This window comes from Castanea sativa, chromosome 5 (assembly GCF_040712315.1).
Source record: "Castanea sativa cultivar Marrone di Chiusa Pesio chromosome 5, ASM4071231v1".
In the NCBI taxonomy this organism is placed as follows: domain Eukaryota; kingdom Viridiplantae; phylum Streptophyta; class Magnoliopsida; order Fagales; family Fagaceae; genus Castanea; species Castanea sativa.
In genome coordinates, this window is record NC_134017.1 from 53,345,246 (window position 1) to 53,417,334 (window position 72,089).

The window sequence follows — 72,089 nt, forward strand, 5'->3', positions numbered from 1 at the left end:
AGTGCATCCGTGTACTGTTCATGGACCCACAAATTTCACTTTTCAGCCACTTTTTCATTAAAAATGGGTCTCGCGGTACTATTTACACATTTTAAAATTATTTTGCTACAGTGTTTTCAGTTTTCAGTTTTCAGTAATAAGTTCTATCCAAACGGACCCTAAATGAACATTAACTACCTTTCCGTTATCCACGGAGTACAACCGACAAACAACCATTGCTAGAATCATGAATGACAATTAAGTCAGTAGGAATGTTACAAGTGTCGTAAAGACACAATAATGAGCCCGCAACATCTAACTAAGAGAAGGCTATATAAATCAACCTCACGAAGCAGAAAAAGGTAAACACAATTCTTTGACTAAAATCTATCTCAACGCTTTTTATAAACCAACTTAGGTATCTAATTTAAGTATCAGAGGATTTTTAGCAGACACTATCCCAATGTTACTATTTAAGAGTTTGCTACGTATTACAGGTATGTAACTCAATTTTTTTTTTATCTTTTTATATTTTCTATAAAAGTGATATTAGAATTTTTCTAAATTAGTCTATTAACAAATAGAAAATGTAATAGATATAAATTATTTTACAATTTTTTTAAATTGCTGATATGATGAATAATTATTGGTGAACCTAGCTAAATGATAACTAATAAAAATTTATCACATCAATAGTTTGTAAAATTGTTGTAAAATATTTTATGGTTGTAGCTCTATTTTTAACAAATGCCTAAGATTACCCTTTAACCGGACAAATAACATATTTAAATTTCTTATTTATTAAAATACTTGTTATGTGTGCTATCGACTACTCATTTCTAGAAATTCTTACTCCCTATATTTATTCATTTTAATGGCTCTCAGTATTTATCTTGGGGGAGAGGTAATGTCTAACGACAGTTGATTTGTAGGTTCTAATTTTGCAGTTTTTGGTCTCTCTCTCTCTAAACAAATTGTTGTAAAGGTAATGAGATATAAGAGAGAGAAAAAAAATGCTATTAATTAAGTTACGGAGGAAAGTAGTAAATCTTTGCTCATGACATAGAGAATAGTGTATTTTAGCCATTAGATCTTTTAGAAATCTAAAATTAAAAAAAGTTGCAATTTTTACAAAGTTACATTAGGAATAACTTGAACCTATCTAAGTCCATCTCCACCATAAAATGTGTCCCCAATGCTTACTTCTTCTTCTTTCTTTTTTGATGGGGGCAATGCTTACTTCTTTGGATGCTAATTTTAGCCATAATGGTCTATCATATTGCCAAGTGGCACATTCATTGAGAATGAATAAAAATAATCTTTCATGTTAGCCTCTTCCACCCATCAAAATCAAAACTTCTAATTTATTTCTCAAAAAAAAAAAAAAATCTTCTCATATAATTCTAGACTTTTTTCTTTTTTTTTTTTTGTTGAGAAAGAAGACTGATCTACTTTTTATTCAACCCGTAGGTAAATTAGCTAACAAAAAGGAAAAAAGTTTAGATGGAACACCCTCCATCCAAACCGATAAAGAATATGAAAATCTAGCTCTCTTAGTTAAGGAATCTACAAGAGCATTCCCTGGCCTAAATGTGTAAGGGAAAGAGGTACTCTGAAAACAATATACAAAAAATAAAACATCATTAATCAAATGTCCATACACCGATCAGAAATTCACCCCATGGTTTAGAAGACTAATCACCATTTCAGAATCTCCCTCAAAACTGGACTGACGAAGGCCAATCTCATGAACAAATTGCGCTGCCTGTTTAGATGCTAGTAACCCGAGGATCTTCTCGGATAGAGAGGCTATCACTTCCCCTTGAGCATTCCGAACCACAACACCTAAGCTTGCTTCACCCAAGTCGTCAAACATTGCCCCATCAAATTTTGTCTTGTAGAGGTTAGCATGAAGTGGCTTCCATTTAGTTCGGTGGGGGTGAGGAGTCTTTTGATTTAGGGGAAAGAATTTTTTAAAACCAGCATCATACGCCGCTGCAGCTTCTGCTAATTTATCCAAAGGAATCACCCTCTCTGCCACTCTAACTTTATTTCTTCTATTCCAAAGGTGCCAAGAAGTTAAAGCAAAGATATCCAGGAGATGGGGTTGAGTTTTGATCAAATTAAAAGAGGTCAGGGAAAGTACTTTTAGCAACATGATCTCTATCAATCCATCCAAATTTTGGCCCCCAAAACTGATTAAGCAACTTCACAGCCCCATAACACGTGAAAAATAGATTCTGTTTCCTTGGAAAATTGTGGACATAAGTCATCAGTAATAAATTTTCTTCGGACTAGATTACACTTAGTGGGTAAGGCATTCTGGCATGCCTTCCACATAAAGTGTTTCACTTTGCCAGTTACTCTCATGGACCATAAACTATTCCAGAATTTTTTTGCTTGATCCAAATTTGACACAAAAGCCAAATCTCTATTTTCTTCCTCACACAGCAACTTGTAGCTTGACTTCACCACATACATTCCAAACTTATCACTCAGCCAACAGAGTGTATCTTCCTGAGCAGTGGTACAGAGTGAAATACTCTTAATTTGTTGGGCATCAAGTGGGTTAGAAGCAGCATCAACTAGTGGATAATTCGACCCCCCTGAAGCATTATCAATGGATGAAGCAACCAAGGCATCTTGGGGGAGAATAGAGGGGGAAGAAAGTATTCTGCCACTCCTTTCACTTGGCAACCAACAACCTGAATACACCTTGATCTGAGCACCATTCCTCAGCCTCTATTTTGCACCTACTAAAATTATCTTCCGTTCTCGGAGAATACTTTTCCAAGCATAGGAGCTGGTAGAAGGTTTAGCATCAAAGATAGTACCATTAGGGAAGTACTTCACCTTAAATACCTTGAAGAATAGCGAAGAAGTATCTGTTGCTAGCCTCTACACCTATTTTGCGAAAATTGCGTCATTGAACTTACTAAGGTCTTTAAAGCCCAACCCTTCAATTGATTTTGGTCTGCATAGAGTATCCCAATTCTTCCAATGGATTTTTCTACGATCCCCTCTTTGCCCCCACCAAAATTTTTGGATGAGCATCTTGATGTCATGGCATAGACCCATGGATAATTTGAAACAACCCATAGCAAAGGTTGGAATTGCTTGAACAACCGCTTTCAAAAAGACTTCTTTGTTGGCTTGAGATAAGAGTTTTTTCTTCCATCCCCGCAATTAATTCGACACCCTATCCTTAATATAGTTCAAACTAGCTCTTTTGTTTTTCCCTACAATTGCTGGAAGACCAAGGTATCTCTCATACTCCCAAATCTCTGGCACACCGAGAAGAGCTTTTATGGAATTTTTTGTTCTCACAGTAACATACTTTCTAAAGAAAATTGTTGTTTTTTCTTTGTTTATTTGCTACTCGAATGCAGTTTCATAGACATCTAGAATGCCTTGAATGGTTTGGAGATCACTCTGTTGGGCTCAACAAAAGAGTAAGCTGTTGTTAGCAAAAAATAGGTGGGAAATTTTTGGACCATCCTTGCACAAAAAGAAACCCCTAATCCGGCCCTCAAGCACAGCTTTATTTAACATACCGTTGAGGCCTTCAGAGCAAAGTAGAAAAAGATAAGGTGAGAGTGGGTCACCTTGTTTAAGGCCTCAAGATGGTTTGATGTTACTCCTCGGTTCTCCATTGATTAGAATAGAGTATGAGACTGAACTGATACAAGCTGAAATCAAATCACACCACTTCTTGTTGAACCCCATCCACTCTATAAGTTTGATAAAAAAAACCCATTCTACTCTGTCGTATACTTTACTCATATCAAGCTTCAAAGTCATGAAACTCGTTTTTCCTGTCTTCCTTATTTTCATGTGATGCAAAGTCTCGAATGCGACCAAAATATTATTAGAAATAGGCTTATTTGACTAGAAGGCACTTTAAGATTCAGAAAATAATGGAGGGCAGAATATTTTTTAACCTGTTTGCCAAAACTTTGGATACAAGTTTATAAATAATATTGCACAATGATATAGACCAAAACTCAGATACTCTAGTTGAGCATTTGACTTTTGGAATAAGAGAGATATAGGTTTTTGCAGGAATGTTACCAGTAGTGAGACAGGAGATAACAACTTCCATAACATCATCGCTAATAACACCCTAGTAGTGCTGAAAGAAGATAGGGGTAATCCATCTGGGCCTGGGGCCTTTAACAGATCCATTTGTTTAAGAGCCACCTCAATCTCACCCTGTGTATACGCAACATTCAGCATAATATTCATATCTTCAATGACCGTACAGTTTATACTATCAAGGACAGACCCCACATGATTCGATCTTGCTGAGGAAAATAGCCCCTTATAATACTGAACAAAAATTTCTGCAATATTGTCATCGCCTATTCTCCACCCCCCTTGTTCATTCTGAATACCATCAATCTTATTTCTTTGGTATCTATGTGACGCTCTACTGTGGAAATAACTGGAGTTTTCATCGCCCTCTTTCATCCACTGGGCTTTAGATCTTTGCTGCCATAACTTCTCTTCCTAACTAAGGAGATCATTAATCTCTCTTTTTAGTTGGAGGACCCGTCAATTTTGCCACTCACTACTGCAGTCTCTTCAACGAGCTTCAACAAACGCTTTTTAGAGTTTAAAGATTGTGTTATAGTTTGAAAGTGATTTTCGCTCCACCATCGTAGTGTACTCTAGTAGGACTTGATCTTTTCTTCAACCCGAGACATGGGAGAGCTCAAATGTGAAGTGTGCCACGCTGCCTCCACTAATTCATGGCAACCATCATTCTCTAACTAAATTTGCTCAAACCTCCATGGTTTTTGTTTACTAGCAGGAGTACTAAGAGGATGAATGAAAATTGGCTTAAGGTCTGAGGTACCACATTCTAGAACTGATACCTTTGAGGCAGGGAAAATAGACAACCAATCATTGGTGCCAAGGGCACGGTCTAGCCTCTCCCACACTGTGACACCATCCGGATAATGCTTTGTTTCCCACAAACCCCAAATCTATGAACCCAAACTCATTGATGACATCACGGAACAACTGCATTTGAAGATGAGGTCTTCGTCGTCCACCATATTTTTCAAGGGACTTTGTAAGTTTGTTGAAATCATCTGCGCCCAACCACAAAAAATTACATGAAAAACTAAGCCACCTTAGACAATCCTAGGATTCATGTCAAAGTGAGTTTTAGGGCGATCATAGAAGCCAGTAAACCTCCAAGAATCCTCCTTGCCCTTGATAATGATCACATCAATATAATTTGGGGAAGAGGTTTCCTTATGGAAAGTAGTAACTTACCTCCAAAAGATTGCAAAACCCCCACCTCTACCAATCCTTGAGACCCAAAGAAATCATCCAACTTTATCGAATCATCTGTTTCCATGTTGCATGCTGTGAGCTGGACTGTTCAACCACGTGGATCAAATTTGTCACATTAGTGAGAGGAGGTGGATGTGAGAGGGAGTTTGATAAGGGCAAGCCAAGATCACAGGGCTTGGAAGAATTCCACAGTAAGGGGGAATTATTATCATCAGGGTCAATCACAGGATTTTTAGCTCCATCCGTGCCCATGGTTAATGATGTTCCATATTTGCTACCTCCCATGTTGTCAAATTTTCGTAATGCACGATCAATATTAGATAATTGATGCAAAAAGAGATCCCACTGTTTTTTGACCCATCGAATCAAGGGAGAGAATATTTGCATCCAATAAATCCGCACCTAGAGAGCCAAACTCTCCAAAAATATATCCCTTAGTATGATCGAGAGAAATTTTTGGTGGATTTTCTGGGATCGGATTATTTGAATTTGAATTTGCATTAAACTCAGCATTAATTCCTCCTTCAATTCCATAAGTTTCCATCTCTAGAATTTTCCCTTGGAGTGACTGATCTACAGGATTCTCAACCATAATGGGCTGAGCCACCGTTCCTGCACTCGTTTTTTCAGACATACGAGATCAGAAATCATCATAGAAACCAAGAACATAGATAACATTTTTCCAGGATGGGATGTAGGGAGTGGCTCGTAAGCTGGAATTAAATTTTGGGTCTTTCATGACAATGCAGCTAGTGTTCTTGAAATAACAACTCATATTTTCTCCTCCATTGGCCTAGTAGTAAAGATTCATTATAACTGATGCATGGTTAATCAGTGTGTCTAGATAGAAGCATCCACCACCATATCTTATAAGACCACAGTCCACATGATTGCAAGCAAAATCTATATTTGCTTGTAGCATGTAATCGCTTGTCATAGGCTTTGACACACATTATTTTCCCTGCAATATCATAACCATAACATTAAACTTGAATTCAACTTTTTTATGACATAAGAGGTAAAAGAGTTTCGATTTTTCGATGATGGTAAATCCAACATTGTGTCTCCACCTATCAAATTTTCCAATATCTTATGACATAGGAACCAATTGGATTCTGGTGACATTTCATTTGTCGAAGTCATTGCCTCTTTCCATTATAATTTGTTCACTAAAAGAAAAAAGGCCTGTTACAATGGGAAAAATCATAGCAATAACTACAAAATCGTTGCAATAAGGTGTTATTGCAATGTCGAAAAAGTTGTTACGAGCCGTTATAATAAACTTTGAGGTAATAAGTTTATGCAACACAAGATCTCGTTGCAATAAATTGTACATATTGCAACAAATAGGTTGATGCCAACATTATGGATTCCGTTCCGTTCCGGCCGAAATGGCCAGAAAATCTCATACCGGCAAGCAAACTGGAACGGCAAGCCCCTCCATTCCACCTCGGACAAGATTCTGGCCTGCTCCGGTGTGTTTCGGAAGATCCGGGCTGTTTCAGTTAATTTTGGCCGAAATACAAGATTTGGCCGGTATGAATTGTTGCATAAAAAGACAAAAAGTTAAAACTTGGATCTTCTAACCAGACCAAAATTGATCCACCATTCCTTTCCTAAAACACTATGTAGTCTTTTGCTTCATGAGTTGTAGCAGAATAGCAGTAGCAGAACTAAAGCAATATTATGGTTCACGCTTAACAGATCTCCATTCGAGAGAGAGAGAGAGAGAGAGAGAGAGAGAGAGAGAGAGGAAGGAATAGAGAAGATAGACTGAAAGAGTAAAAAGACAAGCTGAGTTTGTGAGTTAAAAAACATAAAAAGAAAGATGAAAAAGCTAAGATTGCGTGTTTGACTCGATGTGTAAATAAAGATGAAGAGTGTAGAGAAAGATGTGATGAAGGTCAGAATTGAAGACGTGTGGGATGAGAAAAAACCAGAGAAATAATTAGACAAAAAAGTAAAATATAGCTTGTGAGGAAAAAAGAATAATAAAAAATAAAAAAATGTTGGAAATAGAGATGGTTTGTGCAGTGTGCCTAGCCTTGGTTTGTCAGTTTGTTGCATTAAAAGAATTAATTAGTATTTTAATTAAAATAATAATAGTTTAATTGATTAGATTAGATTAATTTTAAAATAACAAGTTTTATAAATATAACTCTTATGTTTTTAAAAGTATTAGGTTATGAAGAACATATATATATATATAAGTAATATGTTTTTAAAAGCAATAGTTTTATATATTTTAGAATCCGAAACATTTTGAAACGGTACACCGAAATTGACTGGTACCGAAATATTTTATTCCACTGGACAAACCGAAACGGGTTCCGAAATAGTATTCATAACATTGGTTGATACAATAACTTCTTTATTACAACAAATAACTTTGTTGCAATAGTTTACTACTTCTATGGTTTTGTTGCAAAACATGAAAAATGTCATAGCTTATTACGAAAAACAACCTTATTACAGTAGGTTGAGTTATTTATTTATTTATTATTAATTTGTCTATTACCTAGTCTTGCAATGTACACATTATAAGACAATATAAACATTATATTGAGGAACTACAATAACAAATTAAAGATACAAATTAAAAAATGTAAAAGTCAAAGTACTCCATCAAGTTAATATGTCCAAAAACATAAATATATACATAACATGTTGAGTTTATGATCAAATACATGTAACAAGTCTTTTTTCATCTATTACAACAATATATTTTGATGTGAAATAAGTGGTTACTTATTGCAGCAACATATTTCAAAATAAAATAAAGTTTAGTTATTAAAACAATAGATTTAGATGTAACAAGGTAATTCTTGCAACAATCTTAATTGATGTAATAAATTTAAGTTACTATTACAACAAAAAGCAACCCACAGATGCAATAGTATACAATTATAATGAATGCTATAAGCATAGCAATTAAGGTGAATTTAGTGTTTTATTAAATAATATTTTTATATAGTTTTCAAGAAATAAAGTCAACCTATACACATATATGATATATCCAAAAAAGAACACACAATAATAATGAATTGTGTAGTAAGCCAATAAATTATTAACAACTGTCTTTTACTCCCCCTGTTTCATTTAGTTTATCCTGTTTGAAAAGTCAAATTTTTTAAGGGAACATCATTTATTGTCTTGTCTAACTTATAAAAATGTATTAGTTTCCAAAACTACCCTTAAATAAATTTATCAAAAAATTGAATTTCTTTTCAAATGGAGTAGTTTTGAAAAATTCAATAGGGGTATAATAGGAACATTAGTAAATTAATGACTTTTATTATTAGAAACATGACAATATTTTGGAACATCCCAAAATGGAATAGAGGACAAACTAAATGGGACGGAGGGAGTATTATTATTATTATTATTATTATTTAATATGCATTATAGCTCATAATTGAGCATTTATTAATTCTTAGCCTATGCTCATTAAAAAGACCCTTATTTTTATGTATTAACAATATAATTACTATTTACTCAAAAAACCCATACAATTACTATTTTATAAATAATTAATGCACTTTTTATAGATAATTAATACATGAAAATCAATGCATTTTCCTCATTAATTCATAGCAATTAATTTTTTTTTTTGAGAATCGTAAAAAATGCTATGTATTAATGAGGCAAATGCATTGATTTTCATGTATTAATTATCTATAAAAAGTGTATTAATTATTTATAAAATAGTAATTATATGGTTATTTTATTTTGTACTAAATTTATATAATAAATCTAGTATTCAATAGATCATCTCCACCGAAAAATGTATGCCCCCAACGCTCACACCTCTTTGGATGTTAATTTTAGCCATAATGGTCTATCATTTTGCCAAGTGGTGCATTCCTTGAGAAGGAATATAAATCCTCTTTCATATTAGCTTTCCACCCTTGTCAAAATAAAATCTTTTCATTTATTTTTAAGCTTTTGTGTTAACAAATTTTCTAAGGCAGTACTTAATGTCCATTTAATACTTTATTAAATAATATATTTATACATTTTCACTAAATAAAGTCAAACAGTATAAATGTGGGTTCCAGTTAGTTCAACTAGTAAAGTATCTGATGGTTGAATAAAAGATCTGAGGTTCAATCTCCGCCTATATCAAAAACTGATTGGTGTCTTAGTTTATACCAAAAACTGATTAGTGTCTTGGTTTGATAACAAAGAGCATTCATTAGCAGCGGACGCTATAGGTGGAAACTCTCTAAAAAAAAAAAAAGTAAAAAAATATAAATATACCCAAAAAAGAACACAACACAAACACGATGATAATAATTTATGCATGTATTTTTGTTGTTGAAAAATGTGCACTATAGCTAAATTGAGTATTTATTAATTCTTAACTTGTGCCATTGGGGGTTGGGGCACTCATTAAAAAGGCCATTATTTCTATGTATTAATTAATTGCTATGTATTAATGAGGTAAATGCATTTTTTTTCATGCATTAATTATGTGTAAATAGCTTTGATATGTACAAAATAGTAATTATATAGTTATATTTTACAAAATTTATATAAGAATATTTGTTTTATCAAAAAAAAAAAGATTTGTAATATTACATTTTTTTTTGGCTAATGTAACTATGGGAGGCCCGAGGACCAAAGAGGATTGAAACATGAAATATCTCGCACAATCCCACCGTTAGAGGTGTATCCGCTTCGAGGATTTCATCAACCTGAGGATGGGAAGGGATACAGGATAGCTTTTCATGAAAGCCCGTGGAGGAGAGTAAGGACCATGGGCCGGGGGGGGGGGGGCGGGGCAAAGACAGTTGGAGGATGCTCCCTAGAAAGGTATACCTTCTCCCACTACAAGAAAACTGGCCTATTGCGGCGGGTACGAAAAACACCGCTATAAGTCGCCTATTGTGGTGTACTACAGCAGTGGGCCAATGACTTGCCGTAATAGGGGACTTATAGCGGCCTTCAGCTTAGATATAGCCGCAATAGGCTTTAATTGCCCCAACCTAGCCCTAAATTTTCCCTCGGGTTTTTTTTTTTTCCCTTTTCATTTTTAGCGCCTTATGGTTTTTAGCCATTTCGTTAGTCTCCCCACACATACACACACACACACACATTCTCTCTCTCTCTCTCTCTCTCTCTCTCTCCGAAGAACTCTCTTCACTCTCATCTCTACTACTACCCACAGCCACAGCCGCCGCCACCACCACCCAACCCCCAAACACCAAATCACAAACAAAAACAAACCATTGTAAACCCACAGTCACCACTAGCCAACCTAACCCACAGCAAACCCACAATCACCACTAGCCACCACCACTACAAAACAAGGACCAAATCACAAAACCCAACCATCACAAATCACTAATTAAAAACCAAAAACCCAGCCACCAAATCCCCAAATCACAAAACAACCACCACCAAATCCAGCCATCACAAAATTTCACCCACCACTAAATCCGATCCACCACCAAACTGTGACCCACGACCCAGACCCACCATGACCAAGTGACCCACAGTGACTGCCGAAGCACTGTGACTTGCACCCATGGGAAATCGGTGAGAGAGAGAGAGGGACGAGCAAGAAAGGGCCAATCCAAATTCGACTTGGATGCTAAGTGGGATGCGTGTCTCGATATGACGGTTCGCCACTTCGTATACTCATCATTCGGGAGTGTATAAAAGCAAAACAAAACCAAAAAGAAAACAAAGAAACAGAGAACGAAAGAGGCCAAGAGGATGAATGAGAGTGCGACTGCCACCGCTCACCATCCACCACCTTCAGATATTCTACCACTGTAACCGGTGATAATTATTTATTTATTTATTTGCTGTGATTCATTTTGATTTTAAATTTGATTTAGATGTCTCGTTTTCGATAGGTTTTGATAATATTTTTTTTCGATTTGAATTTTAGGGTTTTGGAAAAAGAATACTGGAGGAGCATCCAAAATTTTGTTGCGATTTTTGAATTTGTTGTAAGTATTCTATCCTATTCCTGATTTTTTTTTTATAAAAAATTTCTTTTGTTTTAAGTAATTTTATTTGTAAACAATTGTGACTAACTATTGGTGCAGGGAAAAAAAGAACATAGGATCGTCATCATGGTTCTTCTCTTGTTTCTTTGTTGATATTTAGTTTGATGTTGTAGAGTTTGATGGAGGAGTATGTTTGTTTACAGGTGGAGCTGTGACTTGTGCTTCACTTCATCTTGGGGAAATTCGACCTGGTGCTTTAAGGGGAAATCACAGACATCATACTTGTAATGAGACACTTGTCATTTGGGGTGCTAAAACAAAATATAGGGTAAGTTGTTGCTTTAAAAGAATTGAAAATATCATAGCAGCTTGATTCTGTGGAAGTAGGCTGTACTAATTATTTGGATGTGTTATTTATCATGTCAAGAAATTTAATTCAGTACATATATTTGATTGATTTTTTATTTTTAGGGTTTATGTTAATTGTGTTAATTGTGGTTGATAAATAAGGATTGAGAATATAGGGCAATAAGAATTTGTATTTCCATTGCCATCATTTCAAAGTCTGAAAAGGGTTACGCCTTACAATCTAGATCCTTTTGTCCTTTAATGTTGTGGCCCTTGAGCCTTGAAGAGTAATTTAAGTCTCATAAACTTTATTTTGTAGTAAATTCTTCATTCTAGATTATTTTACTCACACTGTTGGATTGTTGAACAACAATGTGAAAAGGAGGGAGAAGGAGTAATATTATTTATCAAATTTATTGTCAGCATCTTTGTGCTTCCTATATAAGAAAAAGATAAAAGTCTAAAGGCTTAAGTTTAACGCAATATTTTGGTAGACTGTATTGTCTAGTGCTTTTGCTTTTAAAAGATAACTGCCAACAGAATCCTCACTCTCCTAGTTATATATAGGAGTAGTGGTTCAGTGGATTGTATGTAGTTTAGGATAGGCATTGAATATTTTATTCTGAAATATGAAGAATTCAGACTAAAATATTGGTGGCTACATTCTTGATAAGTTTTGCAGTTATGTTTTGGTGGCCTCCTTTTCTTCAGTCCATTCTCTCTCTCTCTCTCTCTCTCTCTCTCTCTCTCTCTCGCTTAAATCTTATTTTCTTTATTTGCTTCTGAACAATATTGTATATAGAAACAATACTACCACTTGTGTAACTTTTTTGAAATCCCATGTCCCATCCTATATATTTATATGTATGTATGTACGTATGTTGTGGGGTCATTTTAACAATATGATTTTTAACTTTTTTTTGTTTTGTTCAAACCCACATATCAGGACAAAATGAAGGAATTGTTAGAGATGTCTTCGAATCAATTGCAGTCATCTGACACGAGTGGTAGTATTGCATGATCACCAAATTATGTGTTTTCCAAAGTGATGGGTAAGGAGCATAAAGGTCGTATTCGTGGGGTGGGATTTGGTCCAAGCCCAAGTGGTCGAAGTAGCAAGAGTGCTCTCACGGACATTGAAATACACTCAAGTCAAGCAAGGGACAATGAAGTTGCACAACTGAAGGCTTCCTTGGCTACTATGGAGGAGAAACTAGCGGGTTTTGATGAAATGAAGCAAAGACTTAGTCAATTCGAAGAAATGGAACAAAGAATGGCTCGCATGCTTCAACAAATGCAACAAATTTCTCCTCAATGCAATCAGGTATATTAACAAAGACTTAGTCAATGTTTTGAAGACATTTTTATTTTAGAAAGAATAAAAGTGCATTTTTTAGAAAGAATACAAAATTGAACTTGAAAGTTTAGTTGTAAGATAAATATTAAAAAAAAAAAATTTAAGCAACACCTGTTGAAAATGCAATATTGACTAGCAGGATAACATTTTCTTGTCATTCTATTCCATTTATACACATTTATTGAGTAACCATATCTTGTATGAAAAATACAAATATTTGCTCTTGAGAAAACCAACTATGGTTGGAAGGCAATTTGGAGGGCAAAATTTCCTACAATGATAATCATCATAGTTTTCATTTGGTCCCAAAAATAAATTCCAAGCTCCGTCATTGTCTGTGTATTCATTCATCTCATGTAATGTGTAACCATTATATTAAAACTTTGAACTTAGCTTAATGTAGGTCCAAACACATTATTTTATCCAGATTAGGCATCAAATATATGCAAAGGCCATCATGCCTTATGGCAGAGGTCACTAGTTTAAATCTACCCTTTACCCTCCTTTGAGCCTAAATATATAGAAGCAATTTCTAAAACTATTATATGGGAAATTCAGTGAGAGCCCAAACATTTGCTCGAAACCTCTTTGTGAGTTGGTTGCAGGTAGAAACGTATTATGGATCCACACAGTCACAACTTTTTTTTTTCTCAATGCCATATCATACATATACACAAGTTTAGGATGTAATAGAGAGATGTAATAGACATTTTTTACCTTGGTAATATTTTCTTGTCATTCTATTCCATTTATACGCACTAATTGAGTAACCATACTTTGTATGTAGGATGTTCCTTCGGCCGAACATTCTCCAACTCTGCCAAAATCGTCAGTCGCATCCTATCAACCAAGTAGCTTATAAGTTTTATCTTGGTGTTCGAGGACTTTTTTATGAACAAAGAACTATGGAAGAACAACCGCATTTTTTGCAAGTATTGAAGGATATTTTTTAAATACTTTGGAACTTTGATTATAGTATTAGCTTAATTTGAACGGTTGTTTTACTCACAAGACCACATCTTTTTTTGTTAAGTTTATGATGGTGGTTATAGACAATGTTATGTATTTGATAATATATTTCTATGCTAATATTACGTTAGTTTGGAGACATTTGTGGTGTTAATAATTAATTACATTTGTGGTATTGTGTTAGTAGAGCTAAAACTACTATAGGTTCTTTGTAACAGGTCTGAACAATATATTTGATGCAAAACAGGTTCTTTGTAACAGGTTGAACAACAATATATTTGATGTAAACAGTGGTTTCAAAGCCCACTGGAAAAAAAAAAAAAAAAGAGCCTATAGCAGCGGTCAAAAAACGCTGCAATAGGTTCACATTTTATGTATTAAATGAAACCCTATAGCGGCGCTTATAGCCTACCGCTATAGGTTCAAACATATAGCGGCGGTTTCACCCGCCGCTAAAAGTGCAATTACTCCGTTTTACTTGCTAGCTTATAGCAGCGCTTTGTGCTCGCCGCTAAAGGTGAACACAATAGCGGCGAGCATGACCCGCCGTTAAACGTCATCTGAAACGAATTTGAACGTTGTATAGCGGCGGTTTTATGCCCACCGCAATAGACTAAAACCGCAACTAAAAAGCGTATTTACAGCGGCGGGTTTTTGTACCACCGCAATAGAGATATTGCGTTGCGACAAGGCTGGCGGGTAGAACCGCCGCAATAGGTAAAATGTACCTATAGCGGCGGCTTTGGCCCGCCGCAGTAGGCCAGTTTTTTTGTAGTGCCCTTCCGCATTGAATGCCTTGCAACAACCTTATCAGCTGTATTAATGAAGAAGTAACCTAAACAGTTATTTCACAGCTACCAACCTCTTTTATCACCTTCAAAAGGGCTCTAATGGGACAAGTATCTTGAAAATAGCCATGAGGCATACAGGTGGAGGGCTAGGATGTAAGGAGAAAAGATATATAAGGAAGGGGGGCTTCCTAGATAGGGGGTTGGAACATTTTTCTTGAGAAAAAGAGAGAGAAAGATAAATAGTGTGAATTTTGTGTAAGGTCTGGAATGTACATGCATAAGAACCCAATCTTCGGACAAACTCGAGGAGAGTACTATTCTTAAGAATTACATCTCTCTATTACCCTGTACTCTTCGGCTTTAAAGTTGTGCTTAGTTTTGGATTGCATCTGAACTAATTTCCCACTCTCTGTGAAAATTCTATTGTTTGAGCCTAGTTTAATTGAAGGACAAGGCATCACTGTTCTTAGTGGGCTTGGAACTTCACTTTCCTAGCATGTACAATAACAAATGATAATTACCATCATAATTTGGATATGATTTCTGCTTATAATTTTTTAACAATCATAAAAGCTTCTGACCTTCAACATTCGGTTGCTTAGAATCTCGAGTATTCAATTGATCATTTCCACCATAAGATGTATCCCACAATGCTCACCTCTTTAGATGTTAAATAACATTTCAAATGTTGGTTTAACCGCATCATGTCTTGAAACCATTTGAAATGTAAATGTAAAATCATATATATCATGGAGAAATTTTTTATGGCACATCATCTCATTGTATCCTCTACCCTGGACATATAAATCTAATATCTAGGAACTCATCCACACCTTTTTGATACCCTAAACTATAAGAATTGTCTAATAACAAGCTGAACCCAACTTTTATCAATTAACATATATATGCATGCTTTGCGAAAATTACACGTTTTAATCACTCATAAACTATATAAAAGAATTTTTTTTCTTGATAGGTTTATCAAAAAAAAAAAAAATTGAGAAAGGAGAATGGAGGAAAACAAGATACAAAAATTTTAGTAAAAAATTATCAACCACTATTAGAAAACTAAAATATGTGAAAACATTGTATAAGGTTTATTGGGTATAAGGGTATACCGTATACAGGTGTAGCATTTAAGGGTTCAGGGTTTAGGATTTAGGATTTAGGTTTTTTGGGTTAAATAAGTTTGGGTTTAAGAATAAGAACCCCCCCCCCCCCCCCCCCCCCCCCCCCCCCACCCCCACCCCCACCCAACATTCTTTCATAGAGTACGTAAATAAGTTTCATTATTTTACCGTAGTGATTAAAGTAATTAAGTGATAAGAGCTACTCAACCACTCATTAAAAAAACTGATAGCTTTGTATTTGTTAAAAAAACAAAATAAAAAGCAATTTATCTCAAACACTAATTAATGACTCAAAATCAAAAACAGTAAAATTATTAAAGCTAATACTAATAAAAAATCCTATAAAAAAAAATTAAACAATTCCTAACACTATCACCAATAACAAGAGAATGTATTTTATGAGATCATCTCTTAAGATATTTTCCTCAATAACAACAAGACCCATAATATGTAAGACCCACATGTACTCTTTTAACAAAACTTGAAAAATTCATAAACCGCTATCATTACATCAATTAGTCGAACAAAAGACAATGTAAAGCACACTTACGATAAAATTGTTTAGAACTAACCTAAACAAAGATCTAATGCAAAACTGAATTGATTTCATATAATTCCTTTGCTTTCTCGAGAATCAAACAAAGAATAAAAGAATATCAATGGAAGGAACAAGAATTTGAGTAGTTAATAGTGATTAAGAAAGAAAAAAAAAACAGAGAGAGAAGATAAATCAAACAAAGAATTGATGAAAGGTTAAAGTCTTAATTGTCTGTAATTAAAAACATAGATGAGATCCAATATAGGATGCCTTTTTTTTTTTTTGACATTATTGATATTGATAAATTAATAGTTGTTCAAATACTTAAAATCAAACTCAAAACCTCTTTCTCTAATATTATAATAAATTGTCAAATGCCCCAAAATCTCAAAAAGTTAAAAAATAATAAGTTTAGTCATTTGACCATGATTCTAACAAACATAAATTACCACAAAAAGATTTCTAAAAATAATAGCCATTTTTAACTTTTGAGAAAAAGTTTCCATTAAAAATATGAATTCATGTAGTCATAACTTGTGGCAAAAAATGGTGTGGAAGTCAAAATAAATTATTCAAAAAAAGCAAGGGACTAATTTCGAAGAAAAAGATTTTCAATGGGGGCATTAGAACCCTTATATATCTAGGCGATGATGATCAGGTTGTTGAGAAATTGTCTCAAATTCCAATTGTGACTTGGAAAGTTATTTAAGTTTCCTAGTTGAAGAATGAAAAATTAATTTGGATTTCCTTTATATGAAAGGAATGATTATTCTTTGGTATAGAATGAAATTCTATTCTCTGGTGTGAAAGGAAATACTGTTCCTTGGTATGGAAGGAAAGTCTATTCCTTGTTAAAGAAATAATGTGTATTCCTAGTTCAAAATGGAATAGAAAAAGAGTCTTATAAATAAACAATGCTACACACAATTTGTTGGCTTTGTCTTTAGCTTTGGCCCAAGGGTCCTCCCTTTAGGGAGAGGAAAAATAGAGCGTAAAACCAAAAGAGAATAAAAAGAATTTTCGTTTAGGAGGAACACAAGAGGAAGTAGAGAGCAAATGGCTGCCGCCTTCAAGAAGACAAATAGAGTATGTGCAAGAGCAAAGAAAGAGGAAGCCGCACAAGAAAAGAGAGAGAGTAGCCAAGAGTGAGTCACTTAGAGAAAAGAAGACAATCAAGAGAGAGCTGTGCGTGGAGAAGAAAATAGAAAGAGGAGAGCAACGTGTTGCTACCTTTGAGAGAAATAATTAGTATGTGTGAGAGCAAAGAAAAACAAGAGAGATTTTTCTTTAGCCGTGAGACATACATAAGAATTATTATAATAAATTTGATAATAGTGAAATTATTTGGAGTTTGTCCCATGATTTTTCCTTTCAAGAAAAAAAAAATTTCCACGTAAATATTTGTGTTATTGTATGTGATTGTTATTTTGAATTACTAATTTTTGTGATAATATTTTTTGGAACCCAATAGAGGTCATAAATGATTATTTTTAATGAAAAAGAAAGTTTCATTATCATGGTAACGAGACAACTTAATGAAGTTGATAAGACAGATTAGACTGTGAAGCATAAACATTTATTACTCAATAAATTTACTTGAATAGTTATAATTATAAGTCTTGTAATAGAATGATGATCTGTTTTTTTAGTGATTTATTTATAATTCATTAGTTGGGGGTAGGAGGCTTTGAATTATGAATGTCTTTATTAGAAATACCAAGTGGTACTAATCAGTTAAGCTACATGACTCTTGATTTTACAAAGAATAATTTTTCCATAAAAATATATATTTCTTAAATTGAGATATCATCTCTAAAATTGTGGTAGTAGTTATATCTTGTTACATATAACAATTTTTAAAATTAATATATTTCCAAAAATACAAACTGTACATATGCAACATTTTTTACAAACTATTTATATGTAACAACTAAACTTATGACAATAATTAGGAGCACAATAATGCCGTGCTCTCTATTCTCACCTGAATAGTAAGTCTAATCATGAAATTTAGTTAGTGAGATTCATTATTTATGTGCGAAGAAAAAGTATGACATTATCATACTCCCAAATTATAGTGTAATTATTCCACCAATTGTAGCCTTAAAAACATTGTGATTTTTTTTTTCAAAGCAACCAAAGTTTAAAAGGGAGTAAAAATCAGACTATTAGCAAATTGTGATTTGTGAAGTACAAAATGGAAAACCAATACAAGTGTATATCCTCGATTCCATGAGTTTTAATTTTCCTTAATAAGCATGTTGACGAATTAAAAAAAAAATTAACCGGTAGTGGCAACTGAAAACATAATTAGGTGGCTGGATTTGTACTGTGTAATAAGAATCATAAGATAGTATTCATAAATATACATTGTTAATATGTCTAATTTTGGAATGAGTTGGTATATTATTTTTTACAATCTCTTTCATCGGCCTTGAAAAGAAGAGCAAGGGAATTTTCGTAGGTCTCTGGTTATGTTTTTTTTAGGGTTATGTACGGTATCATATCTCTTGACTTTGGTGTTTGATAATCTCTTTTGAGCAAACAAGTAAAGCCGCTTTGATTTTTGACAGACACAAGAAAATATGGAAGTTAAATAATATAATTTGCAGCAAATCATAAGATCTTTCAATCCCACACTACATATTCCAAAAAAAAAAAAAAAAAAAATAGAACGAAGAAGAACCTTCAGTTCCCCCCCCATTTTTTTTTTCAAGTTTTATAAAACCTGAAATAATAAAAATAACCCTCTAAATAGATCCAGAAGTGCCCTTATTTAATTATAGCCATAGCCAGGAGGAAAGCTTGGAGGATTAGTTCCATAGTCATTAGGGGCAAAGGGGATGGTTCCTTGCTCAGAAATATCAGCAAGAAAGGTGGAAGAAGAAGAAGAAGAAGAGTGTAACCCAGCTATAACCTTCTCCTTCATACTAGTGCACAGATTTTTGTGGAACTCCTTCAATGATTCGTTCATTTGTTGTAGCTGTTGAAAGTTAAGCTCCTTAGTAGGAACCTCCCACCAGCCGTTGCTTCCTCTTGCCCTTTTCAGTTCCTGGAGTACCTTTTCTCGCCTTTTCTCAGCCTCGAGTTGCCTGAAAAGCTCATCGCATTGTTGGTTGAGCTCATTGATTCTCAACCTCCATTGAGCCTCCATTAAAGGGTGAGTACTATCACCTTGGGCTTGTGGAGGGTTTTGTTGTAGGAAGCGGTTGGCCACAGACTCAACTGAGGGATGACCAAATGAAAACGGCTTTCCTGCTGGTGAGAAAACTACCATACCAATCTCAGCACCACACAGGGTCACCAACTCACTAGCTTTTTTGTTGATACCAGACCTACGTTTTGAGAAAGTAACCATGCGATCACTTTCTTTTTCTATTATCTTCATCTCAATCTTTTGCCTTCCCTTCGTTTTTTTGCTCTCCATAGATATGATGGTCTTTTGGATTCTTGTTTGGCTTGAACTGGGGCTGTCTTGTTTTATAGGAGATGCATATAAAGAAGTGGAAAGCCTAGGTAATAATTAAATGATTTGATTTTGAAAGAAAAAAAAGAGGTAATTAAATGATTGAATGCAATGGTATTTTCCCTTTGAGTTGTCTATTTCTATATACTATCCTTTTAGTTTTGAAGAGTGAATTTAATTGATTGTTACTTTTAATTTTCTTTTTAATATGCCAGTTATTGATTATGTTTCATCTGTATTCCCTAGAAAGCATGTTTATACACTCATAGTTCAAGAAGTTATGATAGGTATCTCATTTAAGAAAGTTAATATTGTACTAGTACTAACTATACCAGAGAAATAAACCGTATCGGCTATTAAACTGGTATTAGTACTTCTCTAAAATATACCAAAAAAATGTTGTGTTGTACCAACTATACCGAACATATTTCAAGTGTTTCGGCCGATATTAGTGTTTTGATTGGTACAATAAAAAATAAAAAAAAATGTTAAAATTTTTATTTATTTATTTTAAAAAATATGTTATTTAAATTAATATATTGGTTAATATGCTTAGGCTAATATTTAGGTTTATAAAATATGTGTATTTTAAATTTTATATTAATAAATATAAAAATTAATAAAGTCATAGTTACATAAATAAATACATATATATATATATATATTAATAGTAGTAATCCTAAAACAGTACACCGATATCAATTGGTACTAAAATATTTCATTCCCATGGTCAAATAAAAACAATCTTCAACACAGAATTGACTTGACTCTCTTAATCTCATTCCCTAAGTAATAACTTCTATTCAATATTAATCATTGACAAACCTTCTTATATAGGTACTTCAATATGCATATCTACCATATGGTAAATGACTAATTATGTATTGAAGTACTTTGATTTGTAATATCACTCATCGATTCCACATGATGATATAACTATGATACAACTAGGGTAGACTCATTATAATTTGAGGTCTAAGGCGTAAAATTTAAATGGACCATTTTATTTTTAATCACTTAAATAATATTTAGTTTATTATCCACCAATCTAGTTAATGCTCTCTTTAATTTATATATATATATACATATATATATACATATATATATATATATATATATATATATATATATATATATTTAAAATACATTATATTCATGGTTTGATATGACTAACCCACTTGAGTGATATTAGGAATACTATAAATTTTACTGTAAACTAATGTGTCACTAATTAGGAAAAATTGATTTAAACATTCATTTATTATATTATTTAAGTAGAACTACATATTCTTGCCACATCAGTTTTTATATTCTTTTTGCAATAAAATTTGTAGTAAATTTAGTATTTTTCATTCATTTAATTAGTGGTTATTTGGTTGGATTATTGTTGTTTTATAAATATTTTTGGAGAAATTGATAAATTATTACAAATTTTACCACAAAAAAATACAAACCAATATGGAAGAGAATGTGATTGGTAGTATTTCAATAACTATATGATAATAAACGATAATTTGAAATTACTTATTTTGATTTGTAATACAACAATTTGTAAGATTATGTAATAAGATTTATAATATCTTAACATAACTCAATTTTTTGAACATTCTTAAAAGTGGAAGGGAAAATGTACAACCCACTTAAAAAACATATTACTTATTTCCCCATTTGGGGGCCTTTGTCTATTAGGGGGCCCTAGGACATGTCCTAAGCCTAGGGTTGGTCCTGAATAAATTGTATCATGGTCATTAATTAGGGTATTGGGCTTAAATATTCAAATACTCAGAGTTTTCGACCCCCTTGTTAGGAAAAAAGAAAGAAAAAAAAGTGTTGGGCTTGTCATGCTATCATGTATATGCTATTCTTTATACTCTATCCTTTGATAACTACCGATATAATATTGTGACAATAAAATAAAATATTAATTAGCATAAAGTTCACCAAAAGAAACTCATGAAAATCCATTTTTATTTTATTTTATTTATATATACTTAAATAGTGAGGGTGGGTTTTTTAAGATATTGAGATTAAAGGAGAGGATGGCTACCAACACAAGAAAATTATAAATTACTCCAGGAATATAATAAATGTCTACTTCATCACATAATTGTAGGTTTCACCAATTAAATTCAAGGTGAGACCTGTTATTTATGTGAGAGTATAATAAATGTGTACTTTCACCTCTCACATAAATAATAGGTCCCACATTAAATTTAATTAGTGAGCCCTATAATTATGTGAGAGAATACACATTTATTATAATCCTAGAATATTTTATAATTATCCCCTATCAACATAAAGGAAACCAATGGGCTATTAGTTGCAAATTATTGAATGGGAAAAGTTGTTTAAAAGAATCGATTAATATCCTCTACAATTTTTAGGACACGGTATCATGCAGAATTTTTTAAGGATCTATTTGGTTGAAATGAAATTGGAAGGATAAAAAATGATGAAGAGAAAATGGGGAATAGGTGTGTTTAGTTGGAAGTGAAAAGAGGAGAGAAAATAGTAGGGTCCGACAGTTTTCTCTCTGGACCTGCCAAAACTCAACCTCCAAATTGGAAAGAAAACACAAGAGAAAATGGGGAGCTAGGTTTTTGGACAAAATTGCCCAGCTAACGTTCAAATTTTTATTTAAGTTTTTTAATTTGTGGTTTTCCTCTTGGTTATTTTTTTTTCTTTTGGATGTTATCATTCCTTTTTGTTTTTGTTTTTTTTAATGTCTTTTATGATATTATCATTCTTCTTTTTTTGTGCTCATCCTTTCTTTCCTCAACAATTTTTCTTATTATTATTTTTTTAAGTTTTGGTTTCTTGAACTTCTTGTGCTCTATTTTTTTTAATTAAAATAAAAACAAAGTGTTCATTCATACACAATTTTTAATAAAAATATAAAGTATTATTTTTTGTTTTATCTAATAAGGCATGATAGTAAATTTATACAAACTTTATTTTTTATTTTCTCATATTTCTTTTCCGCCAAACAAAAAGTATATTGTTATCTCTTCGCTTTTCTATCCCCCAACCAAACACCAAGAAAGAAAATTAAAATCTCCTTTATCCGCCAACTTTTTCTTCTCCTCTCTAGGATCTGTCCTCTTACTTTTCCACCTCCAACTAAATAGACCATAAATCCCGAAATTTCCTTTATAATAAAGAGGGAGATTTTGTTGTGTAAACATACCACTAACATAATTCTAAAATAACTTTGAGAGAGAGAGAGAGAGAGAGAGAGAGAGAGAGAGAGAGAGAGAGAGAGAGAGAGAGAGAGAGAGAGAGAGAGAGAGAGAGAGAGAGAGAGAAGCCCAACTTATCAAGGCAAGTCCACCAGTCCCCACCCTCCTCCTCCCATGGCCAGTCGCAGGAGTTATATTCCCATTCCAGTGTGAAAATTTTTACAACCCTGATGTACAAACTAATGCTATCACATTGCTTTTAAACCAAACAACATTTTTAAGATGTAAAATTTCCAAAAAAAGATTGCCAAAGCATTTTACAACATCCATACGTTTTATGCAAATCTGAAGGTTGCTAGTGCCTTCGTTGACCTTGTGGCCTTGATGCCATCACTGCCATGAAAGAAATGCTATTGTTATTTTCTTCTTTTTCCCTTTTCTTTGTTTCATTTCCTTTGCAATTACAGTGGATAGAAAAGCAAGCAAGAGCAAAGGGCGGCGGCACTAGTTGTTGTTCAGGGGTTCAAATGAACCCCTTGACTTTAAAAAAAAAAGCGTATATAAATTTTTTTATTAGTTTATTTTATTCTTAAAAATGTTTACATACATTGGATTGATGAAATCTTGTACAACTTGATCATAGATCGACATTTAGTGTATTATTTATGTTAGTACGTAATTGAAGGGGAAGAAATGGTAAAGTTAGCAATTGTTCAAATATTTTATTGATTAAGTAGACACATAGTGTAATATTTATGTATGGATGAATATGGATGTGTGGGTTAATAATTAATATAGTGTTAGTGGGTTGCATTTTGTCATTTTAGTTTAAAATATTTTTATAAAAATAATAACAACTAAATAAAAATAAATAAATGTTATACAAACTTAACAAAATAAAATGGTCACACCTATTTACATTGACAATAAATAATAAAAACTAATAATAAACTATCATGTAACAATTTTAAAATATGAAAACCTGATGAAGTTGTAAAATTTCATATATTTGCATTTATTTATGACTCAATATATTCAAGGTTTTTTGTATCAAATTCTATTTAATTTAAATTTCTTAATAATCCCCTGAAAAAAATTTCTAGAGCCACTAAAGGACTAATATTCTGTAAGATTCTACTTTAGTTATGCAACATCTATGATGAGTAACTTTTGAGACATGTTATCAGATTATTGCAAAATTAAATAGGAATAGCATTTTTGGGAGGATAGAATTTTAGTTTTTTTTTTTTATAAATAAAATATAAATTCTACTCTAACTTAATCTAAGTATATATGTGTATGAAATTCCTTCTTGGAGACTTGAATCCCGACTTTTGTCCCTTACACTTATACTTATGAAGTTGTTAATTATTGCGCCAAGGGTACGCAATCACCATACATGTTATAAAATTTTCAACCTAGAGAATATAACTCAAATTTTTTAACCTAGAGAATATAACTCCGATGACTGACCGTGGGAGAACGGAACATGGGGTAGGAGTGAATTCTACCAATCTTATGGGTTCTTTGACTTTAACTCTTGGCAACCGATTGGTTTAAAGTCAAGTCAATAAGTTTAAGGTCTTTTTATTCATCATTATTTTAAGATTATATTAGTGGAATGATGATGATGCAAAATCTTAGTCTTTTAAGAAAAGGTCGGGATATAAAGGATTCAAAACTATATGCTAGAAAATATTAATCCAAAAGGAATCATGAGTTAATTGTGTCAACTATATTTATAAAATGAAATAGAAAGTACAATATCATTACAAGTTATCGATAAAAATGAAAGTAGAGAATAAAACTAGAAGATTGAGAAGAGTAATATTGAGAAAAGAACTCAGAGAATGCTGATTCTCATTTAATGTGATTAACGGTATAGAAGGCTTTGTTTTATACTCGCATAACAGAGCAACCAAAACCAAAAACTAACTAATATATAAATAATGTTACTAGCTGTTGCATAGTTACAACAAAATTATAATGAACAGGAAGTTTGAGGATTTGGTGAGGAGGTGATGCACAGGGGCTCAGCTTATCGCTTATCGGGTTTGCACTTTTCTCCACTGTAGCTTGGTGCTTGTGGCAGCACCAGAACAGGCTCAGAGAGAACCGACCGACTTGGCAGCTTCATGAACTGGGGAATTGAGCAAAGGAGCTAGTCTCGGAGTATCTTGATGTGAAGAAACAGCCTACTCGGGGTGTAACTTGGCCTGCTGGAGTTTGCTGGACTCCTCCAATGGAGCAGAATTACAAGGGTAACTTTGATGCTGCATTTTTTTGATGCTTCAGGTTGTGAAAGTATTGGAGTTGTCTTTCGAGATCACACTTGAAATATTATTGCTGCTTTGAGTCAAAAGATCTCATTGGTTCAATCTGTGGGGTTGGCGGAAGCTTTGGCGGCAAGACGTGCAATGGTGTTTGCCAAGGTCCTAGGAGCTGAGCTTGTTCAATGTGGAAGTAGAGTGAGACTGCTTACAGGTGATCAAAGCCTTAACTGATCCAAGTGGGTGCAGCACTTTGTTTGGTCATGTGATAGATGAGAGTCGAAGTTTAGGCGCTACTCTTTAGTATTGCAAGTTCTAGCATGATCGAAGGGAAGGAAATAACTAGATTAATTCACGTCTGAACTAAAAGAGCAGTTTTATCTACAAACATAGATGTATGAGTAGAAACTCTACTTGATTAACTAATTAAGTCAATGAGAAGAGGACACCGAACCACTGGAAACAAAACTACTATATATGAGCATTGTTTATTTCACATGGAAACTATCACACGCATAGTATACTCACTTAAAAAAAATACAAGATATCATGGCCTAAAGTCACGATTTTGAATCTGAGAGTATTTTCTAAACTAGTAGATAATATGAAATCGACATGTAGCTATACAAAACAAACATTTACAAGTTAATTGAAACGAAGTACATCTTGCTTTGATACTGCCTATTATACAATATATGCGGATATGTGATAGTACTATAAGATTGACATATCATATTTGCCTGTACATAACCCGTCCTCGTAGCTATTTTATCATGTTGTACATAATTGCAATTGCACTTTGCCCATCCCTCTCTTCTTAACAATTTTCAATAAGATTAGTTTTTGATTAACATCCACTGCATCTATTGAAGGGTTAAGAGCTGCCATTGTTGCAGCTTAATTATGTACAATAGGATACAATTATTCGGATTGAGATTTGGGTTGCACCGAATTCAATATTTCTCAATGGCTGAAATTGAGAGTGAAGAAAGCAACTTTCAATCTTAGTATTTGAATAAAAATTTGTACAAAAAGTAATAAAAATTGGGAAAGTAAAAAATTTTGTGAGACGTAAAAGTAGGTATTGCACCTGGTGGATGATGAATTGAATCTCACTCCCTGTTAAATATTAGTATTGATACACTATGTTGAATATGCTATTATGGATGCGAAAGCGAAAGCATAAAGTATAGAACACAATAACACAAGAGGATTACGTGGTTCAGCCTAACGGCCTACATCCACGGAGGAAACCCTAAAGGGCTACATCAATAATATATTAGAGTGTAGAACAAATCATGTGTTACAATGAACCATAACATGTGTATATATAGTAGACTAAACCCTAAACTAATAGACTTCTAGTACAAGTAGGAAACTTGGCTTGCACACAAAGTAGAATTAGGCTTGGGCTTATGCTCATGGGCTATATATCTCTAACACTCCCAATTACAATGACAATAGGTACAGTAAAAGGAAATATGACAGATTGTTCTTGTTGTACTACCACAAAACAACATGCATGTCTTAAAATTGGCGATATCAAGTCATGCATCAAGCATCCTGTTTTTACATTTAACCTGTATATGTTTTGTTTGTATAGCTACATGTCGATCTTATATTATATAGCAGTTTTAGTTTTTTGCGGTCAAGTGTCCTCTTCTCATTGGCTTTGTTAATTAAGTGGAGTTTGTTATTTTCTGTTGCAACCATGCAACGACTAGTAACATTATTTGCTATTAGTTTTTGGATTTGGTTGCTCTGTTCCAAGGAGAAAGTATACCACGAAGCCGATACATGATATAATTTTTTCCTGATTTACGGGTATAAATTAATCAGAGCCTTTTGTAAAGTTAATCACAATTAATAAGAACTGTCAATCTCTGAGTTATTTTCTCAATATTTCTCTCTCAATCTTCTAGTTTTATTCTATGCTTTCATTCTTAACATTTACTAATAACGATATTGTAATTTTTGTTTTTTGATAGAACGAAATTGTAATTTCAATTTCATTTATAAATATAGTTGATACAATTAATTAAGTCATTCTTATTCAACAGAAACTAGTCTTATTTAATAATTGGCAATTACTTTCATTTTTCCCTCTTCTTTCTTGTTCATTAGTGGCTTTTAATGAATTTATTGTTCAGTATATGCTAATTAATGGTAGTTACTCAGGTAAAGCATAAAGTGCAACAGTGATAGAATGATGAGCTCAGCATCCTAGTGGTCAAAATAGAGCTCTATCATGTACTATTGATGAGTCATATTACAATTAATGTGTCTTGATACATTATTAGTCATTTACAATAGAGTAGAGATGAATTTGGAAGTACCTAAGATTATAGATATAATAGTACAATCATAAACTATTTTATAATATTTTTATAAATTATTGATGTAACAAATTTTTATTGATTTTCAGCTAGGTTCACTACTAATATTATACTTTTATTAATTTATTAAACTACTCATTGCATCAGTATTTTATAAAATAGATTATAAAATAGTTGGTGACTTTTAACATTATCCTTATAAAATTATTAGAACTTTGAATTCATAAACATTTTTTTATGGGAAAGACAAGAAAAATAATTGATATTTGACATGGTAAAAAGAAAATTATAAGTTCCCAAACCGAAGGAATTCACTCTTTATACAGTAAAAGGATAGTATATAGAAAGAGACAACTTAAAGAGATAATAAAATGGCATGCAAGCATTTAATGACCTAAGTTTTCCTCTTCTATATATAATATATATATCTCGAGCAAAACCAAGAGGGCCATCAATTCAAAGCCAAACAAGAAAGGCAAATAATCTCTTTTTTCTCTATTTTCTAACCATGGAGGGAAAGAAAACTAAGGGAAGGCAGAAAATTGAGATGAAGAAAATAGAGAACGAAGATGATCGTCTTATTACTTTCTCAAAACGTAGATCTGGTATCTACAAAAAGGCTAGTGAGTTGGTGACCCTATGTGGCGCTGAGGTTGGTGTGGTGATTTTCTCACCAGCCGGAAAGCCCTTTTCATTTGGTCATCCCTCGGTTGAGTCTGTGGCCAATCGCTTCTTGAGACAAAACCCACCACCTGGTCAAGGTGACAGCACCCATCCCTTGGTGGAGGCTCACCGGAGGGTGAGAATCAATGAGCTCAATCAGCATTACAATGAGCTGCTCAGCCTACTCGAAGCCGAGAAGGAACAAGGAAAGGCACTCCAGAAGCTGACAAAGGCAAGGAGAAACAGGGGTTGGTGGGAGGTTCCAACTGAGGAGCTTGGCTATCAAGAGCTAAAACAAATGAACGCTCAATTGGAGGAGCTTCACAAAAATCTGTGCGACCATATGAAGGAGAAGGCTTTTGCTGGCGGTGCGCTCCCTTCGTCCTCTAACTATTTTCCTGGAAACTCTTCCCAAGGATCCATGCCGTTTAACCCTAATGCCAGTGAAGCTGATCCTCCCCTTCCTCCCGGCTATGGATATGGACCAGGGAACTTCTGAATGAGTATGGGCCGCTTGCAGCAATGGAACATGGTACTTCTGAATGATTATGTTTCATGTTTTAGCTTTTCATATATTATGTTTCAGGTTTTATCCCAAAAAAAAAAAAACTGAATATATCTTCTTCTTCTTCATTTCCTTTTTGGAATATGTAGGGGATATAATGATCCTATGATTTGTAGCAAATTATGAACTTCAATATTTTCTTGTTTATCACATAACTATGCAGCTTTTCTTGTTTGTCATGTCTCAAAAGATATATTCTCACAAACCAAAATCAGAAATAAGGGTTTCAATATGAAGAGCTTCAAGAGAGAGAGAAAGAGAGAGGAGTAAGTTACCACACAAAACCCTAAGAAAAATTCCCGCTCTTCTCTTTAGGGACTAAGAAAAATATTTTAAAAAGAAAATGAAAACCGGAGCCTAGATGATTTTTTGTCTGTTGTATCATTTAACCTTGTCATCTTGCTGAAATTCTAAATAGACAATTTATTGAATGCTTGTTTGTTTGTGCTTATCTTAGAAATCAAGACAGATATATACACATTAAAAAAAAAAAAGGTTTACCTTTTCTTATGTATTGTTTAGTTAAATCCCCGCATAGTTTGTTTGTTTCACCAATATAAACTATACCAAACCCACATTAATGGTTCATTATGTGATATATATGTTGGATTGGCATATTGTTCATATAAGGCAGTGGTGGGAGAGTGAAATTACCAAGTTAAAATGTGAATTACACACAAATACATAAACCATTGAATCCACAAATATATATATATACACACACACCCCACCACCACATGATTTCCTATATGGTGTCCCGAATCAATAACTCAACTCATTTTCATGACTTCACATGATTTCCTATATGGTGTCCCGAATCAATAACTCAACTCATATTCATGACTTCTAGATTATTTCAGTTGATGTTCTTCCACTTGCTTCAATTGAGAAGATAAGTTTGTGTTTTTTTCCCCCTTAGTTTTTATCTAAATTTTCAACCTTGAAAATAATTTACTTGTACTTTATAATTTAGTTGTAATACATGTATAATATCTAATAGTAATGATGATGGGATGGTCTTATCTTAAAGAGTGAGCTGGTCATCTCAACTTTCATGCTGAATATTAAATTAGGTCACCTGGCACCAAAATTAAGAAAACTAAAATCGACACTTGGCCCAAAAATAGACTATAATTAAAAACTAGATTGGATTCAATTTAAATTCAAATCATGTTTCATTTTAATATATTATACTATAGTAGCCTCATCACACGCGTTTTGTGCGTGCAATGAAATTTTTTTATCTTTTTTGGTTTAGTGTCATAATTTTCATTTTTTTAAAAACTTTAGATAAGTTTTTTTTTTTTTGAAGACATGGATTAACAGGAGAGTGACATATTTTATAGGCATTTTAAGTGAAGTTGGAAATATATTTTTACTGGATTGTTCTCAAGTTTTTTGCCTGTTAAACGTAAGGTTTAGAGTTATTTCTGAACCACATAAAAATCTAGTCCAAAGAGGAAAATCCTCTTATAGATAGTATATATTTATAATAGTTATATTGTGATTTCCTTATTCAAAATTTTCTCTCGACTTTAGCAAACCCTAAAAATAAAATGATGCTACAAACTTTCGTTAACCCTAAAAATAAAACTATGCTACGAACAATATCTTTGTGTCAACCCAATAATTTCTACATAGTGATGCAATACAACATGTGGAATAGAATCTCCAAGTCAACTAAAATAGTGACATGAAAAGTTAATCTTTTTCACATCAACTAATAGCATTACCCGTTAAGCTTTTTGTATCCATTAAAAATATATTTAACATTGAGTAGTATTTATTACATACAAATTATTTTACACACACTCCTAAAAGAAATAAAAACCTTTAATTTAGTTGTAACTTATTATTTCAGTTTCTTTTGGAGTGTTTAAAATAATCTGTCTGTAACAAGTTTAACCCTTTAAAAGATTGTCATCTATTATATCGCATCAACACGCCAATAAAAGTTCTAATAGGTTTGGCATCAACATCAATGTTAGTGATGAAGAATCATTTCATGTCAACAAAAATGTTGACGGAAAAGGAATCTAAATCTTAAAAAAAAAAAGAGTATATATTGATTTTTAAAGTACATATTAGTTGTAGCTACATGACAATGTTATAGAATCCAACACAACAAGAAAATACCTATCTGATAAAGCCAATCTTAAGTCAAAAGTGTCCGCATTCTACTAGCCCAAGGATGGATGCAATCAAGTTTTGAACTAGAAAATACGTTCGAGGATATTGTTATGTCTTAAGAGGGTGTAAGACACCGCACTTCATCCATCCAGTGAGATTCCTTTATTTTAACTATTTCTCATGTAAACTACTTAATGTTTAATAAAACAGACTATTGGTTTCAAATTCAGAGGTGCCTGTTCCTAAGTTTCATGCATCCATTAAGAATAATGCATTTGGCTTAAACCAATGGTTTTGACGAGGGTTAATTGCAAAACATCTACGTTTTATCATTTTTGGAAAATGTTTTAGGGTTTAGGACTTATAGTGAGCCTAATGGTATTCTGATAAAGTTTTAGTGAAGTCTAAGGTCAATATGGTGAATTCCGTAGCTTTGGGGGTATTTTTTATTAGAAGTATTGGTTAAATGATTAAATTTATCATATTCCAAAAGTTTAAACTTAACTTTTTGGATAATCAGTAATTTAACATGTATCAAAGCATGAGATCTTGAGTTCGATCTCTGTCTCTTCTATTCTACCTCTGATTTGAATTCTCACGTGTTGGGCTTCATCTATTGAAATGCAGTTTTGGCTTACACGTAAGAGGGAGTGTTAGAAGCACTGGTTAAATGATTAAATTTACCATATCCAAAAAGCTCAAGTTTTTGAGATGATTGATAATTTAATATATATATTTTTTTCAGTCATTTCAATAAAAATTAGGGTGGAGGGATCTAATCATTGTAGGCATTCAGGTAAACTTGGTGGAGTTCGGTGGTAATTTGGTCATTTTGGTGTTATAAAGGGTATTTTTGTCAATTTGGGGTCCTAAGTAAATATTGGCAACTTTGAGTGTTTGTGGGTATTATGGTAATTTACGAAAGTTAGATGCGTTTTCTTGTCATGTTTTCAGGCTCTACAAGTATTTTGATAATTTTTTAGAGTTCTAGTAGTACTATATGGTTATTGTATGGGGTCTTCTAGTAATTAATTTGTGAAAAATAAAGGTATTATGGTAATTTTTAGGGCTTTGGGTTTATTATGGTGATTTTGGAGTCATGGGATAATTGAGAGAGCATACATAGTTCACATGATTCAGTCTAACAACCTATATTTACGGTGAGACAACTCTTAAACGATTACATATTATATTAAACACTTGTATGTATTATAATAAATCCAATGTAGGATTTATATACTAAAGAATAAGGTTATATATATTTGTTCTACAAGTATATGAGCTTACAATTAATTTGGACCACTTGAGCCATAATATATCTAATGGTTGGAATGAATGGAGAAGCGGGTATTTATAGAGTTGGAAAAATGTAATTTTCACAGCACACGTTGAGCAGCTCAAACCATATTCTCCACCATTTAAATTTTTATCCAAATTTCTTCCCATCTTATCTAAAATCGCCCCTTTGACTAACCACCTTTGAGAATATATATTTGATCGAAAGCCTTCCTAATCTCTATTTTTGGTGACTTGGAGTTGATAATTAGGTTGTGAAGTCTACATTCCCATCCCACCATGCTTGAACAATTTGGCCCAACGGTTGAGAAGTTTTCCATGCTCAAAATCTTGTCTAGTAGAAAATATTTCACGCTCTTTCCAACAAGGCCTGACTTGTGTCAATCTGACAACGTTCGACCCTAGTTTTACCTTGATCAGTTTGAAGTCAAACTTCCAAACACTTATCAATAAGTGTTTGAGTCGTTGTCTCCTTAAATTTGTTCTAAATTGACACAGTGATGATTCTTCCATCCAATCAATTTTTCCCCCCCTCTAGCTCGGGTCCCAGGCACAATTATGATAAAGACATGATTAGGCCACTTAGAAAAATTTCAAGAGGGTGAGAATGAAGCAGTGACAGAGTAAGGATTTTAGTTCAGGATGCAAGAATAACAGACAAGAAAAGAAGTAAAATTCATTTGAAAAATATTTATTGACATTAATTAAATAAATAAATATATTCATATACTAATGAAATTGACATACAAAATCAAATATAAATATAAATATAAATATAAATATAAATGTAAATTTTAATTTATTTTTCATACCTAGTTAATTTTACTCTCAATTCATAGTTAATTTACTCTCAATTCATTAATAATCAATTCATAGTTAACAAAGATTCGGAAAAAAAAAACATAGTTAATAAAAATCAAATTAATATATTAATCTAAACACAAAGTTTAAACATATAATTTGATTCCATAAATTGAGAAAATAAGTCATTGTAAAAAGCATGAAGAATAGAATAACATACCTACAAAGTTGTATGTGTGTCTCACAACCTTAGTGTATACTTAAAATATGGATTTATACAAAAGATTTAGAGATTGAAACTATAAAAAACAGTGAGATGGAAGACAAAATGTTAGTAGAGAGTCTAGTACAGTTTTAAACTTTTAATGATTTTAGAGATATTTCAAATTTTAGTGCATAAAACCTACAAGTTGATATGCAATTTAAGCATTCATTAATTCTTCAGTTGAAGTAGCATTAACTATTTTTTTTTAAAAGAAAAAAGGAGCGCATTAGCTATATATTTTTGCAATAGATTTAACATTTTCTTAAACTTTTAGTGCTATGTACATAAATGGCTTTTCTTTTTTAAATTATTTTTTGCGGGTCCCGCTCATATTAAAGGGGATGGAGGGAGAGTAGAGTAAAGAAGAGTAGAGTAGAGTTGGCCGAAAATCAGCCTAATTTTCAACCAACTCTACTCTACTCTCTCTTGCTCTCTCTCCCTCCTCGGCCTCTTAATCCAAATAGACCATAATTGAATTCATTGAATTGCCGTAAGAACCCATTAAAAGTAAATAAAATATTGAGTTTTTAGTGGAACTCACTCAATAGTCGTTACTTTTGTCTGAAAAAAATAAAAATAAAATGGTGCTCTTTTGTGTAGAGTACAAAATATCTTTAGTGTAAATGGAAAATTTTTAGGCATTCTCGAAACATGAATAAATGGTGCTCACTTCTCTTATATTTATAATGGAATCCACCATGAATTTAGTGAGTGGACCTCATTATAAATGTGAAAGGAAGAAATATCATTCTTTATATTCTGAGAGTATCTAAGAATTACTCAGTGTCAAGGCCTATTAGATCTATTACAAACATAATACCATAGTATCATTGGTTGTGAATTTTTGAGGGAGTCAGGGAGGGCAAGTGCCCCCTCTCGCTCCATGGCCCCGACACTGAAATGAAGTGATAATAGTTATGTCATTAATATCATGACTCTAAAACTCATGCTAGCTTTTATTTTGTTTTCATACAATAGGGGGCTTATATAGAGAGTGTTAGGTATACATGTGTGGTGAGTGCCACATGTACAAAAGGAAAAGATATAAAGAGTGCTGATTGAAAAAAAAAATTAGCATGTATGAGAGCGAAAAAACAAATGAAATTTTTTTTTAGCCCTGAAACATATACAAAAAAAATTTATTATTGCATTTGGTGTGGATCTCAAGTTAGGCAAAAGCTTAAGAGAAATAATATAATTAATTTGATAATAGTTGAATTTATTATCAAATCAATATTGAAGTGTGGGCAGGCTTCTATGGATAAATGTGTGGGGTTGACACGTGGTTTAATTTACATAGATGACGTACCAAAGGCCTATGAATGATGCATTGATTAATAAAAAATTCATAAGGTAAGAAAGAGTAAGTAGGATTTGTAAGTCACTTGTTCATACCCCACAAAAAGGTATTGAAACCCATAGGGAGGCAAAGACTCACACATGAGAGGGATATTCTTTTTTTTATTTTTATGTGCATACAAGTACGAGTGGAGTCTCGTATTGAATAATAATGAGAATGATGAGTAGTTAATATACATAATTGGACCTAAACTCATAGGCTTAGATTTTATTGGATTATTAAGTAATGTCTTTACCCAATTAAAGTCTCCCCGAAAGTACTCTCCCCAACAGCGATAATGGAGTAAACATTGAACGGCAAGACTCTTTAGTCCTATGCTTCTATCATCTTACAAAATAGGCGCAGTCGCATAAAGTCATTATTAACACCATGCTTGTACTCTGATAAGTGATAACTGAACCATTCAAGATGATGTGATAACAATCCTATATGAAAATCTTGGTTTTGGTACAAGGTTTTTAATATATATATTGGAACAAGATAGACTAGATAGTGACGAATATTTTTTAATGCATTTACAAGAAAGGACAAAACTCCCTTACAAAAACAGCAATTTCAATCATGGGATCCGGAACCACTGCATTTGATAAGGTTCTCACCCGTCCTTGCCAATTTTGAGCTGCCGAAACCACTGTTGTTAGTGGTATAACCATTTTATTAGTTAGTCGTTAACTCATACAAATCACTTGCCTTTTTTCATTGGAACCATCGTTCAGGAAATTTAAATGCCACAGGCTTTTTATTTAATTTTATTTTTTACAATAAACTCTATCCCCAGAATCTCCCCCGCCCACCTTTTTTTTTTTCTTTTCTTTTCCTTTATATATTATTTGATAATTACAAATAGAGAAGATAGGGTTTGAAGTATGGACGTACATCTTTATTGGAAATATCAAGAATTACTAGTTGAATTACAAATATTTCGTCAAGTAGCATACCCTCTTTTATATATATATATATATTATTTGATAGTTACAAGGAGAGAGAATAGGATTTAAAGAATAGACATACATCTTTATTGAAAACGCTAAGAAGTACTAGTTGAATTAGAAATATTTCATCAAGTAGCATCCCCCCTTTTTTATATTATTTGATAGTTACAAGTAGAGATGATAGAGTTTGAAGTTTGGACATACATCTTTATTGAAAACACCAACAATTACTGGTTGAATTACAAATATTTTGTCAAGTAGCATCCCCTTTTTTATTTTTTATTATTTGATAGTTACAAGCAAAGAGAATATGGTTTGAAGTATGAACGTAAATCTTTATTATAAACACCAAAAAGTACTAATTAAATTACAAATGATTTGCCAAGTAGCATAATGATTAAACCAATTCCAAGGAGCCTGTGGTTAGGTGGCTTGCTGAGGCAAGATGCACACCGAATAGTATTGTGGACTGGCCACACGAGGAAAATGTTTTGAAGGGAATATATTTAAGAAAATTAGCTTGAAATTTAATTTAATTTTTTTCCTCAGAACTTTATGTGGTCAGTAGGAATTAAGTGATGCCAACTAAAACTAATTAAGTTGTCACACAAAATAAGAAAGATAGTCAAAAGCCTTCCATATTATCAAGGAAAAATCATATATAGAAACAATGTAGGATTAATTGTCCAATATTAGAAACACAATATAAGTTCCTAATTCACACACATATCTCTTCACTCTCAATTTCTCTCATTTGGTTTTTGAATCAAATAGTTTCAAAAATTCTTATCCCTCTCCCTAAAAATTTCTGGTAATTTAGGTAGGATCGATAGGGATAATGGGAAGGCGAAAAATCGAGATGAAGATGGTGAAGGACAACAGCTCCAGACAGGTGACCTTCTCCAAGCGCCGGACTGGCCTTTTTAAGAAAGCAAACGAGCTTGCAACTTTGTGTGGTGCAGAAGTTGCCATAATTGTTTTCTCTCCAGGAGGTAAACCATTCTCGTTTGGCCACCCAACTGTTGATTCAGTGTCAGACAGGTTTCTAAATCAGGACCAAGAAGTACCAAATGTTAAGGCTCGTGCTGGTTCTTCAAAGAATGCAAAGGTTGACAGGCTTAATCAGCAACTTGTTGATGTGATGAAGCGACTACAAGCTGAAAAGAAGAAGGCACAGAGTCTTGATCAGAAGGCTAAGAAAGCAAAAGCATCACAAACTTGCCAGACTCAGATCAATGAGCTCAGCTTGCATGAGCTTGAAAAATTGAAGGGATCGATGGAGGAGCTTCGTGAAAATGTAAATTCTCGAGTATGTGAGATTGAAGCGTCATTTTCGTTGCTGCTCTTGGCACAGAAACCTATCCAAGAGGCTGATATGTCAGTTACTAAAAAAGCTAATTGAGTATACATGTATTTGAACCATATTCTGTATGACTTTTTGTTGAGTTAATGGCCTGTAATCCTTGAAAAACTTTCCCTATATGTGCTAAATGATCAAAATGTCTCTTATGTTTCTCCATTGTTGTAACTATCAAAGGATTGAAATTTACTCTCTCTCAAAAAAAAAAAAATTTTTGATTGAAATTTATTATCGGTATATCCAATTGTGTTTGCTTGGACAAGAACAGAACTACGGGCAAAAAAAGCATATTTACATGTGTTACTTAGATAAATAAGTAATACAAATTACTTATGGGTAAAACTAAATTTGAAACGTTTATCTTTATGGTTGATTGACGCTATCTATATAATATCTACAAGGTAAAACATAAAATATATTATTGCTACAATTTTGTTTCAGCCTAGCATTTCAGTCCATTAATTCAATTCACTTCAATCATAAGATCTATTAGTTAATAATTAAATTAGTTAATTTAATTATTTTACCCCCTCTCCAACTCACCTATGTCATATTATACTCTAATACTTTTTTTTTTGAGAAGACATTATACTTTAATACTTGGTTTTCTTTTGCTTTTTTCTTTTTCAGTAAACTTATTTTATGAATTTTTGGCTGATATAATTTTTTTATTCCATAATCTATATACGTGTGTGTGTGAAAAGTTAAGAGAAAGTTGAATTAGAATTTTAAATTAGAATCAAATTTTGCACCATATGTCTAAATTTATGGGAGGACCACATTATAATTATCTACTTAAGTTTGTGTCATACTTCCACTTAATTTTTTTAAATTTTTGTGTAAGGGAATTAATAAGTGCAAAATACTAAGAATCTAATATTAATGAACTATAAAATTTATAATAGTAAAACCAACCACATATGCTCAATAAAAATCACTACATAACAAAGATTACTACATGTTCTATCTTATTAAAAATTAGAAAAAAATAAGTAGTATTAAATTTAGATAATAATTTTAATATGTGACTAATTATGTTTACCTTTAAAAAAAATTGACAGATTATTTATATTCTTATTATAAAAATTATGTTTAATTTTAAATGTATCCATATGTAAGCATGTGTTACATGCTGTTTTTTTAATAATTTGACTAATTATTTATATTTTTATGATAAAAATTGTGTTTAATTTTAAATACATCTATGTATTTACATGGGTTTCATGCTAGTTACAGTTAATATACTATTACCTCACAACATTCATTTGGAAAAAAAAATATATGAATAGAATAAATGGTTTTTTTTTTTTTTAACGTTTTAGCGTCAATTGCAATGTTATAATAAAATATGTGTACGTAAATCTTGTTTCGTTTGAAATCAAATTCTGGCACTGAATCAGAGCATACACAAGCAATTAGGCTTAAAAGTTGAGCAGTATTGTATTTGAATCGTATTCCTTCTTAGTCAGGAATTTGGTTGATTACTGGAGTATCTGTGCTTGAATAGAATATTCCTTTTTTTTTATACCATGAATAGAATATTCTTAATATGTGCTAGAAAATTTTAAAATCGGCTATTATATTTGTCTATCTTGTTTGGATGTGTTCTCATAAATTTATTCTTGAAGGCAATTTCTAAGATGAAGAAATAAACTAGTAATTTTTCAATTAGTTTGTAATAAAAAAAACATATTAATTCCGAGAGGTGAGACTAAAAACCAATTTCTTAAGAACATAATTTTACCCAAAACAAAAAAATTATTAAGCTACCAAAAACCCCAATTTAAAGAATTCCATCCCACCATCTCTCCTAAGTTCTGGCTCCAAACTCATTCTCTAGCCTAGCAATTAACCACAGTATTACCACCAAGACCATTACCTTACTCCAAGGCCCAGGTAAGTATTCATAGAGTACAATGTGATATTCTTTCTTGACGATACATGTAAGAAAAGTGTCCGATAATTATATTTCGAGAATACATAATGATTTTTCATGCATAAGTATTTGCTTAACCAGGTTACTAGAAACACTTCGGCCCAATCCTGCGGTATTGTTGGGTTATACATTAGAACAAAGCACGAAAATCAAATATTCCGTGTGAAATGGACCTAAGGCCTTTCTTTTACAAGACCAAAATCGAAGTGGCCCAAATAAAAACTTCCTTATTGTGTTTTGGTGAAGTGATTGGGAGGCAACCAGCTGAACATCTCTTATCCCACTGAAAATTCTTTCAATTCCTTTTTGTTCTATTCTTTTTTGCCTTTTACTTCACCACCTCAGATTGACAATCGGTCTCACTTTATTATTATTTTTTTTTTCACGCCTTCCAGGTCTCTTCTTCTTCTTCTTCTTTATTTATTTATTTATTATTATTATTATTATTATTATTATTTTCTTAATGCTTCTCTTTGCTTCACATATGACTGGGCTGGATCTCTCAAATTGGCTTGACTTAATTGGCCAACCATGTAGTTTCACCTTGCTCTTGTGAATTGTTCAACATGTACGCTAATAACCTTTATTCTCTATAAGACAAAGATAACTTCTAATCAATCACAAATTAACATAAAAAGTGTCAAAAACGTTGTAGTTAAACTGACACATTTCCATACACAAAGTCTTTGAAAGTTTAAGGGAGAAATGATTTGAGCTGTGAGGTTAGCAGCATGTTGTAACTATCTATATAAAAAAAAAAAGATAAAAACTTAAGGTTAAATATGTAAATATAAGAGTCTTTTATTCTTTTACTTTATTTTTTTGAGAAACACACTCACACACACATATATAGAGGAAGGGGCTGAAATAAAAGAATACACTCACACGTCAACACCAAAACTTCATGCGGCAGTTAGTGTCGCAGAGCAAGTGATAAACCCCATTTTCAATATCACACCTTACCGATGTGGGATGACTCAACAACACTGAGTATCTTTTTTTTTTTTTTAGAAACATACACACACACACACACAAATATATAGAGGAAGGATGATGAGATAAGGGAATACACTCACACACCAACACCAAAATTGCATGTGGCAGTTAGTGTCGCGGAGCAAGTGATAGACCTCCTTCTCAATATCACAAGTTACCGATGTGGAATAACTCAACAACACTGAGTATCTTTTTTTTAGAAACACACACACAAGAGTCTTTCATTGTATATATTTCACGTGGATCAAAATCCTACACAGAATTACCTAATAATCCTTGACTTGGTGGTATGATAAGTTCATGACCATTGGATCATTGAATATGGAGTTATGAGAAGTGGAACTAACCTGATATACATAATTAATCATATATTATATCATATATGTCATATTGTCATCCCAACTCATGAATTTGATCCTCTTATAAAATAAAATAAAATAAAAAGAAAGAAACACATGAATCTGATCTTATCAATCGTTTTTTCCTCCCAAAAGAACACTGAGATAATTAGTAATTTTTAGGATATAATATACATATATAAAATCAAAGTTTTATAATATATTATAAATATTCAACAAACAAGAGATGAAAATCCAAAAGCATAAGTAGAAGTATACGTGGAATATATTATGGATTTAAATGTGTCAGAATACAAACCCAATAGATTTAGGCCCATTGTTCTAGATTTTTTGTACTACACTTATATCACTTGTACTGCACACTTATATCACTTGTTCTAGAATACAAGCCCAATAGATTTTTTGTACTACACACATTGTCGATCAATATATATAGAGCAAACATTTGCACTTTATTTTACATAAGCATTCAAACTTTAACATGGTATCATAATTAAAAGTCGTGTTTAAAAGTTAGGGTCTCCAGTTAGTCTTCCGCTGTCACTGTTCTCGTTTTCCCAGCTTGCTGACTCTGCCTCTTTTAGAACACGTAACTCTGTTCAGCACATTACCACTACTACAGGATAGATTTCACTCTGAATCTATCCTATTGCTGTCGAGCCATCATAAACGGAGGAACCATGTGTCACAATGCACCATTTGTAGCTTTTGCATAATGTCCCATGCACCTCTAGGACCAGCCCACCCACCCTATAGTCTTTGCACGCGTTGCCATATGTCTAACACAAGCTAGCACATGCTGGACACACATATTTGTCCATGTGTCATCTACACGTAAGAGAAGGTATTTGATATCAAATGATAACATGTTAGGAGTATCAAAATTCAATAAATGTGAAATATGTCAGTAAAAAATAACTAACCTACTTACAATTGAAAGACGTGTATTGATACCCATTTTCGCAACACATTTGTACAAGCCCAATTCAACTGACTTCGTTGTGGGCTCAATTCATGTATTATATTTTATTTTATTCTTTTAAGTATGACCTAAGCCCATGCAACTTATGAGGGAAATTGAGGAAGTGTGGTTTAAAGGGTATGGGTCAGTTCCTTTCGGAACTTTTGCATGAGCTCAACTCATACGTGCTACCAAGTGTGTAAGGAATACTATAACACCTCAGGCTCATGGAGGAGGTCTTGTACCCAAAATTCCTCCCTCAAAAGAGCTTTTATACTTTGAGTGACTGTGCTCCTAATTTTCAACCCAGCTCCATTTTCCACACCAAAACACAGCTGACCCGAAGCTAATTAGCTAGACTATTGTTGCCACCAAATGCAGCCATCAAAAGCCTACAATGACAAGGAAACAATAGCTAATGAAGTCAGCCACTTTATTTCCAAAATCATGCTAAAAGCATACTAAACTATTCCCTAAACAAAAGCAACTCAAGCCAAAACGCCAAATTAGAATCATGGAGGATAAAAACCTCTTTTACTACTAAAAAACCAGTCACTTAGAACACCCCAAGTTCAATACAAAAGGCCCCAACCAGATTCAAAAGAGACTAACCACATTCTACTCACAGACTTGAAACTTCAGAGCAAAAGCCCATTCAGCTAGTCAAGATTCTCACAATTCTGAACCTTAGGGGTGGAAATATGGGTACAAGGGAACCTTCTTTCTCTTCCTCACAGCCTCTCTCAATTTCCTCTTCTCGGTGAATGTGGGTCAAAGTTTCAGACCTGTTGAACCGCATTTTCCCCATAAAGCTGAAACTTGAGAGCCAAAATCCACTGAGCTAAGAAACATTTTTACAATTCTGAACCTTAGGGGTGGAAATATGGGTACAAGGGAACCTTCCCTCTCTTCTTCACAACCTCTCTCAATTTGCTCTTCTCGGTGACTGTGGGTCGAAATTTTAGACCTGTTATGTTTTTATGTTTTTTCTGCACTTTTGTTATTAGCATTTTGATTCTCTCTTGTCAAAGCACCATTAGCCTTTGTCTTCTATACATTGTGAATTTTGGGCATGATTCTCCACAAATAAACATTTCTAAAAAACCCAATGGGAGATTTGGGCCGCTTTTGCATTTTCAGCCCTTGTCGCAAAAACGTCCTCGACAATGTGTTAGTGGGTGGTTGGTTATTTTTACACACGTCTCTCGTTTATTGAATTTTAATACGAATGACGTGGTATCATTTGATACAAAATACTTTTTCCTACATATAGTGAGACATTGCCCTTAGGTGCTACTTCAGCAAACGAGTTACCTGCCATGTTAGCATCCCACACAACATCTTGCCAAGTAAGCACACAAAATTGGATTTGCACACTAATATATATTTTTTTTAAGAACCAACAAAAGGAAAGCATGAAGCAACATTAATAGGTGTATTCGATAGCAATGATAGATCAAAGCATCACTCTAGTCTCAAGCATGAAAGTTAACCCATATTAGAATATCATTACGAAAGAAAATTTTAAGATGATGCGTACATACATACATACATATATATATATATATATATATATATATATATATATATATATATATATATATGTGTGTATATATATAATGCTCTTCAAATTACCAGATAGTTTTGTGGGCAATGCTGGGAGATTATGAATCACCATCTAGTATTGGGTTGTGCTGCACTAAATTTTTAGTGTTACTAAGACTATATATATATATATATATATATATACATACATATATATATATATATATATATCAATTTCTGTGATAAAATTCAAAGCCTAGAGGAATATGGCGTAAAATTAGAGCAAAAGAAATCTTTCTTCTTCTTCTTCTTTTTCAACAACCAAAAGCATCGAACACCCCCATTTTTCTTACCCAGATGGCTTAGTCGATCACAATCAAAACCTGCAAACAATATTCATCTATGCTATAGAAACTTACTTGAGCACATATGTATTTCAACATTTAATTTTAAGAGGGTGGGTTTCAGTTAACTCAATTGGTAAAAACTTTTAAGGTTAAATAAAAAATTTGGGTTTTAATCCTTACATACACTAAAAACTGATTGGTACGGTGTGTATTACATCAAGAATATATCACAGCAAACCAAATGTCTCCTAAGAGAAATATTATGTGTATAACATTTTCACAACACTTTTATAACAAATATTGAGTGACAAGTTGTTGCTGATTGTTATTGGTGGAGCAAAAAAATAATTTTAGTATTAGATTCAACTAATTACCTATGATTTGTTGTAAAAATTTTGTGGATAAATTAAGAACTCTTAATTTAATATATCACTACATAACCTGATAACCAATTCAATTCACTTTATATTCACATGTTTTAATTTATGTTCATTTTCTTTTTAGCCACAAATTAATTATCCTCAAAGAAATTAGGTGATTCTGTTTTAAATCCGGCTACTTTATGCCTAAATTAACTTTTGTCTATAACCACGTACTCTTTTATAAAAGGATTCTCATTAAGAGAATGCTTATCAAGTCGAAGCATTTCATTTCAGTACTCAAAAGAAGAAGAAAAAAAGGAGCATCAAATAAAAGAAAATATAAACACAGAAAGTGCAGACGATAAAATGGAAACAAAACGATTATTCTCAGAAGATCTTAAGTCAGCATAAAGAAAATTTTATCTTTTAGGCCGGCCAACCATGAAAAATTAGGACTAAAAATGAACGATTCAGAGCCTTTACATTTAGGTGCCAGCCTCAAAACAGTCGACTACTCGCTCTTTTTACAAATTTGGGATTTTTTGAAATCTTCAATTCCGACGGTTTTTAGTAATTGAGAATCATTTTGGAAAAGATCACACATAATTTCCGGAAAAACAATCATACACCCAAAGTAAAGACCGGAGATTCTTTTGAAAAGTTACTATTAATATATTGATGGAACTCCAAGTTTATTAGTCAAGAAGTGAGTTCTAATTAGTTCAACTAGCTTATAACCTCATGCATATGTATGAATATACTTAAAGATATACAATAAGATGCATAATAGAATTTTTATATATATATATATATATATATATATATATATATATATATATATATATATATATTAAGTACTATTTGTGGGCGTAAAATGGTCAAAACGTATATTTGGGCCTTGGGCCTGATATTGGCGGTGTAAGCTTGTCCGAGCAGGGCTTTTAAGGCTCACAAGTCAGCTTTTGCTGGAAAGGTTGATAATGTAGTCCGAAGAGAAGTATCTTCTCAGCTGAGTCCAATAAAGATTGTATGACACGTCATGATGTTTGTGGAGAGAGTTCTAGAAAGTTTAGTAGGTAAAGATATGTTTCATGCTGTTGTAAAGAGGAAGAACATATGAGAAATATCAAGGGAAAAAGTTACTATCACCGCATTAAAGACCCTACACCTACCTCTCTAGCTGCATTAATGGGGAAATGACATCTGAACAATACTAGTTAGCCTTACAGCTGTTATTTGAGGACCTCTAAAGGGCAGTGGAGAATAAAAAAATATCTGGATTATTGAATTGTGTTACACGTGGACGGTGAAGGGAGGAGGAAGAGTGATATAAAAGGAAAAAGAGAAAGAAAAAGAGGGGATCTTCTTCAATTGTAACTTATCATTTAAGAAAGAAAGGTAATAAAAAACATCCTCAGCTTATGTCCGAGGAGAATTTTTGTTATTCTTATCCATTGATTGTGTAGAAATTGGCAATCTAGCCCGCCTGTCTATTGTCTAATATCTATAAAGCCTAGGTTTCAAGCCCACGCTCTACAAATTTCATTGTATAAAGCTCTTTGGGCCTGAATTCATCTAGTGATTGGACCGGGTACTAATTGTGCACTTACACTATTGATAGTCATTTTTATATTTTTTTAGCTTTTTAAAAAATTTTGTAAGAATATTATTAGGTATAAAATGTAAATTGTTTACGTTTTTTTTATATTATTGCGAAACACTTTTTTTTTTTACGATTCATTCATTCTAGACTTTTTGGTATTTGTATTTAATAACTCACTTGGATAAATATTTATGATGTGGTCCCACATTTTATTCTAAAATTAAGAAATAAAACTCTCTAAAAATAAATAATTTAGGACACATGGCGCAAAATTAGAACTCTAATTTGAAATTCTAATTTCAATTTTTCTCAGTTTCATCTATTATATATATATATATATATATATATAAAGTTTATGTTGTAGAATAAAGGATCTATATTTGAATTTTATCTTCTCCAAAACCAATTTGTGCCATAATGTGATGATAAAGAGCAATTATTATTTTTATTGTATCTACAAAAAAATCTAAAGAAAAAAAAAAGTTGCATCATATTTGTAGCCTTTTCTTCTTAATAAAGTTAAAATATTTACGAAAAAAGATGGATGAGAATAAAGATGTTCTTTTTTTTTCTTAATAAATATTTTTAACTCGAAATATTTGTAGCTCATGCTTATTAAATTGTGTTCACAGAATTTTATTAATATTACTTCAAAAACTAAAATTTACTATTACGCAAAAGATAATTCTTTGTATTGGATAAAAGAAATTCATAATTCTCTATAGAGTAATGATCCATAGGTTTCAAAATCCTATAATAATAATAATAATAATAATAATAATAATAATAATAATAATAATTGTGGGGGGTGAAAGGACCCAAGTGGGCATATGGGCCTTTGGACTGTAGCATGGAGAGCCGACCTGCTCCAGAATTAAACTCTACGAATTGGCCCATACGCCGCAGGGACCGATAGCAGTAGAGAACGAGCTTCTCTTCGGACAAATCTAAGAGAACTCAAAACTTCATTATGAAGGTCAAGGCATAACTCTGGAAAGACTAATGGTTAAAGGGGGACACCCTGAACCTTCTAGATACACAAGTGTTAAAGAAAATATCAAGTGCAAAGGCTGCCACCTCCGCATTAAAGGCTCTGCACCTACCTCCCTGGCCGCATTAATGGGGAAGTGACCCCTGAACAGTAAGACTGAAACTTCTAGTCACTGTCCCAAATGTATCAAGGAAGGAAGTATAAAAGGGGGGTGGAGGTCAGAGAAAAAGGGGGAGAGATCGGCAAAAAAAAAAGAAACTAAGAATTGTAACTTCTAAGGAAGAAATATCAATAATACAGAAGTGGTCCTCGGCTTATGTCCGAGGAGGCCTACTTTCAGTTATCTTTTGTTATCTACATGTGTTTGTAACTCTTAGCCCGTTATTAAGTTCTCAGCACTTCTAATCTAGGTTACAAGCCCACGCTCTACAAATTTTATTGTCTAAGGCTCATTGGGCCTGAGCCCGTAGTTGTCTTTGGGTCCAGGTGTAATTGTGCTCTTACAATTGGCGTCGTCTGTGGGGAATCTAGTCTGGAAGGAGTTGGAATACTATGGCAGGCTTGGGTTCGCACCATGCAGAGTCACAGGGATCACAACCGGAGGATCTTTTCGAGCGTCTTGAGCGTCGAAGGAATCGTGAGGGAAGTGTCCATACAGAATACCCCGGGGCTAGCCATACTCATGGTGGGGGTAGCACCACCCATGAAGATGGTGCTAAAGCCATGCAGAAGGAGATTAATCGTTTGAAGAGAAAGTTACGCCGCGCCAGACGCAGGTCTTCACCATCCTCATCTGATCCTTCCTCAGAGGAGGTACGGGGAGGTAGCTACAGCTCAAGGTCATGCTCACCCCCCAGTGCAATGTCCTCTGGTGAGGAGGACGACCAGCCAGCTCGCAGACGCAAGAAGCTTCCTTCTAGGGGCTTAGGGAATGATGCTATGAGTCGGGCGTTGTACCAACTCTCAAAATCTCCATTTTCACGGAGGATTGAGAAGGGGAGGCTTCCCAGGAGGTTTACGCAACCCACCTTTACCATCTACAATGGCCGGACTGATCCGGTGGAGCACGTGAGTCACTTTAACCAGAGGATGGCGGTGCACTCTCACAACGAGACCCTGATGTGCAAAGTTTTCCCCTCTAGCTTGGGACCTGTTGCTATGAGGTGGTTCAACGGCCTTAAATCGGGGTCTATAGGTTCGTTTAGGGAGCTTACTAGAGCATTCGCTTCGCGGTTCATTACGTGTAGCAGAGTACCTCGGCCATTGGACTCGCTGTTATCCATGACCATGAGGGAAGGGGAGACGTTGAAAGCATACTCCGACCGTTACTGGGAGATGTTTAATGAAATAGATGGCGACTTTGATGAGGTGGCGCTCGATACCTTTAAGGTAGGTCTTCCTACGATCACGACCCGAGAAAGTCTTTGACTAAAAAGCCCGTCCGCGACGTACGTTGCCTGGGACCGTATCGACGAGTACAAGAGGGTGGAGGAAGACCAACGGCAAGGAAAGGGTAAGGAGAAGGTTATCCCGCAGGGAAAGAAGGGATTTCGGGTCGGACGAGATACTACAATAACAAGCCGAGAAGAGATTACGTTGGACAACCCGGCTTGGCGGCACCTCGAGCCGTGAACAACGTATTCCGAGAACCGATGCATCGATTCTTGCCGAAAAAGTTCGTAAGGAGCCCTTCTTCAGGTGGCCTAGCAAGATGGCGGAGATCCCACAAAGAAGGAACGAACCTTTTCGCCAATACCATCGGGATGCGGGCCACACTACCGAGAATTGTCGGACCACTTTGGAATCACTTGGAGCGACTTGTCGCTGAAGGAAAAGCAGCAGCACTTGTGCCAACCTAGCAGGCAGGGCAGTCAATCTGGTTCAAACAATTAGAGGAATAATTCATCTCGGCCGGCGTTAGGAACAATTAATGTTATTTTTGCTGCACCTGGCAGGACTGGCTCGGGTCCCACTAGGGTGATGGCAGTTTCACATCCTCAGGCCGAGGAGTTGGGCTGCAGGCCGAAGAGGTTAAAGCTAAATTTTCCCGTCTTGGGATTTTCCGATGAGGATAAGGTAGGGACTATCCAACCCCATGACGATGCTCTTGTAGTTACGCTTAGGATAGGGAACTATGATGTGAGGAGGGTGATGATAGATCAGGGCAGCGGTGCAGATATCATGTACCCTGATCTATTTAAGAGGTTAAGATTGAAGCTGGAAGATCTTACTCCTTATGACTCGCCACTTATAAGCTTCGAAGGGAGAGCCGTTGTGCCGAAGGGACAGATCCGTTTGCCCGTTCAATCCGGCTCAGAAACGGTTGAGGTGGATTTCATTGTGGTTGACGCGTACTCTCCATATACGACCATCCTCGCCGAGGCCATGGCCGCACGCTCTTGGAGCCGTCTCCTCTACCTTGCATGTTAAAGTTAAGTTCCTCTCGGGGAATGTGTTGAAGAGATCCTCGGCAGCCAATCGGTGGCTAGGCAATGCATATCGGCCGCCAGTGCGCACCGAGACGGAAGCGAAGTCTTTGGCTCGATCACCAAAGACTTATAGCAGTTAACAGCGCCTCTGATGCACCCGGAATGGTGACGGGGAGAGGAGGCCCATTGTGAGGAGTTAGAGAAGTTTCTGATAGCCGATGATCCAAAGAGGTTCTTCCAAGTAGGCATATGTTTGCCACACCAGGAGAAGATGGAGTTGTTGGAATTTCTGAAGGACAATATTGATGTTTTTGCATGAGACCCTTAATGAGGCTCCAGGCGTAGATCCGAACTTCATTTGTCATCGTTTGAATGTCAACCCTGCCATTGTGCCGAGAAGGCAGCCACCTCGATGTTCTTCCAAAGAGCATGCCGAGGCTGTAAAGGAAGAGGTGCTTAAACTCAAGAGGGCTGGGGCTATTAAAGAAATTTTCTACCCCGAATGGTTGGCACATACGGTTGTGGTTAAAAAGAAGAATAGAACGTGGAGAGTATGTGTGGACTTCACAGATTTGAACAAGGCCTGCCCCAAGGATTCATTCCCAATGCCGCGTATTGATCAACTGGTGGATGCCACTGTTGGACATCCTCGAATGAGTTTTTTGGACGCCTTCCAGGGTTACCATCAGATTCCACTAGCATTGGAAGATCAGGAGAAAACTGCTTTCATTACTCCAATAGGGAACTACCACTATAAGGTCATGCCGTTCGGGTTGAAGAATGCTGGGGCTACCTACCAGAGAATGATGACTAGAATGTTTGAACAACAACTAGGGAAGACCATTGAGGTGTACGTAGATGATATGGTGGTGAAGAGTAAAACAATACCTTCACACGTCAAAGATCTAGCCGACACCTTCCAGGTGCTAAGAAAGTACAAGTTGCGCCTTAACGCCTCAAAGTGCTCTTTTGGCGTGGGGTCCGAAAAGTTTTTGGGATACATGATTACTCACAGAGGCATAGAGGTGAACCCAGCGCAGGTCAAGGCTATTCAGGATTTGCAGCCGCCTCGGAACCCAAAAGAGATCCAGAAATTGACCGGAATGATTGCCGCATTGAATAGGTTTATCTCTCAGTCATCTGATCGATGCCGTCCTTTCTTCCAATTGTTGAATAAATGGAAAGGGTTTCAATGGACCGAGGATTGCGTGTTAGCTTTTCAGCAGCTTAAACAATATCTTTCTCGGCCACCCATCTTGTCTCGCCCCGAGGCGGACGAGGTCTTGTTTGCTTATCTGGCAATGGCCGTCCACGCGGTCAGCCTGGTCCTTATAAGGAATGAAAGCGGGGTGCAAAGACCGGTCTACTACGTTAGTAAGTCTTTAAATGAGGCCGAGGTGCGCTATCTGCTCTTGGAGAAAGCGGTTCTGGCCATAGTTCACGCCACGCGCAAGCTTCCTCATTATTTCCAGTCTCATACCGTAGTGGTTCTGACCCAATTGCCTCTCAAGGCGGTGTTACGCAGCGCCGATTACTCTGGTAGGGCGGCAAAGTGGGGAACCATTTTAGGGGCTTTTGACATTAAATACAAGCCTCGCACCTCGGTGAAGGGCCAGGTCCTCGCTGACTTTGTGGCAGAGTTTACTGAACCATTGCTAGAAGAAACTCTAAAAGAAGCACACTTGGATGGGAAATTAGTTGGTGTGATCACGGCCGCAGTGCCTTCGACTTGGAAAGTGTATGTGGATGATGCTAATCAGAGAGGGTCTGGTGTTGGACTTGTTCTAATGTCCCCTGAGGGAATTGTCTTCGAAAAATCTTTTAGATTGGCATTCTCGGCTACTAACAATGAGGCCGAGTATGAAGCAGTCTTGGTGGGCATGCAGATGGTACGTAGGATGGGTGGAAAAGAAATCCATGTGTTCTCGGACTCTCAGTTAGTGGTCGGCCAAGCCATGGGGACCATGGAGGCTAGAGACCCCAGAATGCAGGAATATTTGGCCCAGGTCAAGCGTCAGCAAGCTGAATTTGACTCCTTTGTCTTAGCTCATATTTCTAGGAGTGGAAACACCCATGCAGATTCTTTGGCTACGTTGGCGACGTCCTCGGCTCAGGACTTGCCCAAGGTTATCCTTGTGGAGGATTTGTTGGAGCCAACTCTTACCGTTGTCAACACAGTTCACGTTCATCTGATAAGGCCTGGACCTAGTTGGATCGACCCGGTTATATCTTTTCTTAAGAATGATACCCTTCCTGAGGACAAATCTGAAGCAGAAAAGATACGTCGAAAGGCGCCACGTTTCTAGTTGTCTGAGGACCAGAAGCTGTACAAACGATCCTTCTCAGGACCGTACTTGTTGTGTGTGCACCCCGAATCAACGGAAGCACTACTGGAGGAACTGCATGAGGGGATTTGTGGAAGCCACACTGGGGGAAGGTCCTTAGCCCATAGAGCTCTGACTCAGGGTTATTGGTGGCCCAATATGCAGAGAGAGGCTCAGGACTATGCCAGAAAATGTGATCAATGCCAGAGGTTCGCCCCTAATATTCATCAACCTGGAGGGGTTCTTAACCCTCTCCGATCCTTGGCCTTTGCCCGATGGGATTGGACATAGTGGGGCCATTTCCGAGAGCTGCAGAAATAAAAGATGGCTTCTTGTGGGAACGGAGACTATTTCACTAAATAGGTTGAGGCCGAGCCCTTAGCAAATATCGGAGATGTTGATTCCAAGAAGTTTGTTCGGAAAAATATTGTGTCTAGATTCGGTGTACCACATACACGTTTCTCAGACAATGGCGTTCAATTTGACAAGGCTTTTAGGCAATATTGTGGTGACATGGGTATCGTAAATAGATACTCCACCCCAGCTTATCCTCAGGGAAATGGGCAAGCCGAGGCCGTTAACAAGGTCATAGTCACTGGGCTTAAGAAAAGGTTGGACGATGCGAAAGGCAGATGGGTAGAAGAGCTCCCTCATGTTCTGTGGACGTATCGGATCACACCGCACAGGTTCACGGGAGAAACGCCATTCTCTATGACTTATGGAGCCGAGGCGGTGATACCTCTGGAATCTGGTTTTCCCACCCTAAAGACGAGCTCTTTTAGCCCAGAGAATAACAATAGACTCCTGGAGAAAGATCTTGATTTACTTGAGAAACGACGCGAGGCAGCTATGGTCCAAATGGCCTATTATCAACAGAAGCTAAAACGGGGATATGATGCTCACGTGAAGCTAAGGCCGCTCGCAATTGGTGATCTTGTACTGAGGAAAGTTGTGGGCACTTCTAAGAACCCAGTTTGGGGTAAGTTAGGTTCCAACTGCGAAGGCCCCTATCGCATTGTTTCAGTAGCAGGCATAGGGTCATATCGGCTAGCTGACTTAGATGAAAGAATTGTACCACGCCCATGGAATGTAAATAACCTTAGAAGGTATTATTATTAATAAAATGTGTTTTTGTTAGTTAACATTTCAAAGTTATAAGTACCTCTTACATTTGAAGTTACAATTCTTAAGAATCAAACAGAAACTTGGTTAAATGTAGTCCTCGGACCACAAACCTTGTGGAAATTGATGTCTTGTCATTTGTTAAACAGAACCTTAGTTATTTCGGGTCCTCGGACCTCCTACTTTGGGAAAATTAACATTTGAAGTTACAATTCTTAAGAATCAAATAGAAACTTGGTTAAGTGTAGTCCTCGGACCACAAACCTTGTGAAAATTAATGTTTTGTCATTTGTTAAACAGAACCTTAGTTATGTCGGGTTCTCGGACCTCCTACTTTGGGGAAATTAACATTTGAAGTTACAATTCTTAAGAATCAAACAGAAACTTGGTTAAGTGTAGTCATCGGACCACAAACCTTGTGGAAATTGATGTTTTGTCATTTGTTAAACAGAACCTTAGTTATGCCGGGTCCTCGGACCTCCTACTTTGGGGAAATTAACATTTGAAGTTACAATTCTTAAGAATCAAACAGAAACTTGGTTAAGTGTAGTCCTCGGACCACAAACCTTGTGGAAATTGATGTCTTGTCATTTGCTAAACAGAACCTTAGTTATGCCAGGTCCTCGGACCTCCTACTTTGGGGAAATTAACATTTGAAGTTACTATTCTTAAGAATCAAACGGAAACTTGGTTAAGTGTAGTCCTCGCACCACAAACCTTGTCACTGTTCTTAATATCTTGTCACTGTTCTTACTCTTATCACCCGTTTTGTGGAAATCATTATCTCACCATTCATTAATTTGGATCTCAAGTTCTTCATTTTTTAAGTGTTAAACAAATTTTTGTAAGGAATGGTCTTCGGACCTTACATCCTACTGAAAGCAATATGTCAGATTATAAAGGTTTAACTGTCATGTGAGTTGTCTAACTGTGACATTATTTGATGTCTAAATTAAGTTATGTGGCTGTTTTGAAGTCATAGTGGTTTGCATGGTGGAGTTATACTTATTTATTCTGTTTTCCCTTTAACTATTTGTTATTGAAAACTTTCATGGCAAGCACAAAAAGAATAAAGTAAAACAAAGACAACATGAACGAAAGTTGAATAAAAATTTTCTTCATTAATTATATACAAAGAAGGGGAGTACAGAAAGTTCCTATACTAGGCCCTAAACTAGGGAAAGGGGTCTTGAAGGAGGAGAATTTCTTGACCTCAGCCTCAGTACTTTTCAATTCCAGCTCAAAGGTGGACAAGGCTTGTTTCCCTTTGTCTGTTGAAGGAATAGGGGGCTCCATGCGTTGGATCTGCTCCTTCTCGGCACTACCGCACTCGTCCTTCTCTTTATGGGAACCTTCAGGTTCTATAGGAGCAGGAATGAGCTCTTGCACCACAGGAGGAAGGGCAGGAGAGCGGCAGGAGGTCTTCAATCTCCCGTATGTCTAGGGGAAGCCAGGATGTTCTCGGGCTTCCTCGGCTCGGAGCTTCGAGGAACCCCTGCCGCATTCATGGCCTCTCCCCGGACCGCCGACGTACTCTCGGCACAAGGCCGCAAAAGCCTCTGTCAGCTCTTCTTGCGTTCTAGCCACCCCCTCCTGATAACTGGTCTTCTTCGCGGCCTCCAGGGTGTGCTTGTGGGCGCGAGCTTCCTCCTTCGCCCGCGTAAGCTCCTTTTCCAAGTCAGAGCGTGCCTGTTGGACTTGGGCAAGCTCGTCATCCTTTTGGCGGAGAAGCTTACGCTGCCCCTCCACTTGGCTCTTCATCGTCTTCAAGCTGGCCTTATCACCATCTCTTTCTCTTTTCAAGTCGGCCAGCTGTGACGTGAGCTTCCCGTTTTCTGCTAGGACCTGGTCTAGGGACCTTTCTGCCTCTTGTCTTAGCTCCTGCTCCATCCCAGCGCGCTTCCGAGAGTCATCCACGAACTTCTCGGCCGCAAAAACCTCTTGGATGGACTGCAAAAATGTTAGGAGGTTAAATGCAGTGAAGTGTTTACAAATAAAAATAGAAGATAAGTGTAAGATGGAACTTACCAGAGCTAAACCCCTTTTTAACGAGAGGAACAGCTGCGGCTGGCCCATCTTCTCCAAGGACTCCATATCCTTGGGCAGCAGAAGAGGACGCTCCAACACCTCGGCTATGTGGTGGGCGTGGCCCTGTTGGACTGTCCTAATGCGGTGGCAGGGAATTGGGGCGGCGTCCGGCCTCAAGTCGGGAGACCAAGTGGCCGGTGCTCGGCACCTCGGCCACGTCCCCGATCTCCCGTTCTCGGCGAGCGGGCGCGCCCTTTGCCCTTGTCCAGCAGCTGTCTGGGCGGCGGTGGCCGTTGTTTCGGCTTCTTTGGCTTCTCGGCCACCAGCCCCCTCGGCATCCACTTTTCTTTTCTTCTTACAATCGTCAGTGGGAGGTTTTGGCTCAGCTGGAGGAGGGGGTGGTGGCAAGGCAGGGGGAGCTTGGGACCCTCTTGCTCCCTTCTTTGCCACTCGGGCGCCTCTATCAGTCATAAGGTCCTTTAGCTTGTCCATCTCTTCTTCAATGGAACTGTCGTCTGGACGCGCTATCACTAGACCCGCGATCCCAGAGGCCTCGACTTCTTCTTCTTCCTCATCGGAAAGGATAACAAACAGGTTTCCGTGAGGTCGTGGGGAGTCCTCGAGCCGAAACTGGTCTATCTCCTCGTCCAATGTGTTCGAGGAAGACACTCGCTCCTCTGGGACAGCAATTGCCTGAGAGTGCACGACGAGTGGGATGGCCGCAATGGGCTGTGTGTACAATACGGTGTGAGGGGCGTCAAGGATGTCGTGATCGGCCAAAAAGTGAGGTCTGGCTACGTTGATTCTCCTACGCCTTCGGTCACCCGCGATTATTACGTTCTCGATCTCCTGGAAGTCCGAGGAGACGGGATCGTACCCCAGAATCAAGTGGGCCGCCCTAAGTTGTAAGTCTCTGCTGACGAACACCTCGGAACGTAGCACTTTATTCAAATCTGCAACGTTGCAGTAACTTAAGCGAGGGCGTACGTTTTGCTTATCTGCAAAGAAAAACATCCAAATAAACAAACATGGTCAGAGGTGCAGAACATATAATAGACTAAAGGTAGACGCTCAAGTAAATGCAAATGCACATTCCTAGATGATTTAGGGAGTTATGGGATGGGAAGTTAAATCCTAAGGTGTCGCACCTGGAACTCCCCACTCAACTGGGCAGTGGGGGCCGTCGTGCCAGTTGCCAGAAACGATGAGGTAGTCATCCTTCATGCCTTTATTGGACTTGGGCAAACAGGAGATTAACCTAACTACGCTGGAGTGGGATTTGATGTAGTAACCTACTCCAGTGAGTTTGTGGCCTTCGTACATGAAGACGACATCATGCCAGGTGAGGTTCAGACCCATTTGCTCGTTTAGAGCGTCGACGCTACCCAAAACTCTAAAAACGTTTGGGGCGCACTGATTGAGACACAACCGGTGGTTGCGGAGGTACTCCCGGTTACTGAGGCTTCATTGGGAGGGTCATCCCACCTTCTACGAAGGCTACCATTGGGATGATAACCTCTCCAGCCTTCCTAGAACCGGCCACGGCTTCCGTCGGGCAATATTCTAAACCTACGTCGCTGGGAATACGATACTTGGCTCTAAAGCCTTCCATCCCAGCGGCGGTATCAACTAGACATTTAAACTTTCCCATCAAAAAGGAACGAAAAACTAAGTTCTAAGAGGGGGAACTGTTATAAGGGGAGCCGAGGACAGGGTCCGAGGAGAAATGGTTAAGAGAAAAGAAATGAGAACTTACAAATTTCAAGTTGTGCAAATTTTCACGGATTTCTGCAGACAAAAGGTGATTGCTGACGTTTTGATGGGATTAGCCTCTAGAGAAATAAATGAAGGCGCAGGTTCCCGAAGCGTCACGACGTGTGAGAAGCGGCCTCGAAATTGTATTTGTCCCGCCCAAATTTCGTGGAATAACAAGGACCGTTGGATGCTCATCTCACCGTTGAACGTGGGGGACAAGGTATAACTTACGGTAATAAATGCGCGCATTTTTGAAAATAAAACCGCCAAGTGGCATCCTCTGGAACGCGAAACGGTCTTCACACGTGTAATTATTTACAGAACGTGTGGGGAGAGTTTTCGTTGGATCAAAACCCTATTTTTCTCCTCGGATGATGAAAAATAGAGTTTTGAGGGGTTATTGTGGGGGTGAAAGGACCTAAGTGGGCATATGGGCCTTTGGACTGTAGCATGGAGGGCCGACCTGCTCCAGAATTAAACTCTACGAATTGGCTCATACGCCGAGGACCCGAGGGTACAGCCGAGAACGAGCTTCTCCTTGGACAAATCTAAGAGAACTCAAAACTTCATTATGAAGGTCGAGGCATAACTCTGGAAAGACTAATGGTTAAAGGGGGACACCATGAACCTTCTAGATACACCAGTGTTAAAGAAAATATCAAGTGCAAAGGCTGCCACCTCCGCATTAAAGGCTCTGCACCTACCTCCCTGGCCGCATTAATGGGGAAGTGACCCCTAAACAGTAAGACTGAAACTTCTAGTCACTGTCCCAAATGTATCAGGGAAGGAAGTATAAAAGGGGGTAGAGGTCAGAGAAAAAGGGGGAGAGATCGGCAAAAAAGAAAGAAACTAAGAATTGTAACTTCTAAGGAAGAAATATCAATAATACAGAAGTGGTCCTCGGCTTATGTCCGAGGAGGCCTACTTTCAGTTATCTTTTGTTATCTACATGTGTTTGTAACTCTTAACCCGTTATTAAGTTCTCAGCACTTCTAATCTAGGTTACAAGCCCACGCTCTACAAATTTTATTGTCTAAGGCTCATTGGGCCTGAGCCCGTAGTTGTCTTTGGGTCCAGGTGCAATTGTGCTCTTACAATAATAATAATAATAATAATTATTATTATTATTATTATTATTATTATTATTATGGAAAATAATAAATCCAAGCTCTAGGATACCAGATTGTTGTGGATGTAATGTAATAACTCTTAACATACCTTAATTAAGGCATCGATTAACAAAAAAGTAATGCTTCAAGAGAGAATTTGCTTGTATATATTTATATTTAAATTAGACTCATCATATGCATTTCGCACAAATAGTGAGACTTTTTTTTTTTTTTGGATTTAGCGTTATAGTTTTCTATTTATCCTAATTTCAGGTCTACACATTTTCCTATTAATATTACATGTTTTCATGAATGATGCGTGCAATCAAGTAGTACAAATGTGGATCAACTATATTGAAATTTTCGGAGTATCAGAAGTTCTTTTTTTTTTTTTTTTTTGGTAAGAAGAAGTTTAGGTAGAGGAGAGGCTACTCCCACACCAGGGCCAGGGTAAGTCTCAGGCCTTGGAGAGGGCTTACATTGGACTTATAGATTGCCCACCAAAGGAAACTGTTGGCAGCAAGACTCAAATCTAAACCTTGTTGAGCAAAGTGTTTGAATCTTACCAATTCAACCCGCCCCTCATTGGTAAAGTTCTTAGCTTTTTCCTTTTGGTAAGATACCAAACATAATACTGCTAGCAAGCTCCATACAATTGTCAATTTTGTGGCATACTCATATTATCCCTTTAATTAATTTATTATATTTGGTATAGGATCCCAGCAAGTATGCTCACTTTTATTTTTATTTTATTTTAAAAAAAATCTTCATTGGTTTCCTTCTTCCTTTTGGTAGTGTTATCTAGCTCTAACTGTAGGCTACACAAAGAGGAGAGAGATGCCAAGGAATTTTGGGCAAATGACACTTCCTTTTTGGACAGGTGGGTGGATAACGATGAGATTTGCAGCGAGCATCTACCAAACAATTTTAAAAGAGTAGAGCTACAATTACTAAAATTTTTATAATATTGAGCTTATAAGCTGACATGTTACTAATCATAAAGAGACAATTTATTGTAACATCAATTTGTTGACTTTAATTTGTAAAACTTGGCAAGCTAAATTCACTGCCCACAGTATTGCTTCAGCTTCTGCTTGGAGGGGTGTTGGTGTTTACTTTTCTTGAGACTGCAAACACCAGCAGCCCTCTCCAATCTCTGGCAATGACTGCTATAGTTGAGCTTGAATCCCCAATAGTTGCATCACAGTTCAACTTGAAGGCATTTTGTGGTGGTTTTGTCTAGCTTAAATCCCTTCTATCTAGATGGTTATTAGAGCTTAATTTAGTTACAGCCCAATGCTCATGAAAGATTCTAATCAAATTTTTGCAAACCTGTTCATAAACCACAGATTTGTTTTCAAAACAACTTGGTTTCTACACTTCCAAACCCACTCAATTACCAAGAGCACCAAAAACTAAAAACTTGCATCTTTGATCCTCATCTGACTTCAAGAGATTAGGTGATTCTGTTCACTTTTAAATCCAGCTACTTTATGCCTAAATTAGCTTTCGTCTAAAACCATGAACTCTTTTATAAAATGATTCTCTTTAAGTGAATGCTTATCAAGTCGGAGCATTTCATTTCAGTACTCAAAAGAAAAGAAAAAAAAAAAAGTAGGAGCATCAAATAAAAGGCAATGTAAACACACAGAAAGAGTAGACAATAAAAAGGAAACAAAACGATTATTCTCAAATCTAAAGTCAGCATAAAGAAAATTTTATTTTTTAGGCCGATCAATTGCAACCATGAAAAATTAGGACTAAAAATGAATGATTCAGATCCTGTACATTTCGGTGCCAGCTTCAAAACACTGTCTACTACTCTCACTCTTTTTCAAATTTGGGATTCTTGAAATCTTCAACACCAAAGGTTTTTAGTTATAGAGAATCATTTGAAAAAATTGGAAAAGATCACACAAAATTTCTGGAAAAGCAATCATTCACCCAAGGTGAAGACTGGAGATTCGTTTGAAAAGTTACTATTAATAAATTGATGTAACTCCAAGTTTATTAGTCAAGAAGTGGATTCTAATTAATTCAATTAATAAAATTTATGTTGTCAAATAAATTATCTGAATTTGAACATCATACATCATACTTGGATCAGATGTTGGAACTGGAGTTGCTGTCTCAAGATTTTTGCTCGAGCGAACCAGAGATGTTTGGCAAATTTTAAGTGAAAATATGTGGTTGATTTTAAAATTAATTACTTGTGCTTAATAGTGTAATTTGATCAAAATTGGAAATTAGTCGTAATTGGGATCTAAACCGATGCGTTTCTTGAGCTCAAAAAATAAACCGGAAACAAGTATATTTGTATATTTTTAATTATAGAAAAAAGGAAAAAAAAAATGCTTTAAAAATTTAAACATAAATCAAATAAGTTAAATAGTATTTTTTTGAGAAGCAAGGTAAATAATAACCTGAAAATAAACCCAGGAAAACAAGGTCTAAGGAAACTTCTTTAAGTGAGAAATTTCTTATAACGGCTGCTACAGCCTGGCGTAAAAATTAGAATTATACATTAATAAAATTTCAAAAAATTTGGATTAATTAGACTATGAAATATTTCAAGCCATTATGTTATATGCTTTGAATTTGGCAAAGTATTTGCTAAATTATCTTTTTCAAATCAAAGTGAAAAATTTCTAAAGTTTTTTTTTTTTTTTTGAAGGGGAAAAAAATTTCTAAAGTTAAATGAGAAAAGACCCACAGTTTAGATCCCAATCACATTTACGTCTAATTACCTATTTTTAGAAAATTACACAATTAAGCCCGGTTAATTAGCCAAGTAATTAGTTGAATTCCATGGATAAACACAACAAAAGAGCAAATCCCAATTACTCACGCATTGTCCTTATTGAAGTTCAAAACAGTGCACATTCAGCTTTTCATGAATGATGTGTGCAATCAACTGCTGTTACAAATGTGAATCGAATATATTGAAATTTTCGGAGTTTTAAAAGTTTTCAGCTTTTTTCTTTCGGTAAGATACCAAACACAAGCTCCATACAATTGTCAATTTTGTGGCATACTTATATTCTTCTTTTAATTAATTAATTTTATTTGTGATGGGATCCCAGTAATTAATTGGTTTCCTTCTTCCTTTTGCTAGTGTTAGCTATAACTGTAGGCTATACAAAGAGGCGAGAGATGCCAAGGAATTTTGGGCAAAAACGACACTTCCCTTTTGGACAGGTGGGTGGGTAACAATGAGATTTGGAGCGAGCATCTACCTAACAATTTTAAAAGAGTAGGGCTACAATTACTAAAAGCTTTTATTATATTAAGTTTACAAATTACTATGTCACTAATTATAAAGAGATAATTCATTATTACACCACTTTATAAGCGGATTTAGATCCTCTAGAGTTCCTAAGGTACTCTACCAAGTAGAGTTCATTAAATCATAACCACTCTTTAATGATTTAATGGTCTAGATTTTGCCATGTCAGCATTTCGTTAACAATTATCTTAATTGTTTTGTTTACAACATTATTTTATTATTTTAAGAATATTATTAATGAAATGCTGACATGGCAGAATCTAAACCATTAAATCATTAAAGAGTTGTTAGGATTTAATGAACTCTACTTGGTAGAGTACCTAGGAACTGGATCTGAATCCGCTTATATGTAGTAAAACTTGTATACGTTTAGCATTTTCTATTTTAAAAAGAAAGAAACATAGACTAAAATAATATTCGCTGTTCTATTAGTATAAATTGCCCACAGAATCTAAAATAGTGGCAGCCCCAACATAACATTCTGAAGGCTATCATAGAAAACACCCAAAGATTATACTAATTTATAGACAGGGAAAACCAATGTAAAATGAAGACTATAGAAACACTATCTATCAAACCAAAACAAACCCATAATTGAAACCAAATAGCAAAATGCCAGGAAACAAAAATCCAATAAAAATTGCATACCCAAGAAAAAGAGAAAAAGAGAAAAAGAAAATCCAAACCAAAAACCCAATCGAAAGGAAGAAGAAGAAGACGTGGAAACTCTACAAAGGAAAAAAAAAAAAAAAGACCGTAACTTAAATTAAGAGAAAGAGGAAAGGAAGTGTACCTGAAAGCAACGATTGGGTTTTCTGGATCATTGGAGATAGAGATCGGAGTGGGAGAGAAGGAAGATTCCACTTCATTTCTACATAGAAAGAAATTGAATCATTTAAATCCAAAAGAGAAGAATTCAAAAAGATTTCTTAGATTTTTATCTCTCCTTTACGCCTAATAGATCTGCTCTGTGTGTGTGTGTGTTTATCAGGCTCTCTCTCCGTCTCTTTCAATTTAACCATGTATGGATAGGACAGCATAGTAATAAACAAGTAAAATGTAAAGCCCTCAAACGGTGCAATGTGCAGTATTTTGTAACTTTTAAATAGTATATGTAGTAAATTTTTAGATAGACTTTTTTCCTTACGTGGCAGCATAGCCTTAATTATAGGGAAAAAGTCTCTCCTTTTATATTAGTATTAGTTTAGTTAAAGCTCTTGTTAATTTCTAAAATTTAAAAAAAAAAAATTAAAGCTCTTAATTTTTGGTTTTAGCAAAATAGTTTGTTGTAGCATGCTAAGAAAGTACTAATAAGTAATAAGGCACCTTGTCAATTGTCATCAAGAAGTTGACTTTAGTAAGTGACATAATGACTTCAATAGGTAAGGTCCTAAGGATCTCAAAAAATGGATTCGAGTTTCAACCGTAACATGTTTAATTTATCAATTTGCTCAAAAAATAAAATAATAAAATAACTAACATGAATTTCCAAATAATTTTGAATTAAATAAATAATAAAGAACATGAATCCCAAAAGAAAGACCATTTGTGAAGACTATATGAATATAGAATTAGAGGGTTGTAATCATATGGTAAAAAAATAAATAAAAAATAAAAAAATCAATTGCTTTCCACAAGATTAATATGGCATGAGTTTGGTGCAACAATGACTAGGATTTTTGTCATACCATATCTACAATGTAATTAATCTGATGATAATTTCTAATATAAAAAAAGAACTTGACTTGGAATACAAACAAAATATTTATCTAAAAAAAATTTATTGGTTTAAAGGTTGAATATTAGAAGAAATCACAATCATCTCTTACATCATACAATCTTTTAATAATAAAAAAAATTGTCAACTCACATCATACAATCATTTAATTAAAAAAAAAACAATAATTATTTTCAATTGACTTTCATTTTATGCATGATATCTTCTTTTTTTTCTAGATAAAATTAGAAGAGGGTTGGTATCCAACTTCTCTCTCTCTCTCTCTCTCTCTCTCTCTCTCTCTCTCTCTCTATATATATATATATATATATCATGCAAACAATCCTAAGTGTCTCTTTGGAAACAAACACTATGTTAAAAGTAAGCCAACAAATACTTACCTTGAAAAAGTAAAAGAAAATAAAGTGAAAAAGTAAGGTTTTAAAAAATACTACGTAAAAACCATAAATTAAAAACTAAGTTTATAAGCTAATGTCAAACAAACGTTAAATTAATTAGGTTTATATAGATAATTGTAACACCAGGCACCTATAATCATCTCACTCCTATTTTTTTTTTATGTATTAAGGGGTGTTTAATAGGGTAGTTTGAGTTATGTTGTTTGGGTATTTTTGATATACGTGTGGGTAAAAAAATATGTAAAAATATATGTAATGTTATTTAAAATGTGAGTTATTGTGTTAAAATTAACATGCCAAACAGGCCCTAAAAAACTTCAGATCCAATAAGAAAACTATAGTGCTCATAAATTACACGGTGTACTTGTAAGTCAAAAATACTACGTCAAGTGTCTTCCATTTTGATTTCCCATCCATATGAAAGTAGCCGAAGACCTTAAAACAAAAACAAAGAATTTTCCGCTACTATCCAGCTAGCACAAAATAAAGCAAGAAAAGTACAGTGAAAGGCTGGAATTAGCAGCTCACTGCTTACGTGTATATATATATATATATATATTTTTTTTTTTTTGGTTCTCTGATTATATTTTCTTTTGTTCTAGAATCTCAACAATTACAGCCCATACGTCCACTCCACCACGTTTACACCTAATGGCTATCTTGAATAATTCACTAGGAAAATTTTTTCCTCTCCAATCAACAAAAACGCGGTGGCGCTTAATAAATTACTACTATTCTAGTATTGTCCTTTTTCTTTTCTTCTACACGGTCCACTCTTCTGTTACGAAATTGCCAAAAACACCCCCACTCTACAAATCCTAGTCCAAAAAGGTCCCCGACTTAACCTTATTCCTTAAGAAAACCGAACCTTCTCTGTTCCCTTCCCTCCTTACGTTAAATACAACTGACCTGTCTGACACGACCAAACCACCAACCCAGAAGCAAAGACCAAAGTAAGAAAGAAAAATTTAGAGAGAAAGAGAGAGATGGGGTTAAAGAAGAATAGGTGGATCTTCTTCAAGAGGCTGAGGATGCAGACAGCTTGGAGATGGAAGTTCTTGGGGTCAGCTTTCAAGTGGAAGAGGTTGAATCTGCAGCTCTCTTTTGTGGACGACGTGCTTTTCAAAATTGTGTCTGCGTTTGAGGCTATTGTGTTGGTTGCCACCTTGTGTTTCTTTTATCTTTGTTGTGGCTGCCATTTTTGAAAGAGTCTCTCTCACTATATTATAAGGCCTCTCCCTCTTTTTGGGGCTCTGACTGTGCCGGCCTCTTTGTTTTCTCTTTTTTTTTTTAGTATATGCTCTCTGATTTTTTTTTTTTTCTTTAGATCTTTGGAGATTTTCTGACTACTGAAAATGGTAAAAAGAAAACAATTTTGTTTTCGATGGTGGTGGGCGAGAGAAGATGGGTTATTGGGTTTGCTGTTAGTGTGAGGGGAAAATGTATGTGAGCTAGATTTCTCAATTAATGCAAGTTGATGGATGCAACCATTTCTCTCTCTCTCTCTAGTTTGACATGTTCTGGGAGGCTCTGAGAGATTGGAGATGATCAGCTAGTTTGATATTAAAATTTCCCAGGAATGTATTGTACATGCTAATGTATATGTTTATGTACAAATTTAATGGTGGAAAAAGTTCAAAAATTACTTATGAATTATCCATCGTCTCTTCCATGTTCATGGATTTGAATTGTTAGTGTTTTGTTTTTTTCTAAGCATTGCAGTTTGCTCTCATTATGATGCATAAAATAGAGCCATGTGATGTCCGAATTTGAGCTTTCTGGATCTGCCTGATAGACTGTTGGACTGTTGGTTTGATGTGGATAGATCAGCTGCTCAATTTACTACCATGTTTCTTCTCTAAGTTTAGTGGTTGCATATAGGTCTTATCGAACTGTCTTTTGAAGTACTAAACCCCTTTAGCCTTGACATCTCCATCTCTACTGTCATAAAAAGGCTTGTACTTTGCATCGAATTGATGCAGGTTTAGGCTTAACCTTTTGAATTTAGCAGAATTTACTTTGCAGGATTTGGTTTGCGATGGTCAGTGTGTATCCTATTAATTACAAGTTACAACTGGGGGTAGCGTTTTGCCCCAAAAAAATTAAAATAATAAAAAAATAGGGTAGCATTTTTTTTTATTTTTTTTCTGAGATTGTCTTCTACTCTTCTTGGACAAAAAATACGGTAGCATTTTTTGGAATCTAAAGTCTTGCTTTTTTTTTTTTACGGGCCTTGACTACAAAGTACAATCGTGTTAAGTGATAGTATTATTTATCAACATCTCACAAGTCACAACCAACCAAGCAAAAGAAACCTTCCCAAGGCAAATTAAGCTAAATAATATATACTACTAAATGTTTGACCAATAATAGTTTAAAAATGAGATTGGCTATATTCTCATGATACCCTTCCAAACAGACACAACCTTTTGTAGCCGCTCTCTTCTGATATTTTAGCTGTTAATTGCCCTCAAGGCATAAAAATTTAAAAGTGTCAACATCTACAAGGGAAATTGTCACAGCCAGGTTATGAAAATACCATTTTGTTCCCTAGATTTTAGGATTACAGTCAATTTAGTCATACATTTTAGAGTCAATTTAGTCTATACTATATTCAAATCGCAGTTAATTAGGTCTTTATCGTTAACTCACTAACGAAAAATGTCTACATAACAAATAATGTGCATCGCTGACACACAAATAGTTTATACGGCAACTAAAACAATAATAATAATTTTTCACTGCTTTTTAAAAAATCCAATGTCGGCATTTATATTAAAAAATTAAATCAGGAAAAAAAAATCAGAAACCAAAAAATATATAATATATGAATTTTTAAAAGAAAATTTTCAATAGCTAGATCACCATTTCTTTTCTGGGGATCAACAATGTTTGTGAAGAAAATATTTGACAATAAGTAAGCAACCAAACCCATTTTTGGTAGCTATTTTGATGCGAGATGTGGAAGTATTAAAAAGCAAAACACGTCTACTTCTAGAAAACAAGAAACAAAGCACGCTTACTTTTGAAAATAATCTCGAATCCATGAGGGTTCCTTGAATCCACAAGAGTCCTTGATTGCACAAGGAAAAGGGGTTCTGGAATCCACCAGAAAAACTAGACAAAAGTCTACATTTTTATTAATATAAATAATACTAAAAAATGTTTACAAACTTAGGAGCCTATTTAAGGGCTCCGTAAAACTTGAGAGACAAGAATATATATTTTAAAATAACTCCTAGTCAATACCTCACCATAACAGGAACCAAATTTGACCTAAAAAACCTTAAAAGCACCTAAAAAGGGAAATAATAACCCAAAACTTAAAATAATGAAAATTACAAATTAAATACCAAAATTAATAAATTACAATAATTAAATAGTAAACTGTGTTCTACATAAGACCCCCCCACTTGAAACAAACTCGTCCTAAAATTTATCTTTGAAATCTGAAATATTCCACTCCTAATAAACAAATACTTCGATTGCTTGAGCCCTTTGATCTTCTTTCCATACTTGCAACTCATCAATGGAATAAAAACATCAACTTAAATTTCTTTTTCCTTAGTCTTCATGCAATTGTAGAGATTTACCAAATAAGAATTGACAATTGAATCAAATCTATCAACCCCAATAAAATCAATAAACTTCAGTGTATCATTTACCACCAAAATAAAAGGATCTTAAGATTGACAATCATATGATTTCATTTCATTGAGATCCTTGAAACTTTCCTCTTCAATTTCTTCCTCAATGGTCTCTACCATCTCGACCTCAAGACCTTTCTCTACAATAAGATCATCATTATTCTCCAAAATAATCTTGATTTGAGGATCTTCTTCCATAACAAGAATTTCTTCAAAAATCTCTATATTTTGTTCTTTGACTTCTACATAATCTTCAAGAACAATATTTCTTCGACATGCATTCTTCCTTTAATAGTGGAATATATGGTTCTTCAAAATAATTCAAGTGTGAAATTTTTGGCCAATAATAATCTTGTTTTGTATATGACAAAAGTTCATCACAATCCAAAGGATAAAAGTTGATAGCAAACATCTTTTTCATCCTTGGCCATTAACGAATTTTGTCTTTACCTTGTTGGATTCTATCAATCTGCATTCGTTCCCACGAACATGAGGCATGCCCACTAAGTTTAAACAAAACAAGTTTAACTTTTATCTCATAATAAATATTCTCAAACTCAAATAAATCCTCTAGATCAAGTAACCAATCAAGAAAATATTCTTTTAAAAAATAACCATTAGGGCCTGTTTGGTATGTAATTCCAAACAAACTGTGGTTCAAAAAAAAAACAACATGTTTAATAGGGGTATTTTTTTTAGGACTATTTCAGTTACGTTACTCATTTTAGGGTGTTTAAACACTGCATTTGGAAAACTCCTCTTACCAGTTTTCAGATTTCAAACAACGTTGTTTAATAGCACTTCTGTAAATATTTTGAAAAATATGGGCCCACTTGATTAGACAACACATAAAGCTTCATTCTTCAATTCCAACTAGGGGCCCTACTTGTTAGCTTTTAGAGAAAAAACACAAACATACCAAACATACAATTATGTTTGTTCATACACTAAAACATGTTATTTGAAACATGGTATCAAACACATTTTACTTTATGAATACTATAAACACGTGTTTTCACAATACTTTTTAAATTGCAGTTTTCACATCATTTTAAACAATGATACTAGAAATCTTCAACCAAACGACTTGCAATTTTTCTATAAAGCCTATATGAAATTTGCTTACCAATAGGTTGCCCATGAGTTATGTCTCCACAACAGTTATCCCTATTGTTTCCATGCTCCAACAACGGTATCTTAGTAAAGATATTTGTGAGTGCTAGCTATACATCATGTAATACTTGCTAAGTTTTCTGTCATCGGACTTGCTACTGTCTCATACATCAGCCACCAGATCAGGATAAGTCAAGGTTCTGATACCAACTGATGCAGGATGCGTAAGCGTCAAGAAGCAGAACACGTCTACTTCTAGAAACAAAAAAAAAAAACACGTTTGCTTTTAAAAATAATTTCGAATCCAAGAGGGTTCCTTGAATCCACAAGGAGAAAGGGTTCTGGAATCCACCATAGAAATAATAGACAAAAGTCTAAATTTTTATTAATACAATAATGCTGAAAAACGGTTACAAACTTAGGGGCCTATTTAAGGGCTCCGTAAAATTTGACAAATAAGAAAATATATTTTAAAATAACTCCTAGTTAATACCTAACCATAACAGGAACCAAATTTGACTTAAAAAGTATTAAAAACACATTTTTTTTAAAAGGAAATTGTAAGTGCACAATTGCACCTGGACCCAAAGACAATCACGGGCTCAGGCCCAATGAGCCTTAAACAATAAAATTTGTAGAGTGTGGGCTTGAAACCTAGGTTAGAAGTACTAGGAGCTTGATAACAGGCTTTTATAAACAAACACAAGTAAATAACGAACGATAATGACAAATGGATCTCCTCGGACTCGAGCCGAGGACTACTTCTTTATTATTTCTCTTTCTTCCTTCAAGATTACAATTTCTTAATTTCTTTCTTAGTTTTCCGATCCCCCTTTCTTTGGCCTTTACCCCCCTTTTATACTTCCTTCCCTGATACTTTTTGAACAGTGACTAGAAGTTTCCACCTCACTGTTCAGGGGTCACCTCCCCATTAATGCGGCCAGGGAGGTAGGTGCAGAGCCTTTAATGCGGAGGTGGCAGCCTTTACTCTTGATATTTTCTTTAATACTGGTGTATTTAGAAGATTCAGGATGTCCCCTTTTAACCACTAGTCTTTCCAGAGTTGTGTCTTGACCTTTATAATGGAATCTTGAGTTTTCTTGGATCTGTCCGAGGTGAAACTCTCCCTCGGCTGTATCCTCGGACCCTCGGCGGATGGGCTAACTCATAGAGTTTAATCCTGGAGCAGGTCGGCCCTCCATGTTACAGCCCAAAGGCCCATATGCCCACTTAGGCCCTTTTACTCCCCACAATAGCCCCTCAAAACTCTATTTTTCATCATCCGAGGAGAAAAATAGGGTTTTGATCCAACGAACACTTCCTCCATACTTTCTGTAAATAACCACACGTGTGAAAACCGTTTCGCGTTCCGGAGGGTGACACTTGGCGGTTTTATTTTCAAAAACGCGCGTATTTATTACTGTAAGTTATACCTTGTCCCCCACGTTCAACGGTGAGATGAGCATCCAACGGTCCTTGTTGTTCCATGAAAATTTGGGCGGGACAAATACAATTTCGAGGCCGCTTCCCGCACGTCGTGACGCTTCGGGAACCTGCACCTTCATTTATTTCTCCAGAGACTAATCCCATCAAGACATCAGCAATCACCTTTTGTCTACACAAATCCGTGGAAACTCGCACAACATCAAGTCTGTAAGTTCTTATTCCTTTTTTCTCTTAACCTTTTCTCCTCGGACACTGTCCTCGACTCTCCTTATAATCACTCCCCCTTTTAGAATTTAGCCTTTCGTTCATATTTGATGGGAAAGTTCAAGTGTCTAGTTGATACCGCCGCTGGAATGGAAGGCTTCAGAGCCAAGTATCACATTCCCGGCGATGTAGGTTTAAAATATTGCCCGACGGAAGCCGTGACCAGCTCTAGAAAGACTGGAAAGGTTATCATCCCAATGGTAGCCTTTGTAGAGGGTGGGATGACCCTCCCAATGAAGCCTGTAACTAGGGAGTACCTCTGCAACCACCAGTTGTGTCCCGATCAGTGCACCTCAAACGTTTTTAGAGTTTTGGGTAGCGTCGATGCTCTAAATGAGCAAATGGGTCTAAACCTCACCTGCCACGATGTCGTCTTTCTGTACGAGTGCCATAAACTCACCAATGTAGGTTACTACATTAAATCCCGCTCCAGCGTCTTTAGGCTAATCTCCTTTTTGCCCAAATCCAACAAAGGCATGAAGGATGACTACCTGATCGTCTCTGGGAACTGGCACGACGGCCTCCATTGCCCAGTTGAGTGGGGAGATCCAGGTGCGACACCTTAGGATTAACCCCCCCACCGCACAACTTCCTCTAACACTCACAAAAATGCGTATTCACATGTATTCATGTTTATTTAAGTTTATTATATGTTGTGTGAATCTGACCATGTTCGTTTGCTTTGATGTCTTTCTTTGCAGATAAGCAACACGTGCGCCCACGCTTGAGCCACTGCAACGTTGCAGATCTAAACCGAGTACTGCGCTCCGAGGTGTTTGTCAGCGAGGACCTACAACTTAGGGCTGCTCACTTGATTCTAGGGTACGATCCCGTATCCTCGGACTTCCAGGCAATAGAGAACGCCATTATTGCAGGTGACCGGCGGCGTAGGAAGATCAACGTAGCCAGACCTCACTTCCTGGACGATCACGACCTCCCTGACAGTCCTAACACCATACTGTATTTACAACCGATTGTTGCGGTCCCTCTAGCTACACACTCCCAGGCAACTGTTGTCCCAGAGGAGCAAGTGTCTTCTTCAAACACTTTGGATGAGGAGATAGACCAGTTTCGGCTCGAGGACTCCCCACGACCTCGCGGAAACCCGTTTGTCATCCTTTCCGACGAGGAAAAAGAAGAAGCCGAGACCTCTGGGATCGCGGGTCTAGTGATAGCGCGTCCAGACGACAGTTCTGTTGAAGAAGAGATGGACAAGCTAAAGGACCTGATGACCGATAGAGGCGCCCGAGTGGCAAAGAAGGGAGCAAGGGGGTCCCAAGTTCCCCCCGGCTTTACCACTACCTCCTCCTCCTCCTCCAGCTGACCCTAAGCCTCCAGCCGAAGATCCCAAGAAGAAAAGGAAAGCGGAGGTTGAGGGGGCTGGAGGTGAAAAGCAAAAGAAGATGAAACAGCCCGTGCCGGCCCAGCAGCAGAAGTTGGACAAGGGCAAAGGGCGCGCCCGCTCAGTTGAAAGCGGGGAGACCAGAGACGTGGCTGAGGTGCGCCGAGCACCAGCTACCTGGTCTCCTGACTTGAGGCTAGACGGTGCTCCCATTCCCTGCCATTCCAGTATCAGGGCGGTCCAGCAAGGCCACACTCACCACCTAGCCGAGGTGCTGGAGCGCCCTCTTCTGCTTCCCAAGGACATGGAAACCTTGGAGAAGATGGGCCAGCCGCAGCTGCTCCTCTCGTTGAAGAGGGGTTTAGCTCTGGTAAGTTCCATCTTACACTAACATTCTATACTGGTTTGTAAACACTTCACTGCATTTAACCTCCTATCCTTTTTGCAGTCCATCCAAGAGGTTTTCGCTGCCGAAAAGTTCGTGGACGACTCTCGGAAGCGCGCTGGGATGGAGCAGGAGCTAAGGCAAGAGGCAGAAAGATCTCTAAGCCAGGCCCTAGCAGAGAATGGAAAAATCACGTCCCAGCTGGCCGACTTGAAAAGAGAAAGAGATGGTGACAAGGCCAGCTTGAAGACGATGACAACCCAAGTGGAGGGGCAGCGTAAGCTCCTTCGTCAAAAGGATGACGAGCTCGCCCAAATCCAACAGGCACGCTCTGACTTGGAAAAGGAGCTTACGCGGGCTAAGGAGGAGGCTCGCGCCCATCAGCACGCACTAGAGGCTGCGAAGAAGGCCAGTTATCAAGAGGGGGTGACCAGAACGCAAGAAGAGCTGACAGAGGCTTTCGCGGCCTTGTGCCGAGAGTACTGTCAGCAGGTCTAGGGAGAGGCCATGAATGCGGTAGGGGTTCCTCAAGCTTCCGAGCTGAGGAAGCCCGAGAACATCTGGCTTCCCCTAGACATACAGGAAATTGAAGACCCTCATGTTGCTGCCTCTCCTGCCCTTCCTCCTGTAGTGGAAGAGCTCGTTCCTACTTCTACAGAACCTGCAGGTTCCCACAAAGAGAAGGACGAGTGTAGTGGTGTCGAGAAGGAGCAGATCCAAAGTGTGGAGCCCCCCATGCCTTCAACAGACAAAGGGAAACAAGTCTTGTCCACCTTTAAGCTGGAATTGAAGAGTACTGAGGCTGGCAGCAGCTCCCTTCAAGACCCCCTTCCCTAGTTTAGGGCCTAGTATAGGAATTTTCTGTACTCCCCTTCTTTGTATATAATTAATGAAGAAGATTTTTATTCAATTTTTGTTCACATTGTCTTTGTTTTACTTTATTCTTTTTGTGCTTGCCATGAGAGCTTTTAATAACAAATAGTTAAAGGGGAAGCAGAATAAATAAGTACAACTCCACCATGCAATTAACTATAACTTCAAAACTGCCGCATAACTTAATTTAGACATCAAATAATACCAAAGTTAGACAACTCATATGACAGTTAAACCTTTGTAATCTGATATATTGCTTTCAGCAGGATGTAAGGTCTGAAGACCATTCCTTGCAAAAATTTTGCTTAACACTTAAGAATGAAGAACTTGAGATCCAAATTAATAAATGATGAGATAATGATTTCCATAAAAAGGGTGATAAAAATAAGAACAGTGACAAAATATTAAGAATAGTGACAAGGTTTGGTCCGAGGACTATACTTAACCAAGTTTCTATTTGATTTTTAAGAATAGTAACTTCAAGTGTTAATTTCCCCAAAGTAGGAGGTCCGAGGACCCGTCATAACTAAGGTTTTGTTTAACAAATGACAAGACATCAATTTCCACAAGGTTTGTGGTCCGAGGACTGCACTTAACCAAGTTTCTGTTTGATTCTTAAGAACAGTAGCTTCAAATGTTAATTTTCCTGAAGTAAGAGGTCCGAGGACCCGGCATAACTAAGGTTCTGTTTAACAAATGACAAGACATCAATTTCCACAAGGTTTGTGGTC

The 72,089-nt window shown here is 35.7% G+C and overlaps 3 protein-coding genes across 3 annotated transcripts; 2 read left to right on the forward strand and 1 right to left on the reverse strand.

Moving 5' to 3' along the window:
- Positions 1–19,152: 19,152 nt before the first annotated feature.
- On the reverse strand, positions 19,153–19,803 carry LOC142635407 (agamous-like MADS-box protein AGL61). The gene has a single exon (XM_075809564.1). The coding sequence runs from the start codon at positions 19,801–19,803 to the stop codon at positions 19,153–19,155; it is 651 nt and encodes a 216-aa protein (XP_075665679.1).
- Positions 19,804–28,135: 8,332 nt separating this feature from the next.
- On the forward strand, positions 28,136–28,789 carry LOC142635408 (agamous-like MADS-box protein AGL62). Its single transcript, XM_075809565.1, has one exon. The coding sequence runs from the start codon at positions 28,136–28,138 to the stop codon at positions 28,787–28,789; it is 654 nt and encodes a 217-aa protein (XP_075665680.1).
- Positions 28,790–36,429: 7,640 nt separating this feature from the next.
- Positions 36,430–37,041, forward strand: LOC142635409 (agamous-like MADS-box protein AGL29). The gene has a single exon (XM_075809566.1). The coding sequence runs from the start codon at positions 36,478–36,480 to the stop codon at positions 37,039–37,041; it is 564 nt and encodes a 187-aa protein (XP_075665681.1). The 5' UTR covers positions 36,430–36,477.
- Positions 37,042–72,089: the final 35,048 nt, after the last annotated feature.

Bases quoted from the DNA above. Each gene is read 5' to 3' on its own strand.
- LOC142635407 (XM_075809564.1), bottom strand. From the start codon at position 19,803: ATGGAGAGCAAAAAAACGAAGGGAAGGCAAAAGATTGAGATGAAGATA.
- LOC142635409 (XM_075809566.1), top strand. From the start codon at position 36,478: ATGGGAAGGCGAAAAATCGAGATGAAGATGGTGAAGGACAACAGCTCC.
- LOC142635408 (XM_075809565.1), top strand. From the start codon at position 28,136: ATGGAGGGAAAGAAAACTAAGGGAAGGCAGAAAATTGAGATGAAGAAA.